The 72,089-nt window shown below is 26.2% G+C and overlaps 2 protein-coding genes across 3 annotated transcripts; both read right to left on the bottom strand.

Annotated features, from left to right (window-relative positions):
- Positions 1-16,410: 16,410 nt before the first annotated feature.
- Positions 16,411-37,612, bottom strand: LOC145843799 (uncharacterized). Of its 2 annotated transcripts, XM_082951030.1 has the most exons (28): positions 37,543-37,612; positions 37,142-37,249; positions 35,689-35,782; positions 34,673-34,770; positions 32,955-33,092; positions 30,665-30,802; positions 30,012-30,068; positions 29,055-29,110; positions 28,814-28,877; positions 27,197-27,300; positions 27,094-27,136; positions 26,010-26,122; positions 25,301-25,843; positions 25,106-25,202; positions 24,254-24,400; positions 24,002-24,148; positions 23,292-23,450; positions 22,691-22,849; positions 22,371-22,429; positions 21,935-22,046; positions 21,612-21,723; positions 21,045-21,223; positions 20,161-20,265; positions 19,483-19,613; positions 18,758-18,872; positions 17,924-18,053; positions 17,543-17,740; positions 16,411-16,987 (listed from the first exon to the last, which is right to left on the bottom strand). In XM_082951030.1, the coding sequence occupies exons 3-28, from the start codon at positions 35,717-35,719 to the stop codon at positions 16,851-16,853; spliced, it is 3,372 nt and encodes a 1,123-aa protein (XP_082807156.1). In that variant the 5' UTR covers positions 35,720-35,782; positions 37,142-37,249; positions 37,543-37,612; the 3' UTR covers positions 16,411-16,850. The 2 variants fall into 2 exon arrangements, with proteins under 2 accessions (XP_082807156.1, XP_082807155.1); XM_082951029.1 differs by lacking the exon at positions 37,142-37,249.
- A 6,282-nt stretch (positions 37,613-43,894) lies between these two features.
- LOC145843967 (uncharacterized) lies at positions 43,895-63,982 on the bottom strand. Its single transcript, XM_082951262.1, has 16 exons — positions 63,933-63,982; positions 63,533-63,627; positions 61,200-61,293; positions 58,903-59,017; positions 57,025-57,158; positions 56,267-56,557; positions 55,827-55,869; positions 54,175-54,340; positions 53,098-53,252; positions 52,266-52,390; positions 51,669-51,840; positions 48,550-48,678; positions 47,952-48,082; positions 47,451-47,588; positions 46,448-46,595; positions 43,895-46,308 (listed from the first exon to the last, which is right to left on the bottom strand). The coding sequence occupies exons 1-16, from the start codon at positions 63,957-63,959 to the stop codon at positions 44,147-44,149; spliced, it is 4,125 nt and encodes a 1,374-aa protein (XP_082807388.1). The 5' UTR covers positions 63,960-63,982; the 3' UTR covers positions 43,895-44,146.
- Between the last annotated feature and the right edge of the window lie 8,107 nt (positions 63,983-72,089).

The raw sequence follows: 72,089 nt of genomic DNA, 5'->3' as shown, positions 1-72,089 counted from the left end.
CATCCACGTCATCACTGATAATAAGGAGAAATGCAGCAGAGCGGCAATCACCCTGCAGAACACGTGATTTGTGGAGGGGACGATCTCGCTGACGATGAGGAACGCGTTGAGAAGGATCAGGGATGCCGCCAGGTTGCAAATTAAAATTCCCCTCACTTGAGAGTACTGCGTCGGTTTGGAGGGCCTGTGTTTCATTATAAAAGTGTTTGTAACATTAACGTTTATATTTATTACTGATTTAGTTTTAAAATGTATAAAAATTTTATTATGAACAGTATTATAAAATGTCAAAATACTTTTAACAATTACTTCACTTTATTTAACTTTTGAATTACACTCTAAAGTTTTTCTTTTAAATCTTTTTTATACAATATTTTTTTTGATTGAATTTTGATAAAACTTTCAATTTAAACAGTCCTAAAACTCCTTTGAAGTTAGCATCAAAATGTTATAACTAGTTTTAAAGAATTAGTTATATATAATTTATTTTAAGTTTAGAGTTTGTTAATAAAAAAATTGTTTAAATGTTTTAAATAAAAGCACACAGAGAAAAATTGAAGTAAAAATTAAATAAGAAGTAAAACAAACTTTTTCTTGTGATAAAATACAAGAGTTAATATTTGACCGATCAAAGAAACAAAACATCCAATGATTGTGATTATTTTCAATTCACTTATGTCCACAATGTCCTAAAAAAGTAATGCTTATCTAATTATATATGGTTAAAATTGCTTTTGTTGAACACTAGTTCAACTTATAATTGGACTTTTAAAAGTTATGTTTAATTTACTTTATATATACTTGATTATTATATGAGATATTGTACATTTGCCATTATCCCAATGATTCGCAATATTTCATTAAAAAAAGTATATTTCAAATGCATCAAGTATTTCAACTAGCCCCGCTGACGAAGAGGGCGGCGAAGTTGGTCAGGTGGTCGGTCTCGCATTCGATCCGGTCCTCCCCCCTGCTCTTCGGCTCGAAACAAACCCATTTGGAGTGGGGGACGTCCCAGTACCCACAAACCGGTTTGCTTGCACCTTCTCCTGCTGCGTCCTGGTAAAAAACATGAAATTGTTTTGTTCATTAAAATATTCTGACAAAGTTTCTTAAAGTTAAAACAAGATTGCTTTCAATTTGTCCAATAAAAACAGCTCTTTATCTGTTTATTTTGTGGTAAATCTATACAAAGTCCTCTTTGCTAATTTGATTAACAATAGAAATACTTATGATTTTCAGACTGTCATACAATTAAGTTTTTGATATATCTTAAAGTAAACAACAAAATTTTAAAGCTAATGATCTAGAATTAAAATTTAAACTTTAAATTTTATAAATTAAGTTTAGCTGGTTTAATTCTAATTTAATTTTTTTAAAGATTGCCATAGAACTGTAAGATCGTAAAACTTACCTGTTTTTAGTCTATTGCTACAGTAAGAATAAAGTCATACTATCTTTTACAAACTTAAATTATAGTACTAATTAAAACTTTTCGATGAAGAACTTTTAGTATTTATATGTGTCATATATAAAATGGTAAACAACTTCAATACTGTGAAAATAATATGCATTAAAGTTCATTGAAACTGCTAAACTATGAACATTAATGTATCTACTTTTGTTTATCTTTTAGACGGAGAAAAATTAGTCAAATCTCTATTAAGGTTAAGATTTATATCACTAATTGTTTATTATAATAATCATCCATTACCTTTGCACTATAAATTTAATTTTTGATAAACCTCGTTTAAGTTGAAGTTAATTGTGACATTTATGGACTCGTAGCCATCAGCATTTGCAGACAGAACAGCATCCGAGGCTATTTTAACATTTGAAGATTCGAAGAGTTCTCCGTCTGCGAATGCACTGAATGATACTCTGTCGACTGTTCGTAGAAAATAGGTTAATTATTAAAATAGTTTATTTACTATTTTAAGACAGTTTATTGGTAATACAGCCTGAAAAATATTATGTTTAAACTACAACTGCGGATACTTTATTACTTAAATTGTATTCAAAGACAAAATTACAAACGCAAGTATTTTTTACACAAACTTTTTCGTTTAATCTTTTTTTGTTTAAATCTATAAACGTAGTTAGCTATTTTCGACCTTATTTTTAAAAATCTGTATGACTACTTATCAATCAGAACCTTTTAAACTAGCTAATTATTAATCCTTTTGACAAATAAGAACTAGTATTTGTCATTAAAAATTTTGACGTTTTGATATTGTTTTTGAAGTATTGTAAAAATAACATCCAGTTTCAACCTTTTCCTCCTTTGAAACTGCAGCTTATACTGGACTCTTCCCCACTAAAATCCCCCGAATGAGTAGTAACTTGTCCCTTTACAAATTGCTTCCTGTTATTCTTACCAGGCTTCACTGATATTCCGCTCACTTTGTCTCTTGCTGTTGGAGTAAAAACAGTTGTAAGTTTTATTCATTGTCATAACGCAATTAAAACATTTTCCTTTGAGTTGATTTATACAAACATGTTTTAATAAATTTTGTTGAAAATATTCCTTGTTACGTTGTAACGTACATAAAGTTAGTTAAAAAGTAATTAAAAGTGTTTGTTAAAATATTATATTTAAAAAAATAGGATCCCTCATTTGAAATTGATGTAGAAAATCAAACTAGATTAAAAACCTGGATCAATTACATAAACTGTGAGTTTTTCATTTTCAGATTTAAACGGTTTTTTGCTGATGTCTACAGAACTTGTAATTGAATCCAAACTTTCCAATACACTGTTGATGAAAAATAAAAATAGTTAAAACATTTTGTACTTAGGTTATTTTTTTGGCTTTCATCTCAATATTTTTAGCAAGTTAAAAAATTTTAAATTAAAATATCATGCCGTGCTAAAAATTTATTAATTTTTTTAAACTTATAACCTATGAAACAAAGGTTTTTTAATATTCCTTTTTAAACTGCATCAAAAACAACTATATTTTTATCAAGTAAAGCTATGCATGATTATTTTTTACTCATGATTGATTTACTCTTTACAATAAGTCAAATAACGATCTTACTAAATAAAGTTAGTTTAATACTGTTTATAAATTGTAAAACATTTATTAAAGTAATTAAGATATTAAATTTGACTAAACTAATATTAATAAAAACGTAAAAATTTAATTAGCTTACTTACTTGTTAGTCTTTTTAGCATTTGATTTTTCTCCTGAAGTTTCAATTATTTTAGAAATTCCTTTTACAAATTTATCTCCATCCTAGAAAACAGATTATACACTTTTATTTAATATGATGTAGTTACATAGTACCTTTAACTAAAATGCAACACATGAGCATATAATTCTGTTACGGGACACGTTCAAAATCCACCCGCAATCAAAATCCACCCTCGATCAAAATCCACCCGATCAAAATCCAACCGATCAAAATCCACCCGATCAAAATCCACCCGAGTCAAAATCCACCCGATCAAAATCCACCCGGGTCAAAATCCACCCGATCAAAATCTACCCGGTTCAAAATCCACCCGATCAAAATCCACCCGGGTCAAAATCCACCCGATCAAAATCCATCCGAGTCAAAATCCACCCGAGTCAAAATCCACCCGTTCAAAATCAACCCGATTCAAAATCCACCCGTTCAAAATCAACCCGGTTCAAAATCCACCCGATTAAAATCAACCCGATCAAAATCAACCCAAGTCAAAATCCACCCTAGTCAAAATCCACCCGATCAAAATTAACCAGGTTTAAAATCCACCCGATCAAAATCCACCCGGTTCAAAATCCACCCGGTTCAAAATCCACCCGATCAAAATCAACCCGAGTTCATTTTTTTTCGAAATAAGAATTAATTTCTAATAGAATTTTGTAATATTGAATAAAGTTATATGTTTAAACAACTATTGGTATAAAAAAGAGTAAGTATTTATAAAGAAAGAAATTTTAATTTATTTAATAAAATAATTAAAAAAATAAGTTAAACAATATAATTAAACAGCATTAAAAAAAAAATTCATAGTAGCTTTACAAGTATTTAAAATGTTTATAATTTATTAATGTTAGTAGTGTTGGTGTTACTTTTAAAAAAAGAAGTTAAAAAAAAAAAAAAAAAAGAATTACGCTCAGTTTTAATCCGTTTAAACTTCCTTCTAATTTAATTTCCCAAAGTCAATCATAATTAAATGAAAATATTTACTAAGGATAACTCATAGTAAATTAAAATATCAAAACTATAGAAGTTTATAAATTAGAAGAATCTTTAATAACATTTATTAAACTAAAGAAAATTACAAAAATCAAATACCAAATAATGTAAATTTATGAAAATGTTAATAAAATGTTACAAAAAGAAAATTAAAATATTAATCTAAAATTTTTGAGCTTTTTTTTTTGATGTAAAAAGTTTTGTGTATTGTGCTTTACTTAAATTTCGAAATAGTATTACATACAATATTTTATTATATAGCTAATTTCTACTAACAGTGTTTATAACAAATAAAATATAGATAAATAATTATATAAAATTGCTACGTGATAATAAAATAAAAATCCTTTGTTAAATTTGGAAAACTATCACCTATTAATTATATTTTAAACATTATTGTTTTCGACGTGGAAAAGACGTTAAAAGATATTTTTGGTGTGCGACTCGATAACTTTAAGGTATGTTCGTGCAAGAGGACTTAGGACCAAATATTTTGAGCGCTTTTATTTGTCGTTTAGTAAACAATTTATTGACGTTTCTTTTATAGTAATTTTTAAAAACAGAACATAAATTTTAATATAAAAATACGAAAACTAATTTACTAAAAATATAAATGAGGAATATGTAAGAAATCAATAACTGTTTTAAAACAATTTTATTGTTTTCTATCTAATTTTTGTTACAAATATTTTTTAGTTATTTTTTTTAATTTATACAATAATTTTAGCTGCTATTATCTTTTTTTCAAAGTGTTTAAGTTATTTGAATTTTGTTTTATTAAATGTTAATTTTTATAAACCATCTATTTTTGAAAAAACTAAAAATTGTTTCGTCTAAAGTAACTAAAGTTATAAGTTATTTTTAATTAGATAACAACTTAATTTGCTACTTTTTAACTAATAGTACAAATTATAAAGCTAAACATTTTTCCATAAATTCTAAAGTCCTTTACATAAAACAAATATCGACTCTACAATTCATTGAGTTTGCTCAAATAGCTTGTAAATTGCAACTAAAAAAGTTAGTAGTTAGACTTGAGCTAGGGAAATTATATACTTTAGAATTGTAGTAGTAAACAAATAAGTTGAGTTTTTTAGAAATGACACTATATTTATAACAAATATTACGAAAAAAAACTTATAACATTTTTAATTTATTAGTAAAATTTTCTATTTTTACATATGTTCATTAAAAAAAGTATGTATTTCGGACAAGAGAGTTTAAATTCAAGTATAAGTTATTTTTATGAATTTTTGTACCAGACTGTACCAACTTAAACAATCGTATTATTAATTTTATTAATAGGTTAAGGCTAGTTTTGAAAGTGATTAATTGAGTGGTTTTATAAAATTTAATCTCTTTTGGTTAACGTTTAAATTTTAAATTAAAAATTTTCTAATCTAAAACTTTTAATTTACATGCGATAAATTTTCTTGAATTAATTTCCGACAATTTAAGTTAAAAGCTATAACTGCATGTTTTTAATTAATTAGTTGTAAACGTTTTATGTTTTTTTATAAATATAAAGTTGCATAGAAATTGTAATTAAGTAAGATAAATTATTATTTACCGTTCAATATTATATTGTTAATTGATATTTTTTAATTCATAGAAATGGAAATGTTGTTATTTACCACTATTTTTTTTAAATATAATTTTCATATAAAAAAAGTCAATTTGTTAAAACTTAAGAAATTTTAAGTAATTTAATTAAAAATGAAACAATATTAAAATTAAACAAAATTTTACATTTGTTACAACGAATTTAAACGGTAAAGACAACTATTGTTATAACAAACTGTTTAGTAGACAAATTAAGTTTAAAAGGGTGAAAATTTTTTCTAACAAATAAAACCGAAAATTAATAAATATTTAATTTAAAGTTAATATTGAAAAATCTTTAAATGGCAATACAGTAAAGGTAACTATCTAAAGTAAATTAGTGACCTTTTCTTAACAAAGACAACTTTTATAGATAAATATCTTGTTAAGACCTTTCACATAAAAAAATTATATTAAAAAAAACACAAACTAAATGAATTTTAAACGTTTGCCTTTTACTTTTTTGTAATTAAAAGTAACGAAGATGCAGTTGGATTTAATCAGAGTCGGCAGACAATTGTTTATTTCGGGCCATATTTCATGTTTCAATTTTTCCGCGAGCCGTTGTTTTATTCAATTTTTGTTTTTAATCTGTTTTAGTCACGTTTATCTACTTAAAGGGATCAGGCCTGGCATATTTAAAATGTATATTTTTTCTAAAGTCGAAAACTATTTTTTTAAAAAACTTGTGTCATATTATTATTTCTATCATTATTTACAAGGTGTAGATCATTAAAAACAGGTGTAGATCATTATGTACACTTTTTATAATCAATTTCTATTATTTTAATTGTATTTTTTTTTTAGTAGTTAAAAAAAATCTTTTTTTTTTTTAATGTACAGCATATCACGTATTTAAAATTTTAGTGATTTTGTTAAACTAATTCAAATATAAACAAATATTAATACTTTCATTTTAAACAGTGTAAGTTTTTCTTTTAAAACCCCTTAAATACCTTAATAATCTATCTAAAGTTTTTCGGGTTGCAACTTTTTGAAACAAAAAAAGTACAACAGTTACTTCAACCCAGTCACCGTGTTTTTAAAAGTTAAAAACATGTAAAATTGCCAATTAAAAAAACTTTGCAATATTATATAAGTAATTTATCCAAGTATGTAAACTTTTGTTGTTTAAAAGGAAAAGTAAAGTCTAAACTTAAAAGAAAAACTTCTAGATTTACTATCTGTCTTTTTTCACATCTAAGGCTTAAGCATAATAAATGGTTTTTAAATGATATTCAGGAACTTAAAAACAAACTATTATTATTTCTTTTTCTTTTTTTGAAAATTTCAATTTAAATTTTGTTTTGTTTAGCGGACCAAATTTACATGCTCGAGGGCCACATATTTACACTTCGAGGGCCGCAGTTTGCTGACCCCTAAATTAAATGGATTAATTTGTAGTATAAATGGTAGCTTTCACTTGTAATACTCAGTTTTTATAAAAATTATATCGTGTGACGTATTTGTTTAAAAATTACTTAAAAATTCTAAACTACTAAATTTTATACCTAGAAAAAGTAAATTATAATTGATTGTCGTGTAATTGTGATTGAGATAATACAAGTTTATTTTTTCTGGCACATCCTTTAGTTTTCTAAAAGTTTTAACATAGTCATATTTGTATAGTAAAACTTTAATTTATTTATCCTGACGTTGTTAACTTTTATTAGCTCTTATAGTTATACTTATATCAAAAACAACAGTTCCTTTAAAAGCTGCTTGCCGGCTGTAGCTATTCAAAATTATATTCAGTAATCAAAAAAATAAAAATATTTTTGTCGAAAATTCCTTATAATAAGCAAAAATACCAAATAACAACTCAAAAAACATCACAAAATAAGTTCAATCTGTAGTACAGTTTTTATATTCTTAGGTCAATTTATAAGGAACAGAAATACAAGATTTTATAAATGTTTTTTAAATAAAACTTGTTTAAGTTTGGTACTTTAGAGTGGTGAGATTTGTTTAAATGATACTTGATTTAAAAAGAAATAAATAAACAAGGTGCTTGTTTTGATTCGGTTGGATTTTGACTTTGGTTGATTTTGTGTCGGTAGGATTTTGACTCGGGTTGATTTTAACTCGGATGAATTTTGATCGGGTGGATTTTGACTCGGGTGGATTTTGATCGGGTGGATTTTGACTCGGGTTGATTTTGATCGGGTGGATTTTAAACCGGGTGGATTTTGATCGGGTGGATTTTGAAACGGGTTGATTTAGAGTCGGGTTGATTTTGATCGGGTGGATTTTGAATCGGGTGGATTTTGATCGGGTGGATTTTAAACCGGGTGGATTTTGATCGGGTGGATTTTGATCGGGTGGATTTTGAAACGGGTGGATTTAGAGTCGGGTTGATTTTGATCGGGTGGATTTTGAACCGGGTGGATTTTGATCGGGTGGATTTTAACTCGGGTGGATTTTGATCGGGTGGATTTTGATCGGATGGATTTTGACTCGGGTTGATTTTGATCGGGTGGATTTTGACTCGGGTTGATTTTGATCGGGTAGATTTTGACTCGGGTGGATTTTGACCCGGGTGGATTTTGATCGGTTGGATTTTGAACCGGGTGGATTTTGATCGGGTGGATTTTGAACGCGGGTGGATTTTGATCGGGTGGATTTTGAACGCGGGTGGATTTTGATAGTATACCTTCTGTTACAGTCTTAAATAACAGAATTTCTAGAATTCAAACAAAATAAAGGCAAAAATTCAAGCAAATTTATACAATGCTCTGTAAAGTTTATTTATTTTAATTAGTTTTTTATATAAACATATGAATTCATACTTATCCAAATTGAATACTACCAATATTAAAACTTTATATAGATTTATGGAAAAGTTTAATATATTCTAAAAGTTTGTAAACTTATTTTTAACATGTTCGAAAATTTATGGTATACAATTTTTCAAGTTTACTAGTAATTTACTTGTATTTATTTTGAACTATGGTAAAAAATATTCATATTGAATATTGTATAAAATTTGATACCTAAAACGCATAACCAAGTTATCAAAATACTGAAAATAATAGTTCATAGTTTCAACTTCTAAATTCAAATCTACCTTTGAGTCAACTTTTTTGTTCTTGCCCAAACTATCTCTGATTGCTTTCAATAAAATGTCTTTTTTATTCTCCGAAATATTTTCATCAGATGTGGTTATAAGTACCAGTATTGTGTCGGATAGAACAGTAACATTTTTTATATTTGGTAGTTCTTCATATGTTTCATCCTGATTTTTATTTAAATTAGTAACTAAATTTGTGTTTAATGCATCTCATAGTAGTTTAACATACAAAATATAAGTAATAGATACTAACACTTAGAAAGAAACTGCATAATTTATTAAACTATTCATTGCAGTTTTATATTTAAATACAATAATATAACTTTAGTACTACTGATAACATTGGTAGTTACTTATTTTTACGAAACGAATTTGACTTTTGTTATACTAGATAACCACTTTGAATTTTATTAAAAGATGACAATTTTTGACCAAAGTTTTGTATACTGTAAAGTATATGGATTGTTATTTGAGTAAAACATAAAAGTCTTTTAAATATAGTTTTTAAAAATCGTTCAGATAATATATTGTTGGCTATTTGTTATACGTACTTTGTATATATCATAATAGTACGCTAGAAGCAGTGGTTTTAAATTTTTACTAAAATAAAATTAGGCAAGACTAAACTTTAGTTTATAAAGTTACCCAACAAAGAGATAAAAATTTCTAAAATTGTTATAATTCAAAGTTTTTTTTAAATAAATTTTTAAACTAACTGATATTGTAATGTCACAGGAAGTTATCCAAACGGGATCCGACCAAAAATTATCGAAAGTACATTTGCGACTTCCATACCTCTGACCTGTCATTAATTAAAATTTTTGTTTCAGTTTCTATTAAAAACTAACAATTATACAGAGCAGAAACGATTATAAAATACGCTAGGAAAAATATGCAAGAAGAATTTGTACATATTGGTTTCACGTCTTGAAAACTTTTATACTGTTATTTTTTTCCTCCGACGGGCGTAGCTTGCCTGATGATACAGTTTCCAGTTAATTTTCGTTTAAAACCAGTTACGTAAAACTTAAACAAAAATTAACCTATAAGTTCAATGTTTTTTACTTCGTAGTTTATCATTGAATTTTGTTTTCTTATATAGCTCTATTTATTGTGTTGTATCTTTTAGTGTATTTTTTGTAGCAAAGCAAAGTCCATCAAGTAAATCAGTTGTTATTGATTAAAGTATTACACTAAAAACAGTTTTTTACTGAAAAAACTATAAACACTGAAAAATGTTGGAACGAGTAACTTCTTAAAACGTAAAACTCTCTTGTTATTTTTCCATTTAAAATAAGGATTATATAAATAACTCTTTCTAACGATAAAAATGCAATAAAAATTAAAGGAAAAACTAATAATAACCGTAATAACCAAAAATATTTAAAATTTATTTTATTTATTTTATTTAAAACATTATTTTACCGAGAACGCCGTCTTTATCTGGGCACCTTTCCACGGAATAAGCCGTTCCTCCCAACTTTGTTCTTCTGAAAGTGACCCGGATTGTTGTGTCGTGCTCCCAAGTGAGAGTCTCTTCGGAACATGAGTCTGAAATCATAATTTACTTTAATATAAAATGTTAATAAATAAAATAACAGGTTGTTTAAACTAAGGTTGAGCATACAGATGTATTGCCACTTAAACTCTCATTGCAATTAGTTTTCACGTATGATGTTTATTATATTTTAATTAAATAAGTTTCTGGAAAGTGACGAATTTTACTTTTGCAGTTTCACATGACAAAACAAAAAAAGCTCCAAAAATAACCTATGCAGTGAGGTAGATTAGAGCTCCACTCTCCGTAGCGACCTCCGGTGTCCAAGCAAGTTGATGACGTCAGACCCACGTCACTCAACCTGCTGCCCTCATCGCAGGAATATGTGCACACGCTGTTGAAATTGTGTGCACTTGTGCACGTTTCGGTAAACCCGTCCCTCACCGGGAGTCGACGAGGCTCGCACGTCAGTTCTGCAAGTTTGTTTGTTTCTGTAACTTAAATGCATTTTGTTTAGTTTAGTTTTTTGTAATAAATTTTCTTTGAGACATTCCATTTTGTCTTACAACAGTAAAACAAAAGTAAGTCTTACGCAATAAAGCATTTGTTGTATATTTAAACTTTCTATCTTAAGAATCACACAATGTTTTTTTAACACTCTTTAGATAATTGTTTCTGACTACTTTTTAAAAATAACTACTTTGAGAAATTTGTTACAACAATTTTACTACTTAATGATTACTTCTTTTTAAAGCAATTTTTTTTACACGGTTGTGTTAACCTGATAGTTTATAAATTAAAACAATAGTTACTTAAACTAACTTCACTTATTCAAAGTTAAAAGTTTTGGTTTGAGATACAAATTACCTAAAAACTTAATAAACAAATCTTGATTTATTTTTCAGTAATTTCATAAAGTTTACTTGCGTTTTACATAAAACTTGCTGGTAATTTTTTTCTGTGCTTTTTCTTACAGTATTAAGCTATGTCTCACATGATTAGAATATTTCTAAATAAAATCAACAACATTACTAACCTTTACAGATAGGGTGAGGTGAAGTTCTCGATGTTTTTGTAGTGAGAGTGCATTTAGTTTCTTGCAGTAAAGTTTCTGACAAGCGGAACCCCTTTTCACATTTGTAACTGCAGGTTCCGTCTTCGTGACACTGAAGTTGTCCGTTCGGGTAATTTTTCATGATCTCACACTCGTTTTCTTATAAAAAAATTGCTTTGTTATTATATTTAATAAAAATGTATTTATTTTAGAGGTTAAAAAGTCTTTTTTTGAATTATCTTATTGACCTTATTGAAAAAAAAATCCAGCAAGTCTATTTTATAGCTATTTGAATTTGATTGATAAAAAAAAAAATAGTATGAAATGTTTAAATCGTTTATGTGTTAGACTTTAATATTAATAGAGTAATATTTCTTCTCATACAACTTTAAAACATTAAAAACAAATAAGGTTATGTGTGCGTTTTTATTTGGGTTGTAAAGTGATTTTATCCTTTATCTAAAGGAAACTAATAAAGAATAGTGCAATGTCTTCAAACTATGTAACTTATCAAATATTTTACTATGAAAACTATATAACTTCTTTTTTAAACAGTTACTTACCTTCACAACTAGGGGCAGGGTCGCTCCAAACCCCACCCTTGCTACTATTAGCGCAAAATACATCGTTCTGATTGGTTAACCGATACCCGTCGTCACACTCAAATGAGCACCGGTTGTCAGAGCAACTAGCTCTCCCATTGGTCGGATTTGAAAATTGATTAGAACACTTTATCGCTGTATTTTTGAAATAAACTGATTTTTGTGAAACAAATAATCTAGTTGCTGAAACTTAATAAAGTTATGAGGCAATATTTTTTTAGTTTTTTCTGCAGGTAAAATATTAATAACCTTCAAGTAAACGGAGATGAACTAATAAATATCTAAAAAAACAACTTTAAAGCAAATACTTAAACTATTAATTACATGCTTTTGTTGCAAATAAATGTTTACAATAAAAAAAACTAAAACAATTTTCGTAAAGTTTGCTATTTAGTCAAGTCTAAAACTGCGGTTAAAATATGTTACAACAAATTTTAAAGTAAAAACTGTGATATTCTAATTTCAACAAACCAGTGCACATAGGTGGCCGCTTGTCCCACCCGTACAGTGACGTCACACTGTTGTGGTTGCACGTGATGACGTCACCCTGCGCAACCTGGAATCCCTGACGACACCTGAATCTGCACTGGCTCCCGAACCAAGCGCTGTTGGTACATGTCACGTGACCGTTGTCAGGTGGGTTCGGTACACAACACCTCCTGCCTGTTCGATTAGAACTATATGTTTTTTGATTAATTGTCTATAAATTTGATTGTCTATAAACAATTGTTTATAGACTTTTAGCTTTAGTTATTTAACTTTATTTAATAATTATTTTTAAATGTGTATTGTATATGACCATTAAAAGTATTAGTGAAACTGCTTAATAAAAAGTAGAAGCAAAAATAAACCTCATATTTTTTGCACTTAGATTGTATACCAACTTTTAATTAAACTAGTTAAATGATTTAAATACACTATTTTCTGCCTGTTTTATTGTTTTTCAGCAGTTTAAATATATTAAATGATTGTTTGCTTGGAATAAGTAATTTTAAAACCAATAATTGAATAGGTTTTGTTGGTTGTCTGGCTTTTGAAAGAATAAATAAAGTGTTTAATTGCAAGTAGAAGTGGTTCTTGCTGTTTCTTGTTTCAACTAGATTGTACATAATTTTTAAATTAATTGACAAAAATTAAGTTAAATGTTCAGTTTTTTATATGTTAAAATATGCTTTAAGTTCCGGTTTTTAACACAAAACTTGTTGGTAATTTTTAAAGCCAAGCGGTATAAAAAACTTATTATTATTTTTAAAACTTCATCTCAAAAAGTATTAGAAATAAAAAAATAACTATAAAATTAACTAAGTAACTTGTTAGATAGCATTTAAAGAAGTTTTATTGTCAAAAAAAGTTTTATTAAGTAACTTGGCAAGTGCTAAAACAACTTACTTGAACATGAAACAAAGTATAAAATAAAGATGAATGACACTTTTCTTATCATTTCTCACATTAAACAAACTATTGTATTATCTGCAAGTTATAAAATAGTAAACATTGTTTTATACACTTGCTTCTTATGAGGGAATTATTTCTAAGTTTACTAAAAACTTAAACTAAAAGTTTTTAAATAAAAAAAACTATTGGAGTTATGTACACTTTTCATAATCTTTTTAAATATATATAGTTACTTTTCAAAAGTTTTAATAAATGAATATAGAACAAAATTAATCAAACTAGTTTCTAAAAATCCTTACAACAGTTTAAAAAAACGTACTTTCAGCGATAAATAAAATAAAAAGAGCTTGCTGTTTAGTAGTTGATTATTTTAAAAGTTTGAAAGTAAATACTCAAACAGATTGATACAAACTGTGTATGTAAGTATGCTTTTAAAATTTAACTAGATAAAAAAAATTATTTTAAGAATAAAAATCTGATCTAAGTTAGTGAACTTAAAGCTTTGGTAGAATAAACTTTTTTTCATTGTGAATGGTTTGATTCTAAAATGCTTGTTATAATTAAAATTAAGACATTTTAAAAGTACTAGATGGTAAAAATCTGTGAAGTAAATAAAGACTTATTTCATGTGGCTAAGAAGAAATTCAAAAAAAATTAAGTTTTATAAATAAAAATCTAAACTTAAACTAAATAGAAACAAAACTTACGTCTAAACAAAACAACAGTAAAAGTGTAAGCTGCAACTTTGTATAGTGGTGATGTTTAAAGTTTTATAAATTTGAATATACTACTTCCTACTATTATAGTGATGATGCTTACATGTCTTAACAAAAACATATTGTAATAATACTACTATCTGATTTTAGTTTTTATCAGTTTTAACAATACATACACTTGAAAAATATTAAAATGTTAGCTTGTAAGAATTGTCACACAAAAAGTTAAATAAAAACACTTAAATGAACTTTCTTGATAAAAGTAAATTTTTGATAATTCCTGGTAAATATTTCATATTCTTAAGTTTTTAAAGGGAATATGTTCTTATGATTATATTAATGGTATTTTAAACAAAATTAAAAAATATCTCGTTCATATTTTTAAAATATAACCTTATTAGTTTTTTAGTTGTTGAAATGTACTACTTTATAACTTAAACTTTAGATTTAATCTACTTAATAAAAATCAATATTTTCGTTGGACTAGGAGTTTTTAGTTATCAGATATAAAATCTAAGATATCAAATAATTTTTGAAGTTTTGAAGATTGATTTTAGAATGGTAGTTTTTAGAATACAAGACTTTATTTTCTTTCTCAAGATTAGTTGTTTAATGAATTTTTAACCTTATTATAAAACCAAACTAAAACAGAGAAAAGCACAAGTTTAATAATTAATTTACATAACATAGAATAATACTTTTTAACAACCTTGCGATTAGTATTTATTCTGTTTTCTATTCAAACTGCACTTTTTGACAGCTTGTTTTAAAACGCTTGTTATAAGCAGCTTGCAGTTTTCATTTAAGAAATATTAATACAACGAGATATTTTACAATTAAAATAAATTTATTTGTATAGACCTACTTGTTTTTTTGCGCTGGTAAAAGTTTGTATTTTTCAGCTGTATTTTTTTTCAATAAAACCCCTTGATGTTTTTATTACCAAAGGTTACTGTAAAAAGTGTGTTTGTAGTTTGAACTTGAACTACTTTTAAAATATGCAAGTGTTTTTGTATTATTATTTTTCAATTTATAAAGAAGTTGTTTTTGTTTATGCAGGTAGTTTCAATTTTATTTTGCATTAAACACACAACCAATTTGAAACCTTAAAAATCACCCAAATCAAGATTTAAAAGTCTAAATAAAACAATCTTACTTTTTATTCACTATAAGGACATTTTAAAGTGAATTTAAATTTAGAAGTCTAAAACCTAAACGCAGCTATATAACTGTTTGATAGTCAAAGTGGTCAATACCTTCTAGTAAATTAAATTTTTTTCTAAATTCAGGTGGGTAAGATTAAAATTTGGTAATTTTATTTCACAAAAAACGGCGACTAATATCTGTTTTGTATATCCATCCTATTAATTAAAAAACTACAACCGACTAGAAACATTCGTTTTCAATGTTGAAAGTTATTAATTAATCTGCGTATGGACATTTTTCTACTTCTATATTTCTTTGAGTAAGAATTTTAACGTCAAGCCATATACTTATGGTTAAAATAAAATCTTTTTAACTGTAAGATCTAAAAAACGTGATAAGTTGTAAATGTTGTTAAAATAGTTATTTGAGGGTTTGTAGTTAAAAGTAAATATGTTTAATTGTCTGTATAAAACTTTTTTAAACTATTTATGTTAAATAAAAATGTATTGATAGGTAAATATAAGAAATTATAACTACCATTGAGTAACAACAGTGGATGTGAACCATTTATGCAGGCAGTGTTTAAAAAGTAACAGGGTGGGTTTACTAAAAAAACTTTTCAGAGGCCTGGTCTTGTTAAAAACAAGTTCTATAAAATAAAATGTTTTTAAAAGGAAAACTTGTACTAATTTTTAAAATCACATTTGTTTACTAAAACATTAATCAAGAGCACATTTGTAAATATTTATTGTAAAGAAGCTCAATTATAATTGGTTTACGTTAGCTATTTATAAGCTAAAAAATACACAGCGTACCGAAAGCTTTATACCGGAGTGCCAACCGTAAACTGCCCGTCCCTGATGTAAGTAGTCAACTAGTTTGCAGACCAACAGAGTTAAAATTTTGTCTGGACTGTAATTAAAATAATATATTTGTGTAGATTTTTATCACTTTAATTTAAACTTCATTGCTTGAATTAATTTGTAGTTTGAAAGTTTACAAGAATGTTTAAACTTTATATTAAGTATAAAAAACTATTTAACTGAAGTAGATATTTCATTACAGCTAAACAACATAGTTGGTAAATACACTAAATGTTTTACTACCATTTCAAATTTAATAAAAAGAGCATGTTTCAAAGAGATAAGTTTTATTTACACTAAAAACATGGCATAATAATTTGATTGTTAGTACTTGCAGTGGTTAGTAGCTTATGAGGCTATTAGTAGGTAAATATAAAGCACAAATAATAACTTGCATGATGTGCAAACTAATACCAGTAAAATGCACAATAATAATTTGAAGAGAAAAAAAAATTGTATTCAGTTTTATAGTATTACTTTTTGAATAAGTTTATAGCATTGAAAAAAAAAATGTTTTTAAGTTTATTTTTAAACTTTAGTTAAACAGAAATTGTATTTTAATGCAGACCGCACTAATAAATAATCCCCAAAGGTAATATTAAGTCTAAAATCACGGTAAAACAATGATATTTGCAATATTCAATGTATTTATTACATACAAACTATCAAAAACGCAGAAAACAGCGCTTCGGTTGTGATATTTCAGCTATTTCATTTCAGTGATGCTTCTTGTTTAGTGAGTTCAACTGTACTGCCCGCACGCGTTGCGCGAACGATAATGAGCAGTTTGTTTCTGAAACTGACGACGTATCTGGCGACACTTGCACCATCATGAGCGTCTTACTGTCCTTACCTGTGACGTAACAATTAATTTTTAAGATAGTTGTTCTGAATAATTTCAAAGTTATTAATTAGTTGTGTAAAATTTTCAATTAATACCTACATAAAGTTAGATCACCTCTAGACGTAACAAAAAAAATATCGTTTTCAATATATGCTATGAAATGATATTTTTTTAGTATTTATAAACTTCCAGCAATAGTTATATGCGCACCTAGGGAAGGGGTCGGCAAACTGCGGCTCGAGGGCCAAATGCAGCCCGCGAGTTATTTTCTAAAAAGTGAATTTTTTCTAAAAAGTGCAGCCCGCGAGCAATTTTCTCTGAGTTACAAAAGGCTGCCGACCCCTGACCTAGGGTAAACATAAAATAAAACAAATATAATATTTTTTATATTTAGATTTTTGGTAGTTTTTTAGTTTAATGCTATTTACTACGCTCAGCCTTTATAATACAAAAACATAAATTTAGCTTGTTTGAAGTTTTGTTGATTTCTGTAGTGAATTTCAACAGATTTGTTTTAGTCAACATAAAAACTAAAAACAAAAAATCAACTTAACAAAAACAAACTTAATGAATCTTGCAATAGATACGTCAGCTTGGAATTTCTGAAAGGCACGTGATTTTGTTTGTGACGTAACGCCTGTATGACGTCACCCAACGCCAACAAGCTCTTGTTTATCTTCTGCGCCTCCTTCAACCTGTCCCCACTTGCTCCCGACTTCGAAACCCTCTCCGATCCCGCCAGGTCGATCAGGTTGAGTTTTCCTGAAAAAAAATTGTTTGCCAAACAAAAAAGAGGTAGAATTGACATTCATGTTCGACTTGCAATAATAAAAAACTAATAAAAATATTGTAAGCGCTTGAATTATTAAGTTATTATCAATATCGTTATGTTTGAGATATAATACTAAATACTTTTAACATAAAATAAACCAACTAAGTACATACCATGTAAAGTCCTAGCATCAGTTTTACTTTTCCCATTGACACTGATGATGAGAACTGAGTGTGATCTGCTGCTGTGCTCGTTCATGTTCGTACTTGCCACCGCTCTGTTCCTCCGTCCCTCCTCGAATATCTGCACATAATATTGTTTATGATTAAAAATTACAGGAGAAACTCTTACGATTAGTGATTGTCTTACAACGGTTGACCTTTTTCAGATGTGTAATTTGAGTAGAGTTTTAATTATTATTACTTAATTATTGTTTATTTAACATTCTAAAAAAAGCGTACAAATGTTGTTTGTAATTGTTCCTTTTTGGTGCCTCAAAACAATTTATTTTTTAAAACTTTTATTTGTAATTAATGAACACAAGAGTTTTAAGTAATAAAATCAGATTATTTTTCTTGTAATTTATGTTTTATGAAACTAATAAGTCTTCATAAAAGTTAATTAAATAGTTATTTAATAATATTAAAAGCAATCATATAAGATTATAAAACTAACATTTAATAAAGGTTATACATTTTAATAAAATATTCAATAAAACTAATACATTTTATAACATATTATACAGTATCCTTCTTTTATTGTACCGACATATGTTTCTGTGTGTTAACGGATTAACACACTTCAACTGGGTTATGAATAGAAGGAAGAACTTCATAATCCAGTTGAAGTGTAGTAATCCGTTAACACACAGAAACATATGTCGGTACACTAAAAGAAGGATACTGCATAATTTGTTTTTATTATATATTCCAGTGAACTTGTTTCACTAGGAACTTTTGTTAACAAACATTTAAATTTGTATTTTGAATAGTTATACATTTTATAACCTTCATAACTTCTTCCATAGTGGTTACTTGTGTAGTTATCAAATTGGGTATTTCCCTAGAACCTTCCAAACTCATTCTAATTTCTAACTTTTCGCTCGAACCATTTAATAAGTCCCTGTTAAAATATATTATAAAACATTTTGCTAGTTTTGAGTTTTTAAAACAATTTAACTTCTTTTAGACAAAATTGTTATAGTTTTGAACATAAGACTTTAGTTTCTCCTAGTAATTTTATTAAGTACGAAACTGTATTTTAATACACAATTTGATTCTATATTTATCAATCAGTAGAACTAAACAAAACTTATTTTTTTCTTAACAATAATAAAACATCATTGCAAAAAGTTAAATGAGTACCGTAAGAAAAGACTAAAAGTTTTTGTTTTTATGCTAAAAGAATAATCTTAAAGACTTTACGCATAAATAAAACTTTTTTAAAAAGCATGCTTTTGATTTAATAGTTATAAAGGTTATATTAAGATATATACTATTTCTATATGTATCAAGTAATCTATAGGTACAAATCATTATAGTGTAATAACTTTATTAAATTTCAACTTTTGTCAGACTAATTCTTGTCATTCCCACTTTTTCTTCATAAACTTATTTCTTATTTAATTTATAAATATAACATTTACTAATTTTTATACAGGATGCTTTTATCTAGTAAAATATTTATAAATTTGACTCTTTTAACTAATGAGTTAACTTATATTATAACCCACCTAACAGTTTCATTATAAACTTCTAGAATGGATACGTTGACAGTGTAGCTCCATTGGCACGACCTTTGCTCCACTGTGCTGAACAAATCTTCCAACGCTCTTTTGTTGATCCCTGGATTGTTGGCTGTGCCCTTTAAATTGTAAAGTTTTATTCAAACACATTAATAAAAGTTAGTTTTTACTAAAAAATCATGAAATTTTATTTTTTTAGAAAAGTGTTGTATACTTTTATTTTATACATTAAATTTTAGCTGGTATTGCATTTATTGCTTCAAAAGCAACTTGTCGTTAGAACTGACATAAACTTATTAAATATAGTTTTTAGTACATAAATCATAAACTTTATAATTTTATTTAAATATAAAATTTAAGTACGATCTGATTTTAAAATATATTAAATGCAAAACAAATTATTGTTTTGTATGATTCACTGTGCACGATATGCTTATATGGAATACCAAATGTTTATCATAAAAAACAAAAAGAACTCTAGGTGGTTTCAAAACCTTTAGTTTTAATATATTACGTTCTTTTAAAGTTTTTACTACTTTATTTAAACAAACTTAACTTAATTTGGATTTTTTTTTATAAAAAATCGTTAATAACTAGAACTTTTAACTTTAAAAATCTTAAATTAATCTTAAAACTAAAATCTTCATTTTCTTTAAACTATCTTACCTCCATAGTGTAAGTTTTTCCGGATCCAGTTTGTCCATAAGCAAAAATACAAACATTATAGCCGTCCATACAAGATGTTACTAAACCAGACACTTCTTTGTAAAGCTGTTTTTTTTAAATAATTTTCAAAATATTTAAAATAGTTTATAGTTAAAACTGTTAATACAAGGTGTTACCAACCCTGATAGTTCTTTGTAAAGCTGGATATTTAATTTATAATTAATTTTAAAAACGTAGAATGACTTTAACTACAATTTTACATTTACCATTAGGTTAACTTCAAAGATTTATTATAACTGATCAACTACTACCATTTAAAACTCTTGTATATACTTGGTTTTGTAGGATGTTTATTTACTAAAAAAACTTGTGTGTTTATAACTTTATTTATCAACAGCAACTACCTACAAGCATGATAATAACTTTGTTACTTTAGTACTAGCTATATTTTGAGAAGAAATGGTAACTAGCTAAAGTATGCAGAACGTAGATAAATAATCAAGTTTAAAACTTTTTCTCAACTAACATAACTTATGAGTAACTTTTACAAATCAATAAAGAATCAATTATTACAATAAATAAGCTACTTTTACAACTTAATGATCACTGAATTAATACTATTTTAAAAACCTGTAACAATAAAAAAAAATCAGTATTATAATTTGTAAGTAAATTTTTACTACTCACTAAGCAATATTTCTATTAATATAATTTCAATTTAGACAAAAATAGAGTTTAAATAATTATAAAAACTTAAATTTTAACCCAAACATGATCAGTTCTGTGGACACCAAAATAATTTTCAATAGAAATATGAAACTAATTAATTTTAATTTTTTTAATTAATATTAATGAACAACTATTTTACTTTTGTTCAAACTAACGTCCTGTTGTGTCGCGTTCTGGTCGAATATTCTGTCAACCTCGTACTTTTGCAACTTGTGGCGGGAGTTCGTCACGTGAATGACGCAATCGTCGTCCTTGTCCGTCTGTATCGAGTTTGGGGAATTTCCCCCGATCGAGAGGTGAGGAGGGCGGATGCGCACAAATACCCGGATGTTACCTGGTTGTTAGTAAATGAAGAAAATATACAATAAAATGGTGGTAATTGTCTAAATACTATTGAGTTTTGCTACTAAACGTTGTAAAACTTTTACAAAATTCACCATAAAAGTAATAAACAATTTACTGAACATCTTAAAAACCTAAATTTGTTTATTTAATGAAAAAAAAACAATTAAATAAAAATGGTGATTTGTACACTATTGGGAAAAACATGTCTTGTTTAACAATATTTAAAAAACTAAAAACTTTGTCCGAAAATACTAAACAAGTTGTTAAGGACAAATAGGAGGATAAATGTGTTAAAACTGTTATTAATGTAGCTACTTAAATTCTTAGAAAAAAACTAGAGACTGTTAATATCAAGTTGCACTCTGTGCACTTATTACCTTTAAGTTCAATAAGTTCATTGTGCAGTCTTTTCCTTGTTTGTAGTTCCACTCTGTACCTCAAAAGCATTTTTTTGTACATTCTGTCAGTTAGGTGCAGTCTCTGCATTACCTGTAGTTGATAGTAGATTATTTACAATAAAAAATGTTAAAAGGTGTTTTGTAGAAAATTTTAAAATGCTTTTCATGTCAGCTCAACAACAGAAAAAAACTAATAACTATAATAAAACAGTTGTAAACTAAAATTATTTCAAGAATTTTAATTTTTTACGTATCTATATTAGTATTTTATCTTTTGAATACATTTAGTATTCTAGTCAAACCTTCTTATTGAAGTGTTGTGAGCATTCTTCAACAAAATTAGGTATGTTTCCTACCATTGCATTTATTTGTTTCATTTCTTCTACAACTTTGTTAAATCGTTTCATTAGACCTCTACAAGAAATATTACGGATTTAAAAATAGTAATTTCTTTTAATTAAGTACTAAAACTGGACAAAATTTCATAGTTTTTCAAATATGCATCAGATTATCATGAAATGTTTAGTATATTTTGAACAACTAAAAGTACCAAAATTATCTCAACTAAACTTGTAAAGTGCTTAGTTTGAATGTTTTTACTGTAAATAACAAATCCTGTTAAAAAATACTAATTATGATTTAAAGAAAATTGATATTTCTATAAAAATTTAATAATGAGTTAAACTATTCAAAACTTGTATTTAATACATACATTATTTCAGTTATTTTTTCACTAACGGTAGGTTTTCCTTTATAATAGAATTTCTTTCTTCAAGTGCTTCTTTTAAAAATTCAATCTACAAAATAAAACAAAATATAATTTTGAAACACTATTATAATACTATAGAAGTAATCTTTTTAAAGTTTGTAAAACATTTCACACTTCACAACTTACAGCTAGTGTAAGTAATCAAATACTTAAGATAATGTGAAAAAGGATTAACTTTTTCATCTTTTTTGAAAAAAAAAAAGTTAATTGAGCATAAATAAACATCTTAACTCATTTGTTTTATCAATGTTTTGTTTAATTAAATTCAAATTTAATAAAAAATAAATACCTCATGACACTGATTGTCGACTACTAATTGCAGGCAGTCGTTTCTTTTTGATGACAACTCCAACTGTCGTTCGGCTGAGCTCAACTTGTCTTCCACAAATGTTAGTAGTTCGCATTTTCTTTTGAAATCCGCTCGTAACATTATCTTTGCCGTTTCACTCTGGAAAAAGTGAGAACTTTTAAAACATTTTGTTTTTATTTAGTTTCATAAAAACACAGAAATGTTAATTTCACCTGGTTAGGACTTGAAACTAAAATTTCATTAACATCTTAAATGTCTTTTATGAATTGGTATAAGAGTTTGTTCTGTTTTTGTTATAAATCAAAATGTAGTCAAAAAAATGAAGAAGATAACATTGAAAAGAAAGACCGAGTTAAATTTATTGTAGAAAATGTAAACTTTTAGAACAAAAGACTCTTTAACTTTAAATATAAAGGCTTAATTAAACTGATATTTTTCGTCCTAAAATTTTAAAAATCGAAGCTACTTTAGAGAGAAACTAAAATATAACCCTCACAAAATTCAAAATAAAAGTTTACAAGGTTTTCAGTTTTAACATCACACATTTTATAACTACACCAAGTATTATCAATTATCTAACGTGCTCTTTGTAATCTTTCAAAATTTCGTCCAGTTCATCTTTAGCCTGAATGTTCAGAGCAAGAGACTTTTCAGAATCTTTCAGTACAGACTCTGTGGATTCCAGTTTGCTCTGAAGTTGTTGCAGTTGCTCGTTGTAGCTGCTCTCTTTTTTCTCTGACTGTATTATAGTTAATATATTAACTAAGATTAGTTTTTTATTCTACACTGTATCGTATCTTAGATTGTATTAGTAAAAATAATTCAGGTTTAAGAAATTATAACAGAAAAGGTTTATACATAAAACAGGGTTGCCACTGACTTTTGGCAAATTTTCTCCAGGTTTTCAAAAGTACTTGTTTTTGGGTCTATTTTCAGTTTAAACTTAATTTAAAGATAAAAAACTGTGTTTAATAGTGTTAAAATACTGTAAAGCTACTTCAAATTTGTTTTTTAATAAAAAAAATGTTGATGATGATAAAAGTTTTTTATCTACATATGTGGTAGATTTTTAGTGTAAAATCAAAAATTTTCTTCTTAACATGTTTAAAAATCCAGGTTTTTAAGTGATTTTTGTAAAAAATTCCAGGTTTTTTCAGGTTTCCAGGTAAAGTGGCAACCCTGTAATAATAGTTTTCTTTCAGGTTAGATAACACATTAAAACTGTTTACTTAAAGCTATAGGTAGCCTCTAAAAATGATATATATTTAAATTGATTCAAAATTTTCATACTTCAGCCATCAATTGACTGAGCAGTTCTTTTGTTTTTTCATGTTCAGAAATTTTTGAATTCAGACAATCTTCTACGGAAAGCAAGCTCTTCTGTTTTTCGAGACTTGTCAGTTTTTCATCATTCAATTGTTTGACAACGTTCTCATTCTGAGGATAATTGTTTTGTTAACAAAATTTACAACATTTTTAGTATTTTAAAAGATTATTACATTTACATTTAATACGAGCTTATATAAACAATTAAATACTAACATCTTTTTTCAAGTGATCGAAACTTTCTTTACAACTTTTAAGTTCTTCATTTTTGTTCAAACATTTTTCTTCAAGTTCAGATATGGTGCTTCCTTGATTTTTCAGTCGATCATTTGTGTTGGTTATTACTTGAATTAAGTTTTTAATCTGAAATTAAAATTAGATTGTGAAAAATTTAATCTACAATTCTTAGAAAATTTTAAATTTCTTTGATTACTTATACACAATTCTAATCCAATACGTAAAAGTTATACAGACTTATAAAAAACTAGGTTATAATGATCAAAACTTTCTAAAAATTCTAATTAGAAAAAATTGTAAACATAAATCCACTTCAATGTTTTTTTTGTTTAATACTTTGTTTTCATCTTAAACTGTACTTAATAAATAAACCCAAGTCTCTAAAAAAACTAACAACTTGCGAATAGTTCAGTTCTTCTAGGGACATTTTTAAACTGTCAAAGTATTTTAAAAGATTACTTGTATCGTACTTTTTTTTCAGCATTTTCATAAAAATTTGCTTAACAACAAGCCTTTTACTTTTTATCATAAAAGTTACAGTTTTTGTCTAAACACAAAAGTTAATTTGCGTAATATTAGTTTTACTCATATCCTAACAGTTAGAAAAATTAAATTTAATAAATTGTCAATCGGAACAAAAAAAACTAAAGTTTAGAATGAAACAGAAATTTTACTGAAAAGTTTTTATACTTTTTCGTCAAGAACAACACCTTTACTGAACTCTTTAAAGTTAAATTTAATGAAGAAGTATACAGTTGTTTGTATGAACAATATTAACATTTTGTAGCTCAACAATACATCATCGATGTTATAAAAAAGTTGAAAACAAACCTCGAATGATTTGTCTTCTATCTCTTTATCAGCATTCGTCATCAGTTCTTTTATTTTCTTTAGTTCGTCTTCAGATGAGCTTATTTTAGCTCGCAACCTGCAAAAAAAATATCATCTACAAAAAACACACATTTAAGTCACATAAAATTAAACTGTCTTAGGATAAATAAAATTTAAAAACAAGTAAAAACTCACTCATTAACTCTATCGTTGTGAGTTTTGATCATCAGCTCATTTTCTCTCTCCCTCACCTGCAAACTCCGCACGTTCTCCTCCGAGCTCTTCCTCAGTATGGAGTACTTCTCCTTCAACGCGTTCAGGCTCACCTCCGACTCTTCCCTCGTTTCCTCCATCGTCGCCCTCGACAGCTCTATCTCCTTCCGCGCCTCCTCCGATTTCTCCTGCACCTCCCGCTTCAACCGCTCCATCTCCTCCGACCAGTCCCTCTCCTGTCTCCGGTTCACCGCCACCTGCTCCTCCAAGGAGAGCTTCGCCTTCCAAACCACCTTCAGCTCCTCCGAGATCTTCTCCTTCTCCGAATGAAGACCCTCCTTCTCCTGCTGCAGTTTTGTCGTCTGCTCCTCCTGGCTGGCCTCCAATAACGCCACTTGCTTCTTGAGGTTTTCAAATTCCGCCCTGGTGGATTCGTGTTTCTTCCTGAGGTCGTCGGAGCTCGACTTGCTGGATCGAAGTTCTTCGGCTTGCCTCCTCAGCAACTCGCTTTTGTTTTTGATTGACCTGAAAGTTTGGGAAAGTTAACTTTTTGGTCAATTTTTCTGTTTTGCGTCCAAAACTTTTTCTTGGATTAATATAAATTACCTTGCTTTAGTTTATTGTAACAAAAACTAAAGACGAATTTGAGAAAATTTAAATTAATATATAAATAACAATTATAAAAACTAACAAGTTGAGTTCATTTAAAACACGGCTGTTTTCAGACAATTGACTTTTGAAGCTTCTGTTGCTCTCAAGAATTTTGTTGTTTTGTGACTTCAGATTCGAATTTTCATCTCTCAACTGAAACATTTTGTAAATATTTAAAACGTTCACTAATTAAACTTTTTAGCTTAATTAGGGCTTTCTTATACTTCAATTTACAGACTGATAAACAAAAGCTTGCCTTTCAAAAAGTTGATATTTCTATTCAAAGAAATTAAACGACTTTTCAGTTTCCATAACAACTTATAAATAAACTTTTAGTTGTAAATTATCATTATCATCAGAAACTTTACTTAAGATAAAATTTTTGTTTTTCAGGACTTGTTTTAGAAATTACGGTTGAGTAATTTAAAACTTGTTAGTTTAAATTTTATGAAAACAATATTAAAAATGTAAACAAAAACAACAAACAAAGTTTAAGAACCCTTCTGATGGTTAATATACCAATACAAACTAACACAAACCTTGAAACTTTTTAGATCCTAACAAAAACATGATACAGTTTAAGGATCATACTCTAATAATAGTTTTTTTAAAAGCATCAGAAAGTATGGCTAAAATATTATTTTGACACAAAATGCTAAAACCAGCGATACATGGTTTCAAGTAGTGTAGGGAAATCAATAACATACAGACTTAATCTCGAAAAAAAATAGGGTGAAGTTGTTTTAGGATATTTGGTTAAATGAATTAAATTGTTCAAACAAAAAATTACCTTAATACGATTAAAACAAAAATTTTACATACTTGAAAAATAATCCGGTTAACCTAAATCAAACTGGAGTGGATCATACTTTAAAACAATAAATAGATATCAACTATTATTTAGTGCTAAAAAGATTATTTAGTGTTTTTAAATATAAGGTACACATTTCACTCAAGGTACTACCTACTGGGTAGATGTCAAAACTAGCAAACACTTTATTGTACAAGAAAAGTTATTCTTCACTTACATTCATAAAAAGCAAAACAATTTTTTTTCTAAAAGAATTATATGCCAGTTTTACTGTTAAGTAATGTATTATAACAATTTATAACAAAATACTAACATTGTTCAATTCGTTTATAAGTTCTTCCCTTTCTTTTGCAGACCTGAACAAAAGTATAAACATAAGTTTGATATTTATACAAAAACATTTATAAAAAGTTTACTTTTCTGTTAAGATTTTAACTTCAGCTTGGATTGAGACAATTTCTTTTTCTTTCTCCATTATTTCTTCATTGTGGCTTATATTGATAGCTTCGTCATTCTGATTCTTGAAATTAATATATTATTTTTAAAAAAATATGCTTAGAAATATAATAAAAGTTTGAAAATTAAATTAAACATTAGGTTCAATACTTTTAGTGAGTCTTTACAATTTACTCCAGATAATATCTACAAATGGCTAAAAACAAGAAAACTTGATTTGAATCCTAAAAAATGTAAAATTCTAACAATTTATAAAAACGAACCGCTTGTCTTGTAATTAATTAAACTAAGATACCATCAGTTAAATTTTCCAAGGATTTAGGAATATATATCTCATAAAGTTTAACATGGAATGGACGTATAAATTATTTATATTAAGTTGCACAAATCTCGTCTTATCAAATACCAAAAAGTTTTATAACTAATTCAGCTACAATTCTGACAAAACTATCTAAAATATATATACGTTCGTCCTAAGAATACATACCCAAATTTGGTCACCCTATTTAAAAAACGATATTAATAAAATTGAGTCTGTGCAAATAAATTTTACCTGTTTTATATGTAATCGATGTGACATATCCAATACATCATATAATGATAGACTGGTTAAACTTGGATTGAAGTCTCTATAGTATAGAAGATGGGAATTTGATTTTTTTACTCTTTATAAAATTATTAATGGAAAGTACAAGGTTTTTTTTCAAACAATTTTTCAGTTTTTCCCCTATTTAATATCGGTTAAGAGAAAATAATAGAAAAATTAAATCTGTACATAATTTTTACAACAGTCAGTGGCAAGGTTCACATTTTCACAGAGCAAAGACTATGTGGAACAAGTTACCACAGAATGGGACAAAGAGAATGGGAACATTTTTGATTGAAGCAAAAAAGATTTAATTTATATACTATAAATATCAAAATTCATTAACTTTCCATTATAAACAATACAGAAAATAAATAAAACTTTTATAGTATTTATCTTATCTAAATTAACTGCTGATTTCTTCCTTTTTCAAATTGTAATATTAGTTATTTTAATTTCCCTACGCCTCTCCCATAACAGACTATTAATTTACTTTTATATACTTTGTACAAATGTTTTTGTATGTTCTAAGTTATCGCCTTTTATATCAAGTAAATAATTTAAACTTATTAATGAGTTCTTTATAGTTTTAACTTTGTTTGATGTTTTGTTTATGTTTATTTTTTGTTGAATATAAATGTTTTTTTTTCATTATTTTCTCATTGTGTGTCTTGTTTAAGTGGCTCAGGTTTTGATGCCTGAGTCCAATATTGCACAATAAACAATAATAATATTTATAAAATAATTTAATTTACTATCTAAGCTTACTTTGATTTTAACTTTTTATTTTTTATAAAACTTATTAATTTTATATACAAAATGCTAAACTTTTTCGGACTAAACTAAAACATAAAAAAAGTAAAGTAAATAAAAACTGTGGACAACATCATAAATAAATATTTTCTTACTAAACAATGATATACAAAAATTAACACTACTAGTATGTATCACATTATTTATTTCTCTATCGTATATATAAAATAAAACTAACTAAAGAACTTTTCTGTTGCTTCTCCACTCCATTTTGCCCATGGAAACCAAATTCGGATTGTTCTCTATATTGACAATAATAATTAATTGAAAAAAAAATTATTGCAAAAAATGTAAAATATTTCTTACTTTTCTACGAGCATAAGCTATGAAAAAAATTCAAATCATATAACTAAAATTTAATTTGTTTTAACTTCACAAATGTATGAATAATTAGTAATAACTAATAGAATAATGCTTACTTTCGTTTCGTATCTAATTTCGAGTTGAAATATGATCTCCAAAAGTCACTGGCACTCTGTAAACATTTGTTAAATCTTCAACTATTTTTATATTAAGTAAGTGTTAAGTGTATTATTTTACAAACGACAACAAAGTCCAATTGCAACTTGTACTGTTTTAATTCTTAACATTTACACTAGCGAACTATTATCAGTTAAACGAATTCGAATAAACATTTAACGAACTTAGCGAGTTTTTCCTTATTTTTTTCTAATGATAAAAAACTATCTAATTTTAATTTAATTCTATTTTGGTATATATTCAGAAAAATTTCTATAAACTTATAAATTTTAAGAGATAATATATATAGATTTAATTTATTAAGAGATAACTTGGATACTTTGAAATTTATTTGGTATAAAAAAGGCAATTTATATGGATATTTTTCTTTGTAGAAATAAAAAAGATTCAGCACTAGGCAACCTTTTTCTACTTTAAGAGTACTTTGATAAATAGATACATTTTATATTGTTAGTATTTCTAGCTTTACAAGTATAAATCAAGAAGATTTGTGTTTCATTAAAATTAATTGTATGTTGTAATGTCTTTGAAAGTAAGGCTGTATTTATCTATTAATGATAAAACAGTATGGTACGATTATTTCTAATAGGATCTTTTAAATACTTGAAACAAAAAAAAAAACAATATTTAGAGTGAAAAGGTCATTTTAAAAATAAATTATATTTTGTTTTGAATAATGCAAACAATTATAATTTTGTAACAAAAAAAAACAGTTTATATTTCCTTAAAAAAAATCAGTACAATTAACAAAAATACTTGTAAATAAGTAAAATAATTAGTAGACTTATATGCTAACTTTGGCATCGCATGAACTTTAAGTATATAAACTATCATTTTTTTTTGATCATATGTAAACCTAGAAATTGAAACAAAATTTCATAATTTAAAAAACGAACCTCAAAACTAGAATTCATAACTTCGTCAGTGCAGTACTTGCATTTGGAAAATATTTCCTGAAATACATTAAAACTTTAAAAAGTTTAATTGATTAGAAATCATTTTAAGTTTTGTAGAAGTAACTAATTATTTAAAATAATTACCTTAAAACTAAAAAATGTACAAAAAAGGCCTTAAAAGATAATTGTGTTGTTTCGTTTTATACAATTAACTTTTAATAATGTAAGAATATTTTCATATCAAAAACATATACTAAAAATCATACTAATGATTTAACTGTTCAAAATTTAGGTTTAATTGTTTGCTAACAAAAGATCCTAGTGAAGTAACTTCACTGGAATATAAATAAAAACAAGTTATACTGTAATCTTCCTTTATTCTCTCATTACAGTAATTATTTTTTTACAGAACCCAGTTGAAGTGTGTTGATTCGTTGACACACAGAAACATATATTGGTAGAATAAAGGAAGATTACTGTATAATTTGTTTTTATTTTTATAATGCTTTTATAAATTTAATACTTTTAGTGTGCTCAGACTTATAAAACTAAGTAAAAGTGAGTATAAAATATATCTAATAGTTTATTTTTAAGTAATTTAAGATTAATTTTAAGTACATTTTAAATCTGTTGAAGCACTAAAATATTTAAACCTCATGAATTCTTTGTTCGTACTCAATTTGATTTTTAATAATTTCCTGGTGCAAGTCAGTTTTGGTTTTTTGTAAATCTTCTATTCTGTTCACTAAAACTTTGTGTTCTGAAGATTGTGAAGTATCTTCAAGCATATCCTATGTGTGTTGCAATTATAATGTTGAAATAATTTCATGGGGTTTATGTAAATTTATGTTCGCAAAACTCAATAAATTACAGTTGAACATATTCTTTATACAAAACTGTTTACTGCCGACATAATTTATAAAATTTTACACATGCAATGTGCACAGCTTTGAAAAAAAGTTATATACTTTTGATTTTTCTCCATATTTTTTTAATGTTTGTTTGATCCTTAACAACTTTTGTACATTAATCTTTCTAAATGATTTTAGATAACATTGTACTCATTAATTTCAACTGATTATTTAAGCTGCTAGTTGCATAAACTTTTTGAATACTTTTTTTTAACTTAGCCATTGTGTAAAACTGTTTACGTTTGCTTATTTTATGTTAAACTATAAACTTCTGAGTTAAAAATTAAATGATTGGTTAAATGTTATTTTTATCAATTTTGGACATCTAATGATCTAAAGTAATTTAAAAAAAACCTTTTATACAGGGTTGTGTCACGCCTTAGATACAGTTTACTAAATTAAATTTTAATTAAAGTAAATAAAAAAAACAGTATAGTTGATATCAGTAATATAAGATTCGATGATAACATAAAATTAATTGTTATAAAAAAAAATAAATATTTAAGTATTAGAATACGAAATATTTGATTTTTTTACAAAAGATAGTTTTGTTATATGTTTTTATTTTTAGAAAACAAATAAAGAGATCTCAACTACTAGAGGAGAAATAATGAGTTTATTCTTTCAAGACTTTATTTTACAAACTAAGTTTCGGTCAAAGATCTCGTCAAAAGAAAGTATTATTTCAAAATAAAGTCTAGAACTTGCTAAAAAACATCTGTATAAAATTATCTAAAATTAAGTACATTGTATAACTGGCATAGTTGGGGGTAACTTTTTACACATTGATATCAATTTAAAGATCTAGCTAACAGCTTCTTTTTACCTTTTCAAAAAATACAAATTAGTTTTTGAGATACAAGAGTAATAGTTTAGGACAGTTCAGTAAGATTCCTTTTGTATGGGCCAATTTTACAGTTAAATAAAAAACTACTTTTTCAAAAATGTATCTTTTTTACAGTTTTTAAGCAATTGTGTTGTAGAAACTAAAAAATATTGAGTAGAAATATAATTTCAATTCCAAAATCTGAAAAAAAAACTTTTGCTATAAAATGGTTATTTTTGTAAGTCACATTTTTGTAAAATCTTTCTTACAATACAAAGAACATTTCCTAAGATTTGAGGTCAGTTGGATACAAATAAAAATAAAAAATTAAATTTAGTTAATTTTAAAATTTTAAAGAAAAAGACAATGAAAAAATTTGCTGTCTTTAACTTTGTATAGGAATTTCTTTCAAAAAATGACAATATCTTAAGTGTTAATTGTCTATATTATCTAAAAACTGACTCAGAGTATCAACTGTAATCCTTATATGAAAGTTATTGTAAAGCTTTGTAAAATAATGCCTCATATCCCCTTACTTTAAATATTTTGCTTGACAACTTTAATAAACTTAAACAGCAACTTGTGAAGTAAATTTGTTCTGATATAAACATTTTTATTTTAAATAGTGTGAAAATTTTGTTACTTTAACCTTGATTTATTTAAAAAATACTTAACTTTATAATATTATTTAAGTTATAGCAAATGGAATTTAAATTTTTTTTAATTATTTAGCGTTTTTATTTGAAACTAAAATTAGATAAAAAATTTCTTTTTACAACTTTTTAAGTTGTTAACTGAAAAACAACAATAGAGTTTTTGTTTTCTTTTATGTATTTGATACTTTTTATAACTAATTTATAAAAAAATCCAATTGTAATTTTTTATAAATGAAGATGAAGTAAAGTGTTTGTTTAAAAAAAAAATTATGAACAGTTATTTTTATTTATTCAAAAAAAAAAAACTTTATAAAACATTTTTTTTAATTAAAAAACAAAAACCCAATGTTTTTAGAATAGCTTAATAAAAACTAAACAAAAGTCTGAGGAATTTTAAAAAAATGTTTATTGTAAGTAAACTAATATATTTTGAAACAAAAACCTTTTTTTTTTTTTGAAAAAATGTGTTACAATTAAAAGTTGTGCTTACAATACTAGTTAAACTTAAGTTTTACTCTAGCAAGTATTTTTTTATTTTAAATCAACATACTTGTAAATCTGAAATCAGATTTTCTTTGTCAGCTACTTGATCTGCACACGCTTTTTGAATCATTTTAATTCTTGCTTGTTTCAGCTTTATTTGTTTTTCATGCTTTTGTGATATTACATTAAGTTCTTTTTGCAGTTCCTGGAAATTTTTTTTTTTGTTGGTTTCAAACATTATCAACTTAATTAAAGTTTTATCAATTTAAAATGTTTAATTAATTTTCAAGCCACTTATACTAGTTGGTAACTTTTTATAAAATTCTAAGTGATAGAAAAAAGCAAGAAAAACGTTTTTATTTCTTGTTTAAGCTACTTTGTTTAAACAATGTATCAGGTATATCAAAATGTCAAAGAATAAAAAAAGTTAACAAAAATATTAAAATTATCTAAAAAACTTTATTTTAAAACAAGATGTCGTTTTTTAATTTTGGCATAAATTTGAAACTAATTTAAAAAATTGTTTTTGACACACAAAAAAATCTTCGTTAAGATACAGAAATATTTCAAAAAATTCAATGAAATAGTAGTAGCTTACTTAAAAATAATTCAATTGAAACTTTTAAACTTTAATTATTTTCTTAAATGATGTTAAAACATTATCAAAAAGTTTATTTATTATTTTAAATGTAATATTTCTTGCCTTTATATAGAAAAAATAAAATTAAAAAATACAAGTAATTTAAATGAACTTTAAAATAGTAATGTAGTAACTGCCAAAATAATATTTTAAAACAGAATTATCAAAAACAATTAGTAAGCTTAAAAATAAAAAACAGTGATTTATATCAATGCATGATTCAAGTGTTGCATCAGGTTTTAAACCATGGTTTCGCAAAAAGAGAGAGATAGCCATTTTTTGGGCAATAGCTTTTAAGGGGAAAAGGAAAAAGTTAAATAAAAATTAGCAGCAAAGAGGGTGTTAGCAAGTAAAAAGGCAACTAACTCACACTACATATTCTGGGCTTTTGATAAAGAGGATAGTTACTTTTTGAAAAAGGGGGGATTTGAATACTAATTTGGTAAACCCTGTTTTAATTTGTATTAGTTGTGTAACCACAAATTAACACTTTAAAGTATATTAACTTCAAAAAGAATTATTAAAATTCTAAGAAATCTCTTGATCTTAATGTTCATCAAAGAAAATTATTTAAAAGAGTTAATAACATATTTGAAGTTAATATTATTACTGTATTTTACTTAATTGTTGTTTCAAAACTTCTGATTTTCAGTACTTTACACAATTTTATACTATTGTAGTTGTCACTTTTTATCATTAGTATCAAAATGAAATCTTCAATTTAAATAAACACTTTAAACTGGACGTTATAATTTTCATGTTTATAAAATCTGTAAAAATAGTTAGAAGAAACTGTGGAAACAGTTTATAGCTTTTTGAAGTATATAAAACAAAAAAAATACATTCAAAAACACTGGTATTAATTTGATTGCTTGTTTTCAAAAGTATTCAATTGTGAAAAACTCTAGTAATAATAAATAAAAATAAAATTTATAACTATTAGGTACTTTGATAAGGTCAAAATTTCAAGTAGTATATACTTTTCAATTCAATGATAACAAAAACTTAAGCATACAATAAAGATGTTGAAGAAAATTTTAAATACAAAAGTATATTATCACACTTTGCTTTTAATATAAGTAGTTAACTAACAAAACCATGAATATTATATTACTGGTAAGTTTGTTTCAAAAATAACAACTTACCTCATATTTTCTATGAATGGAAAGTTCAGTATCAGGCAATGTGAGTTCAGGAAGACTTATTGAGTCATCGCTGGATAGGTCGCTTGAAAAATCAACTCCTGAAAATATTATTTAAATAAAAGTTTTTATACAAATTAATAACTAACTTATAACATTCAAACTCAATGATAAAATTTTCATAGTATTTTTAAAACAGCAAGTAATCTTTAAAATTATTTTGTTTAAAAATAAATAATTGTTTAGCTCATCAAATTGTACTTCAGTGCTTTATAATTAAAATAAAATTAATTTTTTGTATATACTTATTTTTTTAGTAAAAATATCTGTAACACTATGGTTAAAAAAATCAAAATGCATAAGTAAAAACGTCAATTTTCAACTTATATAACAGCTTAATTGCTTAATAATTTCAATTTGATAAATTTTGTTAAAAAATTTTACCCTGAATAAATTTATACTTTGAAGTTTAGAATAAGTTCTGCATATTTATAAAATTTGCAACATTTAAGTTACTATGCAACTATTTTAAACATAAAAACCAGTTATTTTAATAAACAAAAAATCTAATCAAAGTCTGAGATAACATGCATTTTGAAAACTTTTATAAACTCAAAATTTTTTCTAATAGGTAAAAAGATATCTGTGCAAGCTTTGAGAAACATGGATCAGATTTTAATATATAATAAATGTTTCAAGCCTCATAAATCAAAAGCAACTAAATTAATCGAACTTGATTTTCATAATTCTAACCTATTTAAACTTAAACGTGTTCTTTATTAACAAATATTTAATGTCATACTTAATAGATTATTAGAAAATAAGTTAAGTAAAATAACAATTTAATGACTGACTGTAAAGCCATCTGAGCTTTATGTTTGAAGCCATAGAAATCAATAGCAATTAAATTTATTTAAAATTTGAAATATTTGAAAACTAATTTTAGTAAATAACTTATGAAGTAAAGTTGAAATTCAAACAAGTTAGAAAATAAATACAATAACAACTCAACAACAAACCGAAATCATCAAGGCCGAGGTCTGAGTGCATTTGTTCCTTTCTCAACGGGGATGGCTCAGGCTTCTTCTTCTTAGTTGATCTTATAGGAGTATACTGTTTTGTATAATTGAGTTTGTTTGATTGTGGTAAAGTTGTTTATGTTGTTTGAAATCTTTTATAATTTTATATTCTTTTCGTAAGTTTTTATAATTGTTGAACAAAGGAAAAAAAGAGGATATGAAATTTCATAATTAAAAACAAATTTTAAGGATAGTTAGATTTAATCAAGACAAATAAAATATATTATAAAAACCTCATTATATTAAACATTAAGGTTTTAATAAACACAAATTACAACTAAAAATATTCAGAATTATAAAACATTTAACATTTGCCTAAAGTCTTAATTTATTGATAAAAAAAACATGTGTTTAGAAAAAATATAAGTATAGTTATATTCATCTGATCAAAAACAAATGTAAATATATAATTTACACAACTACTTCAAAATTTTGTAAATTGTAAGTATAAGTTCATTACAAAAGTAAAAAAAAGGAAAACAGATTAACTTGTGATAGAATAAAACAAACTTATTTTATCTGAAAACTCATAGAATATAATTGATTAGCATAGTCAATTATTTTTGATTAAACTGTTCTGATCAAGCATGCTAAATTATTACATAACAAAGAAACTAATAAAACAAATATTACAAAAAGCTATTTGTTTGGAAATTTAAAAATAAGAGGAATTTTTACTTAACTTTTTTGAAACTGTCTCTAAAATTTAAATTAAAACTTAATAACAATTAAAACTACAAGTTATGACAAAGCAACAATCAAAATGAATTTCAGTTTGATATTTTAAAACATATTTGACTGCAGAGTTAATGTAAAAAAAACTTCCAAGAGTTTTGACATTTCAAACTAATTTTCATCAACTTTAAAACAAATAAAAATTTGACAAATTAGCCTTCTTATCAAAGAACAATTAAAGAACAGTTTATGTTGTTACATTATAACTAATGAATAGATCAATTTAAAACAAAGTGTTGTCATTATTCAGGTTACCAATTGAAAGTATATAAACTTTCACTTCTATACAGGCAGTAAAACACTAAACTAGTTTTTAAGAATTTTTTTTGTGTGGAATCATTTCGAATTTAAGTCAAACTGTGCAAAAGTTTCAGTCATTAACAATACAATTAGAAACTTCCATTGCTATACATGCAGTAACTTTGCCAAGCATTTTTTATTTCGACTAAAACTGTCCTTAATCAGAGTTTATTTCATTAAGAAGTATTTAAAGGAATAAATTTGGTTGATGTTTAATATGCAATACATTAATTTGTGGAAAAACAACTGAACTCAAGCAACAATCAGCCTATTCTACCTAAAACTTTGCATAAAATAATGAGACATTAAAAATCAAGCTGATTACAAAATAGTATTCTTATTTTGATCAAAACAATACCTTTAGTGAGCATCCCAGCTAAGCTTATATCCAAAACATTTTTCAAACATTTATTTTTAGGTCTTCTTGCATGTTTATTTTTCTTCTTGCAAGTTAGAACATGCAAAGCTGAATAAAAAATACATTTTCACTTAACAATACTTATGTTTTAAATTGATAAATTAAATACAACATAATATTTATATGTCAAAAACAATTTTATTTCAAAAACACTGTTCATCATTCTAAAAGGTTTAAATTAATACAGTTGTCTCTAAAAATATTTTGAATATAATAGAAGCTTAAAACATGCACAATTTTCTCTCAAAACAGTATATTTTAGCTTAGTCATAGTTTTTTAAAATTATTTTTATTATAAATTAATGTTTTTTAATGAATGAAAATTATATTAGCTCACTTACCATCGTTCTATTATCATAAATTACTATATTAATTCATTTTATCAATAATTTTAAGTCTTTTTCTCAAAACCATTCACAAATCTTAACATTATTTACTATCTTAATTCAGGGTTGGTTTTTACAACAAAATGGACTGTAAGCTTTAGTGAATGCAGTAAAATTCTTAAACAAAAGTTAAACGTTAGACAGTTAGTTAACAAACTTAAATAAATAAAACCTCTGAATGATAAGAAGTTAAAACACTTTTTTTTGAGACCGTGAAAACTGTTGCCTGCATTAAACTACCTTTTCTTAAGATAACAAGTTTTTTAAAATAAAATTCCTAAGATGATTGAAGCTTTAGTATTATTATTTGAAAATTTCGAACACAAATCTTTTGTTTTAAAAAAGTTAGAAAGTTTATTGATTAATTTCATTTAGCACATCGTCAAAAAAAAGTTGCTAAAAGCTGATAAGAGTATAGTATATACTTTAAGATATGGTTAATGATTTTTAAATATCTAGCTAATAATAATTACGTCATAAAAAGTAAAATGTAGAAATTTGTTAAAAAATTTATATTAGTTTTAATCTATACTTTACTGGTTTAAAGTTATTTTTAAATTTTTAGAATAAAAACATTTAATAATGTAGGAATCTTACTTGGAACTAAATTCAAAAGTACATTACAAAAAACGACAACAAGACTAATAAAAGTACGCTAAATACTTAGTTTTAAATTGTAGAAGCCTCGTTGTTTGCAAATTTTGGCTTGCGAGTTTCAATGAAAAATGATTCTAGTTAATCAAAATCTGACAACTTTGCTATAGAAAACTATTGAAATATAAATTTGCAAAAAAATATCATATAACAACATCTATCGTGTGTTGAAAATTAAATTACATGATTCTTTATTTTAAATTGTAAATAAAATGAAAAATATTATTGTTGTTGTACGATATATTGACTATTTAATGACATATCGGTCCGTCAACTGCCAACATTATTTTAAGGGATAAGGTATTTTCTACATATCATGTTATTTTTATTTAATCATGAAAACACATGATTTTCTTTGATTTAAAAAGTTTGTTCTTAAAATTTATAAACCCTAAGCAGAAATAAAACTATGAATAATCTTATTATAAAAATATTTTCTTTTTGATAACCGCTTAATAGTTTTATAAGTTCAAGTTCATCTGTTGAGATAAAAATTATTGTTTTTTTTTATGTCCTTAAAACTATAAAGCACTTACAGTAAAACTAATTGTGTAAAATTATTCATATAAGTCGTAAAAAACCATAAAAGTCTCATTATATTTTTTCAAATAAGAAGTTTGGTTTTTGGTAAAACATGTTGCAAAGTAATGAATCAATGTAAATTTAAACTTACACTTTATAAAAGGTACAAGAAGGTTTAAGTTAATAGTAAAGTATATTGATAAGATTATGATACTTGTTTAAGACTAGGGGTGGGCAACGTTTTTTAAATCAACGGGCCGGATCTGGAAAAATTAAGTCTTTTGCGGGCCGGAGCATTTCGACTCAGTGATTTACCGGATCCCGTATCCAGTCGGATTCTAATTTAAATAAAAGTTTTGGATTCTGTCGGAATCTAATTTTATAGATACAGTTAATCAATTTTTTGAATCCTTCAAATTCACTAAAATTTCTCAAGTCTGACAACTTAGGATGTAGATTCGGATCTGTTAGATGTTTAAATAATGTCTATATATAGAATTGACATTGTAATTGACAAAGGTACGTATGTACAATATCGTACTTAAAAAAACACTTTGCTTGGGGTAATTTGACAAAACGATATTCCAACCAAGTTAGAACAACACAAAACTTTACGACAAAATGGTATATTTATCAGTACACGTCATATTTTCAAGTAATTTTTTAGCATTTTTTTAAGGTCAAATTCTTACAGTTTTGTTTTGTAACAGTATGATAAAAAGTGTTATAAAAATTTTGTAATATTGATCCTTTGCGGGCCTGTCACTTCGTTTGCGGGCCGGTCATTTTCTTTTGCGGACCAGATCCCATTAAAGTTTAGAAACGGTCGGGGGCCAGTCATTTTTACTCTGTGGGCTGGATCCGGCCCGCGGGCCGTACGTTGCCCACCCCTATTTTAGACCAGGGGTCGGCAAACTGCAGCTCATGAACGGTAAAAGTGCGACCCCTTGAAAGCATTTTTTATTTCAAATGGAGTGCAAGGCCCTTGTTAAGTAGTACGTACGGCTCTGTAGCAAAAATATTAACACTTCCCGCTAAATGGGATCAAAATTTGGCCGTATGCCTGTCGGCTCCTGTTTGAGGTAAAAAAATTAAAATGAGTAAATGTCTGGCTTAAATGTGGCTTAAAAGTTTTTTTCAGATTTCAATTGTTTTTTTGAAACTGAGTTTGAAACAAGTGTATAACACTACACATTTGCTAAAATTTCCTAAACAAGGTATTGAACTGTGAACTGTATGTATTGAACTAGGCATGTGGTCCAATAACCGATAGGTTTTTTTGTACACTCAAAACTCACAGTTAGGTACAAGTTGAATGACTTTTCTTTTTTAGTGCCCTATTTCTTATTTATTATTACAAATTTTTTGTGCTACGCTGTATTTATATATAAGTATTTAATATATATATCAACAAAGAGAAGATAAAAAAAGGTTTTTCACAATTTTGGTTTAAAGTTTTTTTTTATAGCAATAGCTTTAACTGTTTTAGAATAAATGAGGCATGCCAAAGACTTTGTTCTATATATAGCGGCCAGTTAGTAACTTTTTCAAGAAAAAATAGTTAGCGACTTATAATTACTGGCAGCCTTTTTTCTAAAATAATACACTTCTTTTCTCAATTAAAATTTATAACTGTATCATTGTAATTGATCTACATCAGCGGTTCACAACCTTTTATTAGGTTTTACACTTTTTTGGAAGGTAATTACATAAACGATCCCGATGCACAAAAGAATGTTAAATTTTTAGAAAAAAATAGGTTGAACTTTAAGCATGTTAAATATAAATAATCGTAAATTTTAAACTGTTTATTTAACTTCAAAAGTACAGTTAAGTACTTACTTATAAATCAAAAAGACAATTAAAAAACGAAAATTTACATAACTTGTAATAAAAATTCTTACCCCCCTAAAACAGAGGAATTTAGCCCAGGCTAAGAATCGTTGATCAACATTTTTACTACGATGATAAGTAGACTAGTTAAAGAATACCTATTAACGTAATTCTAAGTTTACTTTCACACTACATAAATACTTCTAAAAGGTAAAAACAGAAACTAAAGCTTTTCTACAAATCAATGTATATATGTCTTTATAAACATAAGTAACAACTATGTTAAAATGTATACTTTTATCCCATTAAAACAAGCAAATGTATCAAAAACTACTTTGCAGCGTTAGTAATAGCTTACAAAGCTTAACCACTAAAATGTAAGTAATAACTACTTTAAAAAAAAGGGTTTTTTAGATGCATGTTTTTTTATAAACAAATGTTTTATAAAACTTATTATTTTTTTTAGACACACAAGAAAACTTGGATATAAGTAATTTATTAATTAAGAATATAAATCACTAATACGACAATTAAAATTCTTTAGCTATTTAGATTTCATTTTTACTTAAAAATCAAGCTTAAAAACGCTAGTACTTTTATAAAGGAACAAAAACAGTCAGAATTGTGATTAAACCAAATTTTAATTTATCTTTAAACTAAAAAATCTTCAAGTCCTACTAAAAAAAAAAGAAACGATTTATTCTTAGAACTTAATCTGACTTATAAGTGTGCAACTTAAGCGATAATTATCTTTTGTTACGTCAAATACTTCTTCGGACCATTTACTTTTTTTCTACATCATAACATAAAGCTGTTGATGATTTATGACCAATTGTAACAAACTTATTTCCAAAGGAAAAATTCATTTTATAAAAGCTAATTCTTATAAGTTGCATGCCATTGAAGTAGGTTTTTGTTGCCGGAAAAACTAGTTTATTACTATTAGAATCAAAAAATTCACATAATTTGCTTCCCCCACCTTCATAAAATCCAATATTAAACAACTTATTTATCATTGCAACTGAAATGTGACGGTATATTATTTCAATCGTGTTTAGCATTGATGACCATTTATTAGCTACATGATGATAAGCCTCAACATTGTTCGTTCCATTTATTGCTGCCTATTTCATCCACCAAAAACAACAACTTTTTCTAAAAAATCTATCATTATTAATTCTTGCAACTTCATATCATTTGTTATCTCTTGTCTCAAATTTTTTACAAGAGTAAAAAGTTATTCCTCGTATATATAATCCTCCGAATACAAAAATTTGATCCATAAATGCACTGATACAAAAACAATGTCGCTCATCTAGCATACAACTTACATGTTCCCAAGTTTTAGTCATCAAAGAACACTTTTCAACAGTTTTTACAGATTGAAGATTTTTATATGAACACTTTTTAATAGGCATTGAATGTTTGTTATCCATATTTTAACCGCCAAATACATAAATTTGCCAAAACTGATTTGTAGTATGCTCGTCTTTTTTTCTTTTGAGCAATATCTTTACCATCGTTAAAGTTTTTAACATTTTTTTTGATGCCGTTAGTGTTTGGAGAAATACTATTTAATTGTCTTTTTAATCACCCACTTATGGTTATCCTTATAAATTTTTTAACATTTACTTATATTGTTTTGGACAGAGGTTTTATTGTTTTTTTAAACATTTTTCAACACTTCAACACAATCATCAACTTTACTGAAGGACATATCACTGTCTAAAATACTGTTTAAAGCTTCATCTGATAACAAGTTGAGACGAATTTTTGACAAAAGCCTGCTCGCAAATTTGCTTCTTTCTTCAAAATCATAATTGATCCAATTATCAATTGCTTTTATTACTTCCATTTCTGAGTCGATGTTTAGTTCTGAACTAGAAACAATCTTGGAAATTTCGGAAAAATCTAACTTTTTGAAGTTTTTTTTTTCACAAACTATAAGAAAACAACGTTCAAAGAAGCACAATGAAATTTTATAAAGCTCAGTAAAGTTAAAAATAGTGGAAATTTGGTAAAACGTAGCCAAATTTCTATTTCTAATTTTCCTTTTGATTTGCTTAAAGTCTGTGTTTCCTACACTATTAAGTAATAAAACTTAATGTGCTTTTAAGATATTTGTTAAACCATTTTGTCGTTAATAGAAAACTATTAAAACAAAAATAACTTAAAACTGTTTTTCTATGATTTTTTTATATAAAAATTTGAATGAAAAATTTAACTGTATCAGTTTTATTTATAATATTTGACTTAATAAAGTTTTGAAAATTCCAAAAAACTTTTTCACAAAGTAAATTCTACTTTACAAGGGAAAACTTATTGAAAACAAGCTAATTAATATTTTAATATATATTGAAGTTTTTTTTTTTGATTGATTAATTTCAAATCAGAGTTTCTCAATCTAGTTTTCATAATTGCCCTTTTGACAAAAGTTTTTTTTTTCTACTAGTTATTATCCATTTTTTGGCACCTTGCTTTTTGTTGCCGCTTAATAGCCAAAATTAAATTAAGAAGCATTCTTAATCACTTTGGAAAACCCTAGTAAAATTACAGTAGTTATAAATGTTTCAGATTTTTTTTTTAATTTGAGATGTTGCACAAATAGTTTTCTTTATGAATATTCTAAGATACAAAAGATTTTTTAATTCTTGCTTATAAAAGTTAAAATAACTTTCGTTAATTAAATAATTTTAATGTATTAAGATTATAAAATTGTATACATAAAAAATAAGTTTGACTAAGACAATTTACAAATATTAGACATATATTGTAGTAAATAGAGTTTGTACAAAACTTTAATCCGGGTCTAGAATTCTGGATCCATTCAAAAGAAAAAGTTTTTGCCGGATCTAAATCTATTTTTAGAATCAATATCCGGTTGGATCCATTTAACGAATAAACTAATCAACATAATTTAGTTTATAAACTTAATTTAAATAAAAAATATTACTAGTACTACAAAGTAAATTTATAGAAACAGTGTATATATTTACGGAGTATAGAAACACAAAATAAAACGACAAACTTAACCAATTCAAAAAAAAAAATAAAATGCTTGATTTTGTTTATTTAGTAAAAAGTTGGCATAGAAAAATATTTTTAAATAAATAGGTTTAAAGTATACAACCTTAAGTCAAATATCAAAAAATGTTAACACTAACTTTGTCTATTTTTCACTATTTTCTTATCAGTTTAAAAATTAAAACAGTTATTAGTTACATACTAGCTTTATTTTGAAAATGAATGTGTCACTCAAATTTTAAAATTATATTCTTTTGATGTTTGAGATGGGAGGTAGAACAAAATATTTTAAATACGTTGTTTTTAACGTACTATTGAAATTTGATAAACTAAAACTTTAACTGAATAAATAAAAATAAAACTTGTTATGTCAACTTTTTTGGATTTAATACTTTGTTTTGTACAGCTCAAAAAAGTTTAAGTAAACAACAAAGTAGCTCGATGATGCGTTTGTGTACACCATATCCTTTGACCATACTCATGAGCATTTTTGTAATAAACAACTGGGGAAATCATGAAAAAATGATCATGATTTTTTTGCCTCGAAAAACTTTTTCAGGTCTGAGACCCTCGCCGACTTGCAGTAAGCGCCCACAATGCTCTCGTCCAACTCAAGAAAAAGTTCAGGTTTTTCGTTCTTCTTGATTATCGGGGCGAAACCGGTGAAACTGGTGGCCGGACTCAATTCGACTTGTTTCGTTTTGTTTCTCGGTAAAACATTTGAGCTTGATGGTGAAGCGTCTTTGTGAGAATGCTTTTCGGTGGATTTTGCGGACTCATTCGCGAGTTTCATGCACTTTAAATACAAATCTCTTGCAGTTATTTTTGGTTTTTCTGTACTCGTCACTTCTTTTTCGTTTTGTTCAGTTGTTTTGAAATGTTTTTTCTTATCAACGTCATCATTAAATTCGGCAGTTAGTTTTTGAACAGAACTGCCTGAACTCTTAACTAATTTTATACTGTTGTCATCTTTAGAACTATCTATACTTGTTATCTCTTCTTCTACAGAATCGATTTGAACTGCGGCTTCTTGAGCGACTAATTTCGAGTCTGAAGTGTTCACTACATCTCTTGTAAAACCTTCATCGTGCTCGCAAGTTACCGGATTCTCTTCCGGCAATTTTTTTTCAGAAGTTTCACTTTTTGAACTCTCAGTGGTCACGTCTGATGTTTTGTTCTGACCGACAACTTTTTTTACAATGTTGTCTACAGCCTGTTGTGCATCGCTGCTGTTCGGTTCAAACTCATTGCAAAATTCATGCTTTTCATCCGTTTTGAGATTTTCGTCTGTATTGATGGTGTCAACTGTTTTGAAACTTTCCGGTTCTTTAGTGATATCAGCAGGGCTAATTAAGACTGCTCTGTTGAATGAAACTATCGCAGGTTCTATTGTAACTACATTCTGCAAGCTTTCATTTTTATCTTGTAATGGAACACATGTTGGTTCAGTTATATCTTCGGCAAGTTTACTTTGGCTTTCAGAAACATTTGTCTGTTTACTTTCAAAATCTTGGTTTTTACTCTCCATGAGTTTAATATCACTTTCTGTCTTTGTAAGTTCCGTACTATCTTGTGAAGGTTGACCACCAGTCTGAAAACTTTCATCAATAATGACTTCAGTACATTTTTCTTCGACTGTGCCATTGTTACTCTCAATTGGAAAATTTTCTGTTTTTTCAAAACTTTTACTTTCTTCTTTTACCTCAAATACTTCGTCTTCTTCTAACTTTTCAACTAAAGGTCGCTCATCTATCAAACGCTTGTCTTTGTCGTCAATAATCGTTTCAAAGCAGCTTTCCTTCATATTCATTGCAGTTTTTACTTCAATTAGTTTTTCCGACAGCCTCCTCAACGCATCTTGTTCGCTGCTAGATGTAGAAACGTTATCAACCGATTTATCAGTTTTTTCTCCAATTTGAGCAATAGGCTTTTCTACGTCATAAGCTGTACGGCTAGCTGAAAAATGTTTTTCTTTTATTTCGTTTTCATATGTTGGGTTTTCCGTCTCAGTTTCAACACTAATGTTTTTGTCAACTTTAATACCAACATTACTTTTCATTTCGACGTAAATGTTATCTTCGATATTTTTCGATGAGCCCCCAGGTATATTTGTGTCTCCAACCGTTTCATTCGATTGTTCTTGGCAGTCTTCTTTATCATCTTGTAACTCTACATCCGTGTGTTTAGTTTTCACAATGTTTTGTTTAGCAACTATTTCTTTGATACTAGTTTCAACTTCTACAGTCGGTTCTGTAAAATTTTCTTTTTCAACTTTTACCTTTTCAAGACCGGAAACTTTAGTTTTGTCTTCGTTAGATACTGTGTACGTAAAAGTATCACTGTTTTCAATATTTTCAGCGGTTTCTCTACACTCTTTTTTATCAACACCGAACTCAACATTTTTGCATGGTTCTATTTCATGCAATACCGTTTCTTCATTGCATTCAGGTTTATCACCAGCTTGATCGCTAGTTGAAGGACTCGTTGGCAAATCTTCGTATATCGGATTGATCAGAACAAGCCCGCTTTTTCTTTTGTTTTTATGAGGACTTTCACTTACTGTTGATTCATCTTTAGTTCTTAAATTTGTTTGTTGTACAATTTTCTCCTTTTTATCATTGACGACTTCTGTTTTATCGTTTTCTTTGGTAACTTCAGTTTCAACTTTTGCTTTGTTTTCTGTGTTTTCTGTAAGTAGTTTATAATTAATAATAATAAAAAAGGACATAGTAAACTTTCCAGTTAGAGCTAATTTATAACCTCATGTTTAATGCTATAACAATGAACTCAAACCAGTTATGAAATATTAATTGGTTGAAAAACAAACCCGAAACACTGGAAACAGTTTTAAGGAATACGAACTCGAAGGTTCCCTTCCCCAGCTGAGTAAGAAGATCAGCTTTCACCAATTGTGGGCACTCGTCATCACGAATCACCCATTTCTGCCCATCTATCACCACGTGCAATGCGTATAACTGGTAGAAAAAATTGTATTTTTTTTCATATTAATTAATACTAGTAAAAAACACTTTTGTCCATATATCACCACGTGCAATGCGTAATAAAGTGTGTAAGAATGATTTTATACTTAAAACTAGTAGAAAAAAAACATTTCTGTCCATCTATTACCATGTGCAATGCGTATAACTGGTAGAAAAATATTCAAAACATATGTCAACAAGATTAAATATTTTACAGATAAAAACACTATGGGCAAAATATGAATCCAGATTAGGGATACATAACTAAAAAATTAAAAATATAAATAAGTGGTTTAATTAAGTTAAAAAGTCAGTTTCTATATCATAAATGAACACAATAAAGACCTCGGATACTCTTCATAGTACTCTATTTATTTATTTTTAGAAATGGATTGCCAAGCTCTTGTATTAATTAATATATATTATAATCTTTAAAATTATTTTTTTAGATAATTGCAGAGTTGTTAAAGTTAAACCGTTAGCTTAAAAGTCAGAAATAAATAATATAGAAAATTAAGGTTTTCAAATATTTGCTATCCTTTTTAAACTATTCTGACACTTAAGTAACTTAAAAAAAAAACTGTCTTTATTTAATCGATAAAGGAGTTTAAATGAGAAAAGTGAGTACAAAATGAAAACTTAACTTATGTAATAATGAACAGAAAAAATGCACCAACCATTTATATCAACCTTTTGTTAGATTTTAGATTACAATAAATTAAATTGTACATCAGCTTCAGTACAGAACACCGTTGTTTTGATTTTATGTAAAATTAGCCGATTAGTTAATTCCTCACACTTTGGTGGGACGTGAAATTTTAATAAGTTATATTATTTAAATAAACAAACATGCGAATGTTCAACATTGTACTTCAGCGCGATCATCTGACACAAGTTTTTAGCAGTCATGTTGGGTGGGACGTGCAATGTCTTGTAGATTGCTGTTGGCGAGTCGTCATCCGGTTTGATACCAACTTTCAGAAAAGCCTGCGAATGTTAATTTTCCTTTGTAGTTTAGAAACTGTTTATGTAAAAATTGTAAACTTAATTATCATCTAGCCTGGAAACTAGTTTTGAACGGTAACGTTTTAGTGAACAAAAAAAAAATTATTGCAAAAGTGATGATGACGTTTTAATGTTAAATACTTTATTAACGGGTGCAAAATTAGTACTTTACAACTGTTAGCACAAAACTATTGTAACAAAAAAGAATTTTACTAAAAACTTAATTGTTTGCTGTCTTAACAAAGGGGTTAGCATTGTTTTGGACACTGGAGATAGAAAACGATTTAAAATTTTACTTTATAACTGCTTTAAGTTTGAAATATTTTGATATGTGTGTAGAAGTACCTGCAAATCGAAAATGCTTGGCGCTTGGCTCTGGTGTCGCTTCCTCATAGTGAACAAAACCTTCATTGCGCTGACCAGTGATGTCAGGTAGTAACCGGCTTCACCCAGTAACAAGGACTGGTCGAGCAGACCTTTGTGATAAATAAAGAAGTTATAATGATTTAGTGTACTGGTTTTTATAGTTGTGTACTTTTTAAATAAATTTTTAATAAAGCAGTAATAGGTTTAAATCTATTAAACTAGTGAAAGTATGTTTTCCAAAAACATGTTTAAATAAGTTTTTGTTATCTCATGAGTCGTACAATCAACTTCAGTTTTAACATAAATTTTGTTAATGGTTTTAGTTTAAAACTATTGACTAAGTTGTTAAAAAAAGCTTTGAAAAAAGATAACAATCACATTATAAATTAGATTTTCTTTATGTTTAAAGTTTTCGAGAGAAGTAGATTAAAAATAGAAAAATAATAAGTTAATTATTTTTACCTTCTTTATACTGCGCTTAGAGTTAGTAGAAAACAGAAATGAAATGAACCATTCAAGATTAAAAAATACCAATAAAGTTACTTTAAAACGACGAAAAAAGTTAAATTCATTTTACCTTCTATGTACTGCGCTTCGATGTCTGCCGCCAGAAACTCACTTTTCACAATAGAATAAACAAACAAGGGCAGGAAATCATCCGCTCCTATCTTGGCTGCCTGGTCCTTTGCGACTGCCGTGTCTTTGGCTGAATAAGAAATAATACAATCAAATTTTGTCTGTAACTACAAAAGAAGAATTTTAGTACATCTTTATCAACTCAAAATCTGTTTTGATTATGTTGTTTTTGCTTAAACTACTAAGAAAATATATTTTTTTTTGAAAACTGTTACTTCTTGTTTAAAGCCTTCAGAGAAAATTTATAATTTTTTGTTTTATGTGTATATACTTTAAGCAAGTCATTTTTATTCAAAGTATAACACAAATTTTTAGTAAAGGTATAGGTGTTTATATCTTAAAATTTAGTATACAAAAGTTATTGCAATAGAACTTTATTATATGAAAAAGAAAACATTACTTATTACCAAACTATGTATTTATGCAAAATTTAAACATACTCTCGTTTGTTATCAAACTTTATTATGGAAGACTTAAAAAACTTAAACTACTGTTCGTTGAATAAATTTTCTATTTAAAAATATGTATGCCTTATACTCGGAATTTATTGATTTTAAGTTGTTTAGTATAAAAGTCGTACTAAAAAATATCTTATTTGTTAAAGTTTCTAACAAACTGCAAAGTACTTTGTTACGAACTTTAGTAGTTGATTATGTTTATATTTATAAGTCATTGTTTCTATTTTCGTAAAAAGTTTTTTATATACAGCAATGTGTAGTAATTTTACAAGCGTAAAAGATTCAAACATTAGGACTAAGTATTTTTGTTGTAAGTAATAGTGGTTGCATTAATAAATCAATTTTTTAGTTGTATATAAGACTGTTAAAGATGTATTAACTTTAATTTCAAATAAACATTTCTAACTTTAAAACTGCACTTATATTTAGAACTGAAACGTTTATTAAATTAGTTATTAATAATTAGTGTATTGTAAAAATATAAAAACATGGCAAAAACAAAACAAAAAACAAAAGTTATTCAGTTTAAATACTTTAAACAGTTCAAATTTTGATTTAAAATGTTTAAAATGCTCAAAATAATCTGAACCACTTTAGCGTAAGTAAAACTTTATACGTAATTTAACTTCGATAAGTGAAACTTTATCACTGAGTTATACGTCATACTTATGCTATTTGGAGAAATGATTAGTTCTATTTTATATTATTTTTTAACAAATAGTTTTGTAAAACTGCAAACTTACAATTAACTCGCGTAAATAAGTGTAATGACTAATAATTTTTATTACTCTTTATCATTAGTTCGATTGTTTAATAAACTTTCACTTGCTTTATAAAAATAAAACACTATATTGTAGTTGCATACTTGAAATATTGATACACCCACTAAAACACCCTGATCTAAAAGTAAAAAGTAACAGCTTGTTTTAACTTTTTGTTGTATTTATAGCTAGTAACAGCTTTCTAAAACATATTTTCTTTTACATTTGTCGCTTTTAAAATTTAATTTTCTTTTATAATGTGAGTCTATTTCCGTTGGATTTACTTGACCATATGTAGATTAGAAACTAAAAATTAAGAATATATAACTTTAATGAACTAAACTACTTAAGACTGCCTTCGGTGTTTCAAAAAATAAAAGGCTAAAGTTTAAATACAACTTTTTAGATTTTATTGAAGTTTTTATAAAAAAAATTAATGCTATAAAAAGTAAACGTATTTGAATAAAAAAAATGATTAAGAAAACAAAAATTAGCAGTTTTTTAGATATAATTATTAAATTTAACTTACAACTTAATTCAGCTTTTTTTTAAATCAAATCTTTAAATTAAACAGAATTTAACAAAAATAAAAACGTAAAATATTTTCTTTTAGACATTAAATATCTAATGACTAATGAGCAAATTTACAAAATTTCCAAAATACATTAAAAGCAGTCTTTAACCAAAAAGTATTCGTAAAATTTCATTATATCCATAAACGAAAAATATAAGCTAAAATACGTAGTTTATTCATTGATTTATCTCACAAAAAATTATATGTTTGATACTAAATTCAACTAAAAAAAATCCTTGATGTTGTTATTAAAACTCTATAAATAATCTGTTTAATGCTTTTTCGTTAAAATACTTTGAATGTTGAACAACACTAACAAGCTAAATAATAACAGGTTAAAAAAATTGAAGAGTATTAAAAAAGTATAATATTTTCTTGTTTTCCCGCAAAGTCTACTAGCCTAAGATTACAACGTGATAAAAAACACCGGTGCTTATAAAAATTCTATTCACTAATTTTCTACGCATACAACTTCAGTCTAGAGATTTTTTAAAACAATTAAAATACTTTCACATTCATTCAAAAACTAGCGGATGTACTCTTTTAATCGCTTAGTACAAGTGGTTAAAAGAAATTAGAATATTATAATACTTTTAAATGTTTCTTTTCACAAACGAATTTTAATCTAGACTTTATTAATACTTGTAAAACACTTTCACTTTTATATACTTACTATTTTAGTGAACTATAAATAAAAGGTTTAAATATAGCCTGAATATTTAAGTACATAAAAGACAAGCTTATATCTTTTAATACACTTCTACCTTCCAACGTTTCACGTAAAATTTTTAATTATAAACAAAAAACTTTAAAAGTTTATATAGATTAATACACTTTTAAAACTAACTAACTTTTCACGTAAACATAAAACGTAAATAGTATAAAAAAAACTATTTCATGTTTGTCATTTAAAATATAATAATATAACTAACAGTTTAATCTAATAGTATCTTACTCAATACTTAAACTAAAAACTATTATTTACATTGACATTTTTATTTATAATATACAAGCTAATCTATTTCCAATACACTTCTATCAACTAAATTTTCAAGTATGCAACTTCAGTCTAGACTTTTACTATATAAAAGCTGGTAGATATACTGATTTCATTACTCAACAAAAGCAGATTTGAAGTAATTAAAAAAAAAAACTTCAAATAGTATAACAAGCTAACATACATTATTTAAGTATACTTCAGTAAATAAACTTCTATCATAAACATAATATTTATAATCAACAAATTAATCTACTTCCATCAACCAACTTTTCACGTAGATGGTCTTCACGGCTGCAAGGAGGTACTTCAACTTGAGGTAAGGAGAATAGGTGTTTTGGAGGGCGACGAAAATTTCCTTGATTTTCTCCAAGTCGGTTCCCTTTGGCGGGACCAAAGACTTTCTGATTCCAAACTCCTTTGCTGATTTCTGTTTCGCAGCCTTCGAAAAAAAAGCTGATGATAAAACTTAGTTGCATACTTGATGAAATAAGATTCAGTTAATAAACATATATAAACACATGAACTTCTTTTATCTATTTTGAGTAAGTAAAAAATTTTTTTAAGAAAAAATTTATTAATTAAAAGGTATAAAGAATAAAGTTTGAATACTCAGTTGAAAAAAAAAGTCGTAAATTAAAACCTTGCAAAAGTGTTATTATTTACACTTTTATGGAAGTTCAAATATTTCTTAAGATTATGTTAGTTGTTATAAAATATTAAAAATAAGTTCAGAGGCATTTAATTGGGGTTTTTGTTACTTTTGTTTGAATATGAAAAGTTTTTTAGAAAATTTAGAAAATTTTAAGAATAACTTTTATGTTAAGTTTAAAGTTATTTTATCAATGGAACAATAAATATTATCACCATGAAAGATTCTTCGAGAGCTTTTAGTTTTCCCGAAGTGAAGTAAGAAGTGACGAGTTGCTGGTAGATGACGTGATGAAGGGGCAGCAATATCAGTTCTTCCAGCCCGCTGTCGATTGCTCCATCTGAAACAATCAGTTATTAGCACGATTCATTCTTGTTATTGAATCCAAGAGGCTATGCGACGTGGCTTAAAATTCTAAATATTCGTCTGCTTATATACAAGCACAAGTATTTTTTATAGTTTATTGAACGACAAAATAAGCGCTCAATATGTTTGGTCCTAAGACTTGGTGCACAAAGAACCTTTCGGTTACTGGAGTCGCACAACACAAGGTACCTTTTAACGTCTTGTCCAGGACTTAAAAGCTTAAAAAAGCTTTTTACTTGTATTAAAAATACTATTGAATAAGTAATTTTTTATGGTAAACAATTTATTTAAAGATACTTCAACAAAAGGTATAAGTTTTATAAATAAGTAAGAAAAAATTGCAATAGATTTAGAAGGAAATGTCACAATGTTTTGATAATAATAATAATAATTATTTTTTTTTAATTCTTCAAGTCTTTATATTACTTTGTAACCAACAAGTAGTTTTTACAAAGAACTGATTGATTAACACAGATAAGTTAAACTTTTTAATATAGTTTGCATATATTTTTGATACAATACAAACAACATTATATTTAACAAGTAGTGTAACTAAAAACAAAAGCATGTAACGTAGTTAAGCAGGGATCGGTTACAGATTATTTGTTTCTATTTATTTTATTTAATCAATTTTTATTAATTAACTATATTTTTATTTATTTTAAATATGTTTAAACTTGCTTTCTAGTTCTGCGCTGTACCCCTCCTCCTGCGAGTAACTTCTAATTTTGTGGATGAACCCGAAGTTTGGGTTCAACAACAGGCAGATCTTGATGTCCGTCATAAAGCTTCTTACGTCATGCATGAGCACCAACGGGAGCTTTTCTCGGTTGACGCTATGAATTTTAAGTTGGTTTGAACTAAAAGCAAAAATTTTTTTCTTGTTTCTACTTACTTATTAAAAAAAAGCTAAAAACTATATTAAATTTGATTTTAACACAGAAAAACAGAGTTTAAATAAGTTACATAATTTTTAAAGAAAAAATAGAACTAAAAGTGAAAACTTTAGTTTTGTTTACTCATAGTTTTTTAAGAATGAGAAAAAAATACTAATAAACTTATGTTTTTTTATACAAAAAAAGTATAAAATCAAACTATAAAGCAGCTTATTTAACTAAAGAGCTTAAGAATTTGTTTTACTTTGATTTAAAAAACTAATTTTTAACTAGAGTCAAGTTCTATAAAAATTCGTTTATAAATAAGAATAAGTCATAATCTTTTACGTTTTTTGTTGTATCTTCGTTTTTGTTAAACATACAGTATCAAATATCTTGTAACAAAACCAAACACACAGCTTTCTCTAATATAGTGAGTATAAAAATGCTTTTTTAAATAAAACTTATAAGAAAGACTTTTTTTTTTAATATTTAATTAACTAAAAAACAACTAACAATTTGTAAGTTTTTTAAAATTTCATTTTGTAAACTTTTTTGTATATCACTTTATATGTAACAAAGAAGAAACTGTAATCAAGATAAGTAGCTATATTGTTAAGATTAATAAACATTGTTTGTCTACAAACTTAAAAGAATTACCCATAGTTCTATATCATTTTAATTAAAAACAATAACGTTTTGTAAACTCCACTAACAAATTTACTTTATTTAATTGAGAAGTTTAATAATATATACATCAAATGAAAAATAACTTTTAATAAAAACAAATACAAAACTAATTTAAGCATTATAACTAGTGAAACAACTTTACTTAAACAAAGCCAATAAATTTTTCTTTTTAGCTTTAAGTTTGCAAACTCACCTGGTTTCTTTAACAAATTTGACAACGGCGTATCCCAGCGCGTTGTTTTGGTTCCTGCCGAGTTTCAGCAGCAAGTTCCTCGTCCTCGACGTTTTCCTTCGTCGCAACAACGGGGCTGCCGGCAGTTGTTTCGAGAATTTCACGTAACTCACTCCCTCCTTCGTTGCTGTTTTTAATTTTAATTTTTCAGATTAACTAACTTTATTCTTTAGCTACTTAGTTTTTTTGATGCCGTGTTTAAAAATAAATAAAACTTTAAAGCTTATCTTCACATTTGTTATTTAGTAAAAAAAATCTTGAAAAAGTATATTAAATTAAAATTCAATAAAATTTCGAACAAGAACTTTTTTTTTATTCTGTTTTATTTTTTCTGTAACTCAACGGTTAAGTAGCTGGCAGTTAACTAATCAATTAAATTAAGCTTCTTCCGCTATAGTTGCTACTTATAATCGAAATTTTTGACTCGTTTCATTTATAATTGAAGCAGCATATTGCTTAAATTTTCAAACTAATATAATTTAAAAAAATTTCTCATAACTGCTCTATCCGGTGTACTTTTTGTTTCAATTGTTAGTTTTTTAAGACGAATTATTTTAGCTTTCCAAATTCTTTTAATATACTTATTTTAAGTCGATGCAAGTTTTGTTTTTACATTTTATTTTAAAATTTTTACGTAAATAATCCTTATGGCTTAGTTGCTTTCTTTAAATAATTTTTGCCAGAAATATATAATTTTTTTTTTTTGCATGTTGCTTGAATTATTTTAACTGTAACTTGTTTTTGACTTGTCACTAAACAACGGTTGCGAAACTTATTTTCTTCTGGAGAATGATTATTTTAAATTAGCAACTTCTTTTCGTTCTCAATAAATTTTTCCGGTTTAAAAGTATTTGTGACTTTATCTTTGTTCGAACCTTGAGGAGAATATTGCTTAAACTTAAGAAGCAACTTTTCCTCTTACTTAAAATAAAGTTGCCTATTTGTCTTATTTTAAAAACAAACGTATTTTTCATTGATTTTTTTTTAGTTTTGCTTGACGTGACCAATATATTTTTTATTGAAATTTGTTACAAAACTTTTCTGTTTTGTTGCTATTTTTATTTAAAAAAAATTTGTGATACTTTTGACTACTTTTAACGTATTTGAATTTGTACGAACAGAGCTAAACTAATTTAAGAACCTATCTTTTAACACTTGAAAATTTTTAAAAGAAGTTTTTAAACAAGAAAATACTCTAAAAATAAGTTAATTACAAATATCTTCGTTATTTTTTATTTATTTTAATTTTAAAATGTTAGTTTTTTTTTAGCTTTAGTTTAGTTTTTTGTATCAGTTGAAAATATATCTTTTCAGTTGGAAGTAAACTTTTGATTCAAATGAATAATTAAGAAAAAAATATTAACTTTATTTAGAACATGCACTCAAATTCTTTAAACGAAATTATTAAAGTGTTCTTTTTTTCCCGCACATAAACACCACATCTGTAGTTCTAACAATTCATTTACATTTTTTAATGTACAAAACCTCACACAAACGTTAATAAACAACTTACTTGATAGTTCTTGATCTTGTCAACAGTTAGTCGGATTGGCATAATTTGTAGCAATGTTACTTTGTATGTTAATTTTTACGTTTTTTATAATAAAGCTAACTTGTTTTTAATGGAAGAGGGTTGACATTTGATTCGTCTTCTTCCTGCAAACATGTTTAAATTAGACGTACTACTTAAATCTTAAAACTTTATTCTTTTTGAATACAGTAAGGATCGGAAAACAAACCCATTTTAGTCACACTATTTTATGTAAAATAATTATACTGGTTTCTGTCCGTAAAAATTTCAACGCTGTTAGCTTAACTTTGAGCTGCATAGGGCTAATTTTATAATTTCATATTATACTTGTTCTTAAACTTTTGTCGTTAATCATATTTTCTTCTAAGTTTAAATATAAAATTGATAGTCCGCTACAGACTTTTTACAATTAAATGCAATGTGGCTAATTAAATTACAAAAAAAAACATCAGAATTATATTTTAGTAATGTATGACGTTTTACAATTTGATTATAATTTTTAAATAAACAACAAAATTTTACTTCTCTGTTCTTCGGGTCGCTTTCGGCCCTCTGCTTAGTTGTAAATTCTCGGATCAGTTTGGGGGCTTTCCGGGTACCGCTCCACCTGATCGTCTTGTTCCTTTGTAGTTTTTGAGGGGAAGCACCTTGCGGAGGTGGGGTGATTTTTTGTGACTTTTCTGGCGTTTTCGTCTTTTTCTTGTCCATCGACTGCCTCTTTATTGTTTTTATGACCGAGTTCAGAGTGCACACTTGCTCCGAGTTCAGAGTGCACACTTGATCCGAGTTCAGAGTGCACACTTGCTCCGATGGCTGAATATCAGAAAAAGTTTTCATTCGTTTGTTGAATTTAATGAATAATAATAACGATTTCAATAAATGATTAAAAAAAAAGTGTAGCTAATGTTTTGCTGGTCATAAATTACCATTAATGACCAAATAAATCAAAAATGTTGTAATAAAATGAAAAATAAAGGCTATTAAAGTCAAAAATTATGACAACTGTACTTTTCGTTTGTTAATAACTTAAAAAAACATTTACAAATATATTTTTTTAGATTTTTACTAAAAAGCCGTTTATTTAAAAAAAATATTATATCTGTGTTAAAAAAGATGGAGTAAATTAAAAAAAAAAACTATAAACAATATGTCTTGTTAGGATCAAAATATAACAAAAAAATCAAACATAATCGCAATATTATAGAGAGTGTTTTTATAACCAAATTTGTATATGTACCGTACAATGATATTAAATTAAAATAAAACATGTGTAAACAAACAATTTCACTTGAGTGTTGCATTGAGCTCGACCTGTCCTTTCTGCTTGTGCTTCTCGCTCGGGAAAAATCCTCGCTTTTAGACGGTTGACTCAGATAATCCTTTTTAGCATCCTTTGTCGTCCTCCTCTTTTTTGCTTGAAAATAATTTAATGATAGTAATCTCTGTTGTTTTAAATATAAAATCTAATAAAACATCGGCGAAAGTCATCAGGGCCAATGCCTGGAGTTTGATTAAGGTGGGAAAAGTTAACATAAAGCCTTGATCATACCAGTTAGACCACAAGCTTTCTGTAAACTTAAAACACCATAAAAACGATACAATTACTTGGAAAACTGAATTAGTTATTTTTAAAATTAATACACATAATGAAACTATTGTAATTTGTTTTACAGTTATACAGTTTAGAAAATAGTATTTTTTCACGATACAAACTGAATAACATGCATTGTGACGTAAGAGAATGCGCAAGATAAACTTGAAGTGACGTAAATTGTTTTACATTGCATAACATTGAATCGCACAAGAAACAACTATTCAGCTTGTAAATTAATTATACATCTTCCTACATACTGTTAATTCTTATTAGTTTGATCTTCAAGTTTTATTTATTTGTTTTTTTCATTCTCTTTATTGTTAATATTGTTTTAATCATCACATGTTTTGGTGTATACAAAGTTAGAAGGCATATTTTTGTACTAAGGTTTATTCATTTTGTATTTAAATTGAAAATAACAAACGTATTTCAAGCTTTAAGACAACTTATTCTAGGTGCAATTTGATCAATAAATATGAAAGTAAGTCAAGGTGTTTAAAAATTTGCCGTTTTATAAATCAACATTTATAGAAGAAAATAATTTATTTATTAGAACAGTTGGTTTTTAGATTACTTTATATATGCTAAATTTATTGACATTATTATAAATTAACTAACATACTTAAAAGCTTAGCTACAGTTTAATAAAAATAAAATATACTTATTTTTTTCTATAATAAAAAATGAACTTTACCGCACGACCATCAACAACAGTGTCCGAGACATTCACGACCAGTTTCGTCCTTATTAGGACTCATCAAGCAAGCAAAGTCGCGAGAAATGATAAGCTGACGCAGCCATACCGTTCACAGCCCAATGTCTATGACGTGACATTTTGGTTTATTTTCAGCTTTACGTGATATTTTTGTCTCTACGGTCGTTTTAATCAGTTTTAGCAAGTGTTTATTTCGGCCATCATCAACCAAGCGGTTTCTCGCGACAGTGCCTGCTTTATGAGTCCTAATAAGGACGAAACTGGTCGTAGGTTGTCTCGGATGCTGTTGTTGTTGGTCGTGCGGTGAAGTTCATTGTTTATCATCGATGGTTTAAAACATCTAGACTTTCTAGATGATGACCGAAATAATTACTGGCTGTTTTATAACAAGTTTTATAATACTTAGAATAGTTGGTTTATGTGTATAAAGAAATTAGCAAGCTCACACAAGTTTAAAGATAAATTAAAAATATAGTTTAAAATTATATCTTCTTAAAAATTAATTTAATGTGTGTTTTTCGTTTTAGATGAACTTTATGTGAAAACAAATCGGACACACAAAACTCATAATCTTTTATTCTTTCTGGCTAACAGTTAAATACTTTTTTCATACTTTTTAAAGAGTTTTTACGAAATTATATATCTGCTTCAGACATAATTATATTAATTATAGACAAAAAAGAGCACTTTATATAATTAGGAAAATTATAAATAAATAAATAAGTGTTGTATTCAAGCTTAAAAACTAAATGAAAACAGTTTCTTATTTTTTCTGACAAAAACATTAAACTTTAAAAGTACATGTAACTTAATGATTTGAAAATATGACACAAACTCCTACAAACTTACACAGTATAGACCCTCTTCTTAACAGACCCGTTACATTCAAGCTCTCCTTCACCAGTTTCGACTTCCTCGTTGGTTTGAACGGTGTGTTTCCTCCCTTGAACTTTGGTACGTCTTTCTGAAAATGTTAAGCTCTATCAAGATGTTTGTAGATACTTATTCGTCAAGTATTTATTAGACTGTGGTGGTTCATGTTGCGTTATTTTTCATTGGTAGTAATACTTGTTTTGTTTCTATTGGTTTTTGTTTATTTTTATTGGTGTAATAGTACTTTTCTGTTTGAAATCATTGAAATTGCTTTTTATTAAGGTATGTTAAAAAGTTGAATAAATACTTACTTTTTAAAAACAACTTCTATTTAGTCGTAATGAAATAAGATTTAGTGTAATAGCTACTAGTTAACTCGATTTATTTTTTATTTCGTTTTGATTAAGTATGTATACATACTTAACTCCTGGGCAAAGTAAGATAAATAAATAAAGTGTTTTTTATTAAGTAAGGCATAAACATTTCTTATGTATAACTAATAGAAAAATTTAATTTGTACGAATCAGTAGAAAAAAAAATCGCTTTAAAAAACATGCAAAAATTTTCTTAAATAAGTTTTTAAAGTAAAAAAAAAAACTTTTTAGTAGCACTTCTATGCTGTATGCAAACAATAAACAATTTAAGTTGTCAGTTTATACTGAACAGTTTTTCTGTTAGTAACTAAATTTTTATTGTTTAGTATTAAAATATTTTTTCTTGTTAAAGTACCGAAAAATTGCACGTACGTATTAATGTTAAGCAAAATTATTCTAATTGCATTTACATAAATATTAACAAAATTTGTTTTCTATATAAAGGTTCTTCTAATTTGCTCATTAATATTCTGTTATTCTAAAGTTTATATAAAGTTTAAGTAAATATATAAAATGATGTTTTAACCTCAATAGTTTCTGTCTAGTAGTTCGTTTGAAAGTTAAACTTTTTTTTCTGTTTTAATATGAAGCAAATTTTCTCGCATCAGGCTTAAAATTTTACAAAAGTTGGAAGTAGAATCAAACAACTATAAAAAACAATTTTTCACTTTTTGCGCTTGAAGTTCAAATACTATATATAAGCTCAAATAATTTTTTTGTAAATCTACTGCTTTAGAACATGTTATATATTCAGATTAGTTAAAAGTTGATATTATTTAAAATTAAAATTTTAAATGAATAGCAACATTTAATATAATAACTTTTAAACAAAAGTGTTTAATTTTTATGAAGAAAGTTGTTTAATGACAATAGTTTCTTAGTGAAAAAAATTGAATATCTTACTTGTTAGTATCATTTGTTATCATTGTTTAAAAAGATTTTTAACAAAAGTAAAAGTCACAAATACTTCGTTTTTATATTTTACATGTGTTTAACCTTAATACTTTAGCAAGTTTTTATTGAATTTTGCACCCTGAAAGTTTTGTTTGGACAGTAAAATTTCATCTAATAGTCTGATGATAAGACTTCCTCTTTAAAAGTATTATTTATTTAACTTAAAAAAAATCATTTCCTTATCACAATACAATTAATTATCAGTCTGCTCAAATTAGTTAGTTTTAAATTTTACTTTTCAATCTTGCGAACAAAGCGTAAAACATCAGTACAAACTTATCACGACTTATTTAAAATTAAAATTGGGTATTTTCGCTATCAACAAAAATTTTGTTAAAATTTGTTTTTTTAAACATTTATTTTAAAGATAAAGCTGTACTTTGACTGTTCGTGCAGTCTTAACATCTTTTTTTTGACCAAAAACAAAATTTATTTCTAAATTTTTTACATCAAGCTATGTAATAACTCAGAGGTTTTGTATACATTTAAAACTCAATTCATTTCAGTATACATTTTAAAGGTAAAAAGAACTAATTAAAGTTTAGTATGTTTTTTCAAATAATCCCTTTTAACTCGATAGTTCAATATCGCACTACTGTCAGTTTGTTTAAACAACAATGTACAATAAAAAACGTTTAACTTACTATTTAAACATAAAATTTTTGTTTCAGTTTCTGTTTTTTACTCCTATTTCTTAACTAGTAAAACAGCTACAAAAAATTATTAATTTAAAAAAGAACAATATATAAAATATGAAGTTCTAGTTTATTATACCGCTCCATGTTCAAAAGTAACTCTAGAGTTACCCCATTTTGTACAGACAATTGAGTGAACGCGTAAAAACAGTGCTGAAAACTTTACGACATGTTTCCGAAGCAATATACTGAAAGTTTGCAATATTTTTTACGCTTGTGTAATTGCAAAAAAGTCACTTAAATAACCCACCTTAGCCACGTTGCTGTTGAAGTAGTAGAAAACCGGATTGTAAAACAACAGCGGTCTCGCTCCACCTCTGCCGCCCGTGGAAGTCTTTCTCGTGCTGATGTTGATGTTTTGTATTAAAATAAATAAATTATTGTTAAAATCAAATTATTAGTAATTATTAGTCATTAAATAATTAGTGAAAAAAAGAGCTTAAATTTTAGACTATTGTACTTTACTATATATATGTGTTTGTATATGTATTGCAAAAGTTTAAATTTCAAAATAAAGATAACATTGTTTTTAATCATCAGCTTAATGATTAAAAACAACTTTATTGTTTTTATAAGAAATGTGGACTGTTCTTTTTTGATTTGAATTTTCGCAAAAATTATTCAAAAGCCCTTCAAATGGGCTCTGTCGAAGGTAATTTATTTTATATAAATACACTATTTTCTAAATACACGTGTATATGTAATCATGCTCAACTATAATCTATTAATAGTTTGTAGGCTAAACTATATTAAACTTAAATTCTCAGTACATTTTATGAAATTTTTGGTTTTAACCACTATTATTTGTGAGATAAATTGATGTTATTAATTTTTAAACTGTTTTTTTTTAAATAGTTATATGCTTATAAATAAATGTGAAAATTTATTTATATTTAATGTAAAAGCACAGTTTTCCTCTTGTTGTTTGTCCATTTAAACATATGTTACAAATTAGAGTTTCACCGAAAAGATTCTAAATTTATAAACAAATTTCTATTTAAACTTAAAGTTGTAAAGTAAAATTCAGTTTCAAACTCCTTAAATAACAACTAGACTCGACTTTATACTCCCGACTTACTAAGTAATTGATCAAAAAAAAACACCTACGTGTTTTTTAAAATGTATTTCCTTAAGCTCTGCATGTATTTACGCAAAATAAACAACTTCTTAGAATTTAACAAGCAAAACTTCAGTTTCACATTTTGCAGATTTACATGCATAACAACGTATATTCTTCAACGTTAGTTTTAAGCAACAAATATTAGATTGTTATAGAGAGTTTAGAATATTAAAAAATGTACAATTTTAACAGACAGGTGTTTTTCTTGCTTATAAAACAGAGCTTGTAAATTGCTTAAAACAAGAATAAGTCGGAGCATAACACAAATCAAGATGAGCTCATAAGCATTGATCAATATAAAAGACAAGTTGAATTTCAAACATGTTTAAAGTGTTAGAAAAGCATAATAAAAAAAAAATAATATTTATACAAAACCTATTTTATTAAAATGTATGCTTAGCTCTACGCTGCTTTTTGATAAGTCAGTTAAAAAAAAACAAATAAAAACTGAAAACTGAGTTTGTTGTTTTTATTATTGATTTACACTGCTATGAGCATGTTATAACAACGACGAGTGGTTTTATTTGTAACTAAACTTTGATTTCGTTTCTAATTTTCTTACTAATAGTACCACAACTAAATATAAACTGTTTTTTCAACAAATAGTTTTAATATTATTTAATTAGTTTATGTTATATGCTTGTGTGCCAATAAGTTTGCAGCTAAAAATAAAAACTATAAAGCTTGTTTGTGATTTGTACTATGAACAATCTAAAAAGTATAAATGTTCTTAATTTAAACTATATAATATTAAACAAATATAAATAAGTTGTTTAGGTTTAGATTTTAATGAAATTATATACATAGAACTAATTATAAATTAAAATAATCGTATTGAAAAAAAAGGCAAACTATTTTAAGTATTTTAAGGTTTATATTTTTTCAGATATTAAAAAGTGTTTTGTTGCAAGAATAAGGTTACCTGAAAATAGTTAACTAGCTTCAATAACATTTTTCTTAGAGTAAAAGAGTTTCACAAAAAAAAAGTTTAAATTATGCATTTTAGTCAATAAAGCCTTGTTTTAAAACTGGTTGTATATCTTACAAATAACTTTGTTAAAAGAAGTTTACTGATAACAAATCTTTAACTTGAATAATGTACACTTTATACTCATTTCTTTACAAATTTGTATAAAAAGTCTATCTACAAACAATTTTGCATTTGCTAAGCATTAGTGAGTTTGACAAAAGTTTGAACACATACATAGATTCTTATCTGGCATACACCAAATATATAATTTTTTTGAATAATATAAATAACAAAAATTAACCACCTTTTCATATTAACCATTTCACATAAGTCGCAGTCTATAAACTGAACAGTAATAAAAACTTTAAGTTTTAAAAATGTTTGTCATAAATATTAGTCATCACACAATGTGTGATTTTTTGTTGTAAAGTCGCACGTAAGACTCAACCTTTCGACTACTTAAAATAATTAACAACAAAATATGAAAACTAACTTTTTTCTTTCTTTCAACGTTTTTGTTTCTTCCCAATCCTCTGTTAGCAATCCATCTAAAGAACTTCCGACACCCTCACCAAAGTCCTCAATATTCTTTTCAATATAAAATAAATATAAATAATGATTTATTTTATAACGGATTTTTTATAATTTTGAAAATACTTGAACGGCTTTAAAATGTTTTAAATGAAATGTGTACTTTAAGTTTAACTGTAATTAGTTCTTTTGTAAAAGAGATACTTTTTACTTTTATTAAAAATGCAAGTATGTTGCAGCAGAATATGACGTTGAAATATTTTGTCATATGTATTATTTATATTTACAAAAAAGGACAAAAAATCATTTGAAAAAATGAAGTAAAACGAATTCAAATAAAATTTTAATAATTTTAAACTAACCTTGAAGAAATCGCTTTCAATATCCATCAATAAAATAAATTATAAAATCTAAAACCTATTGAATAATATTTTAAGTTGATATTAAACTATAGTTTATTCAGGTTATAACGATTTGTATTTGTTCTGTAACTTTTAAGAAAAAAGCCGATTTTCAAAAACCACGGCTTAAAAATAAAAAAAAAAGCTTTAAACTGTTTTGTCAAATAAAACTGTAATTAATAATAAAAAAACTAGTACAAAGTTATGAACAAAATTAAAATGACTGGAGTTAAACAAATAAATGTTTAGTTTGTTAAACTAACAAAAACTTCTTAAAATCATAAAAAATTAAAATTAAACAAATGTTTTGTTTGAAAAAATTGTTAATATAAATTAGCAAAGTTAATGCAAAATAAATGTTTAAAAGTTGTTGCCAAAATATTATGAACATGAAAATAGATTAAAGTCGATACTTGAATTTGAAATAGTGCTTTAGATCATTTCCGTTCATTTATGTTTTCATATCACGCAATAATTTTACACTACTTAGAAAAAAAAAAGCATTTCAACTCTTTAATGTTTACAATTTTCTGCCGTTTGAAATTTTATGTTAAACTATTTTTAGTTATAATATACAATTAGTTTTATACTTTGTTTGTACGAGTAATGTAAAGTGTTGTAAAGCATTTTTTTAATGCAGGTTTTTGAAAACGTTTATAACTAATTTTCTGAAACAAAAAACAGATACTTTTACTTACTTCACAAATCATTTTTAGTTTGAAACAGATCGGTTTAAAACAAAAAATTTTAATTAGTAAAATTATAACAGATAAATAAGTTAAACATTAAAATTCATAAATTTTAATTCTTAAAAATTCATACATTTTTCGTTTATAAAGCTTTTCACTTTTATATGACTTTTTAAACATAGTAAACATAGATTTGAAAAGAACTTAAAACAGTGTTGATGGTTCTGAAAATAAACATTTTGTTTTAAAGTAGTAAGTTTCAACTATGAATAATATTTCATAGAGGTAAAGTTATTAGAGAATTTTTTTTACCTTAAAATCGTCATATATATTTTTTAATTTTATAGTATTCATTTTGTTGCATTTATAGATGATCTCTAACCAAGTTCACTTTAAAAAAATTTGCTGAACTACTACTACTAAAAGTTTAAATTGAATTAATGAAGTGTAAGACGTAACTTTCTTAACAATAATTTGTAAACTCGTTTTTTTTAACCATCCGAGAGTTAATTTTATTGAAAAAACTATTGTTTTAACTTCTCAAAAAAAAAAAAAATTCAAGTGCTTAACGTCTATAAAAAGAAAAGCAACAGTGTTATGAATCATGCATAGTTTGAGGCAAATATACTTTAACTAAGTGAGTTATATTGGTTTTTAGAAGTTTGAGCATAACTTTAAAAGATAAAAGACAATGCAAATTACTTGAACCAAAAAGTTATTATATTAATTTTCTTTTGTTAACTTGTATTTAACTTTATTCATATGATAGTATAGTGTTGTTTCACCTTTAAATGTGTTTTTCTAAATGTTTTAATATTTAATAAAATTTATAATATTTTAATATTTTTACACTCTTCAATTGACACAAACAAAGCTGAGATAGTTTATAAACATAATTAAAAAAGAATTGTTTTAATAATATGAAAATGCTTTTTTTTTTAATTATTAAGCCCTAATGCTTTGATCGGAAATTTAAACAGCATCGGACTTTGTTTTGACTTTCTTTTGTAACAGCTTATAACGAATTAACTCATTTAACAAAAGAAACTGCCATTCATTTACTGTTGTTTTCTTCAGTAATTTTCTTAAAAGTTCATGTGTTTAGCCAAGAAATAGTAAACCAAAGCAAATAGTAGCTTATTTTTGATTATAAACTTATAAACATTTTTATTTAAAATTTTTTAAACATAAAGTTCCCAGTTTTAGTTGGATAAGGCTGGCTTGCAAAGCAGATAGATCAGGGTTTCCCAAAGTGGGCGATATCGCCCCCCTGGGGGCGATTTTAGTTATTTGGGGGGCGATAATTAGTAAGGGGGCGAAAGGGTGGGCGATAACTAGTAAGGGGGCGAAAAGGGGGCGATTTTAAAATTTTGGGCTGTCATGAGATTTTTACTTTTTTTCTTGCTATTTTACTAATATTAGCTTGCTATTAATTGTTTGACCCTGAGGTAAAACTTAAACAAAAAAGTTTATTTTATTAATGTAAAAAGTAGAAAAAAAATCAAGTGCTTATGACTCCTACTTTCAAGTAAATACTATATTTTAATTCATATACTTCCTTGTTTAACAATTACATATATCATAGATAATTGAAATCCCTCTCACTATTTTATAACCTGATATATATGTTATTTGGGATCATAAATGGTTTGTAAAAATCTATGTTATTTTTTATTAACTATCACCTCATGATATTTCCAGTTGTTTTTTGAAAAGTCATTAAGTAAGACTAAGAAATAAAACTATACAGGGTTGTCAATTTACCTAGAAACTTGGAAAAACCTGGAACTTGACAAGTTCGGCAAAAAAAACCTGGAATTTTTAACGATTTTAACATATTAAGTAGTAAAATTTAGATTTGACACAAAATAGTTATCATATAGATAAAAATATGGATCCCTTCGAGGCAGATACTTTTGAAATAAACGACATACAGGAATCCTTCTCAGACTTACAAACTGACCTTAAACTTAAAGTAAATTCTTCCAAAGAACGATATGAAAGCTTTTGGACTCAACAAAAACTAAGGCAAAAGTATCCAATCATTTAAGAGGAATTTAGATTGTTGTTTATAGATTTTCCTTCTAGCTATGTTGTTGAGAAAGCTTTCAGTTCAGTTATCAACATCTTGAGCAAAAGATCTGATCTTAATATTTATAAAGGAGGTGACTTAAGGCTCTATTTTACTGATTAAGAATCAGATTAGAAAAACTTGCAAGCAGTCATGAACCTCATCCTTCACATTATATTAGACTTCAGTAGCAGACATTATTTTATGAAAGTTTTTTAATTTGATTTAATCTTTTGAAAACTTCTTATTTAACCTGGTTTGTATTGTAATTAAGTAGTCTTTTTATAATAACAACTTTATTAAGCTATTTATTCTACAACAGGTTTGCATAATGCCTAATGAATATTAATTACGGTGGACTTCCTCTTGAGCTCGCACTTTTTACCAAAATAAAAAGAGCAAATTTATATTTTCTTATATATAATTAAAGTAAAGTCTATTACTAACCAAATATTAATAAAACAAAATGTATATAGTATTTGTTAGCTTATATAGATCTGTTTTATTTTAATGAAAGTTTGTTTTATGTTTTAGTGGATTTCATGTTTATTCATAACATTGTTACATATAACATATTGAAATTTTCATTTTGTAAAAAAAATATGGTAATAACTTTTTTAGTTTGCACTTTTTAATTTCTTTCGAAGTGCGAACTTAAGCGGAAGTCTACTATGTTTATTAAATAATTTATGTTTTAAAGTTGTTAATAGTTTTATTTTGACCTGATTAATTTTGTAGTTCATATTCGTCGTTTTACATTACACTAAAAGTTTTTATAGCATAGTGATAAAATTAAAATATTTGTTTGAAAGACCTTTATTTGACAGGTTTTTGTTATTACTTGTTTAATCCGTATATAACTTATATAACTATATAACTATTATATGGCTGTAAAATTTTGATAACCATTAATGTTTTAAAGTCTAAAATGAATTTTTTGGTTTTTAAGAGTATAAATTTGAGGTCTCTATTTTAAATGACTTCTACTCTTTCATTTAAAAGTTTCTTAAACTCAATTTTATTTTCTAACTTGATTTATTATTGTTAAAAAAATTATTATTATATAAGGAGTTTTAGACTATTAATACAACTGTTTTTTGTTTTTTCTTAATTTAATTATATTAGCAATTAGAATATACTTGTTTATTTTAATACTTCAATACTAGCTTTTAGTTTTTCACTATTTTCCTCTGTTAAATTATTATGGGCTAATAGCTAGAAAAAAAACTTTTTAAACAGAATTAAATAAGCCATCAAAAAGACTGCTACAGTTACAAAACAAAATTTAAACCTAGTTAAAAGTTTTTTTAATTTGATTACTTTCTGTTCACAGAATTAAGTGTAAAACATTGGATTTTTTTTTTGAATTTAAATAAAGAAAAAAAAAATGTTAGAATTAAGGTTTAGCTCCCTAAAGATTATTCCAAGTCAAGTACTATTTCATGGTATTCTACTACGAAACAAATAGTTTAAAAAGTTTAAAATTAAATTTTTAATTTTTCAACTAACTTGCTTACAAAATATCTTAGTATTGAAATTAATAAATTTACTGCATTAACTGAAGCTGTTGATGAAACCACTTTTCATGTGAGATAATCAACCATTCGGTCAAACTTCCTCAAACTAGATCAGAAATTAATTTTAATTTTTTTCTTATTATGTGTATAATGAACTGTTTTTTTTTTTTTGTTTTTTTAATCTCTGGTATAGTTATTTTTAGAATATGCCTATTTATAAAATAATTTAAGTACTTTGTGCGGCTTAAATAAGTTACTTAGTATTAACTTCTAAATGTCCAAAATTTGTTATATGAGATATTATTATAATGTCACGTTTAAGTTAAGATTTCAGATGGATAACGTAAGGCTCAGATCCAGTCGCAGATCCAGTCGAATTTCGACCCGCTAAGTAAATTGAAAACTACTTGTGCATAATAAATAAAATTTATTTTTTTGATACTTAATATTTTAAAATACGCTTTGATTTCGTTTTCAGTTCACAATATTATTTCCTAGATCACAATAATAGTACATGAGTTTATTACAATTTTGCTCGCGTTTTTTAATTTTCTTATTTGTTATTTTTTTAAAATCATGCAGCCCGCAAATAAATTTTTTTAACGAGTTGAAACTAGAAAAGATTTTTTAGTAAATATGAATTGCTGACTACAAAAATTGTCCACCACTGACCTAAAAATTTCATTAGTTTCAAAACAGTTCATATTTAAACAGGATTGATTACAGATAACACAAGGCTTTTTAATAATTAAGTATTTTAATACCCTTTACTGGGCTTCTAAGAAAATAACTATAAATTATTTTCTCAAGCCCTGTAAACTACTTTGAACACAAAAGTGCGTGCATAAGAAGTACCAGACTAAATTACATTTCGAACACAACTTTTTGTAGCTCAAAAGTTTGTACTCAAAAGAAAAACTACTTTGTTAAATCAGGGGGGGGGGGGGCGATTTTTTTTCAAATTACTGAAAAGGGGGCGATTTAGTAAATCAGTTTGGGAAACCCTGAGATAGATAGTAAATGCTTTTTTACATAAATAATTAGCTACCAAATAATTATCAATCTAGTTTGTTACATGCTCATTTTTAAAAGGTGGCGGTTAAAATAAAAGAGTGCTAGGAGTAATAACTTATGTTGTATAAATTATTTTTGATTAGATAAGTTTTAAAAAAATTAAATATAGTTTACTAACAAGTTGTTCTAATAAATTTAGGTATTAGCATAATGTTGTTTACGCAAATTTGTGAAAGTAAATTAAGAAATTATTACAACTATTTTGAACTGCAGTACTTAACATTGTAATAATTATTTGCTATTAACAAGACTTTCTACTTTTTTTCCGATTGTCAGAGAATAAATCAATCTTATTTAGAGGTTAAGGTAAAAAAAATTATATTGAAAAACTTATTAAATACCTTTTTTGATTAAGTAGACTTACATTAAAAACATTATTAAAAACTGCAGTTTATATGAAAAATAAAAATTAAGTGTGTTCATGTTCAAAAAAAAAAGTTTAAACTTTATAAACTGAAGATAATATAGGTAGCCGAGCAGAATAGCACGGCGTCACTTTTGCACAGTGTTACTTAAGCTCTGAGCGTCATTTTTGCACTAAACTTTTTTTTCTTACTTTGCTCGAGCCGTCTTGAAAAAAAGTTTGACTGAGCCTTATTTTGCACAAGCAAAGCATTTTTAAACCTTCATTTAAATTTTTTTGATAATACCTTTTTAATTATAAGTATTTAAAACTCGGTTATATATAAAGCACGTTTTAAAAAACTAAATTAAAAATTAAAAGTAAACATACATTAAATTCATAAAAACTTAAACTTAATTTGCAATATTATTATGGAACTGTCTTAATAATTTTTTAAATGTAGTATTAAGTAAAATTAAATCTAAAACAAGTTTTTGTTGTATGATACTAAACTCAATACTTAAAAAAATATAGTTGTTTCAAAAAGTATAGTATATAGTTTTAAAGATTTTCGATCAATTTAATTAAACTTATAATGTTTAATTTAATTAAATAGGGTTAATACTTGAAAGCTTTTCTTAGTTTTACAAAACTTTTAGCCTAAAAATAGAAATTTAGAACTTTAGAATGTTAAGATTATTAATTTACAAAATAGTATAAAAAATAATAAAACAATATACTTCAATTGAAAAATCAGTACTTAATAATACACTAAAAGTCTCCAAAAAAAAAGAGTTTAATTTAATTTTAGACAATTTTGCTACTTTGTATTCTTGACTTTGTTTATACAAAATTTTGAAAAATTTCAGCTTTCTTTTAATTTTTTATTATCGTATTGATTAGTTATTATCTTTAATATGCTTTCTTTTTTTTCTTTGAAATGTATATAATTCTTAAGTAACAAACTTAAAAATTTCTAGGTTTTATATTAAATAGTGTTGAAATACCTATCATATCTACAAAGTACTAGAAAATATAAAGCAAGTTTTTCTTAAAAAATGAATAGACAAAAAAAAATAATTCAAGCATAAAAATCCTACAAACTTAGAGTATAAACAATTATTTTTCACCAGTTAAATAAAAAGGTTCATAAATCCTCCTATTGTAAAGCTTTATTTCTTGCAAAAATAAGGCTCTGTGCAAAATTGACCCAGAGTGATAAAATGACACTATGAAAAAGTGACCCCCATACTAAAAAGACACTGTGCAAAAGTGACCCACTGTGCTAAAATGACGACGTGCAAAGGTGACGACCCGTGCTAAAGTGTCGCTGTGCCATTCTGACACTCACCTGGTAATTTGAGCTTGTTTTAATTTTTTTAAGTTTAAGTTCTACTTTCAAAATCTATATTATATTTTTAGGAATCTTTTTTTTTTTTTTTGGTAAGTTCTTGAATTTAAATAACAGTTTTTTTGGCATTTAATATATCATTGATGAAAAAACTGAAGTTTATTATAAGTTAAATTTAATATTTTAATAGTTTTTGTATTATATAAAGTATTTATGCAACAAAAAAACAACTACAATTCTATTTTAACTTAAACTTTAATTTATGTTTATATCATTTACTCTTACAATACCACGTAGATACTGTGTTTTATTATTAGTAAAACTAAACATTTTAAGTAATTTTAAACAATTTACGTAACTTTAAAAGGGCGTGACATTTCAAAAAGATTTTAGTTGCTATGAAAATTCTAAAACAAAAACAATCGGTAAACATCAATCGATCGGTTTCTACTTCTCTCGTTTTATTTTTTACTTCTCTCGTTTTAAACTTTTTCGCGTTTGTGTAGATAACAGACTCATCATGTTTCAACTGCAAATTTTTCCAGCATAGATAATTGCTTATTGAATTAATCTAAATTCATATATATACTTATGTACTAAGCTATGAACTTTTGGTTAAAACAATGTGTCATTAGTTTTCAATAAACTTAGACTCCTTTTTTATAAACAATTGACGATATATTTCCTATTGTTGATACGACAAACTTGTATAACTTTATTTCAAAATAAATTAAATGCTTAAGGCTATGAAAAAAGTTCAAAAAAAAAAAAACACTAAATAAAGTATTTTAGTGTAACTACAACTATAAAATACTTTTAGTTATTATCTTTTCCTTATAAGTTAAAGCCTTAGAAGCTTTTGATATTTACTAGTTTTATTAAAAATTGATTTAGGTTTAAAATAAAAGCCAAAAAAAAAGTAATTAAATTCCTAATTTTGTTTTAAAAAACTTAAACTTTCAATTTTTCAAATAACTTAAAAATAAAACTTGTGTTATTAGTGTAGGTTATCTGCTTTTTACGCTTAATAATAAATTAATTCTCTCTAGATCAATCCAAAAGTTTAAAACTTC

The sequence above is a fragment of the Thalia democratica genome, chromosome 9, assembly GCF_965202585.1.
Source record: "Thalia democratica chromosome 9, ktThaDemo2.hap1.1, whole genome shotgun sequence".
Classification (NCBI taxonomy): domain Eukaryota; kingdom Metazoa; phylum Chordata; class Thaliacea; order Salpida; family Salpidae; genus Thalia; species Thalia democratica.
The sequence above is the reverse complement of the archived record's forward strand: the minus strand, read 5'-3'. Positions and strand labels throughout refer to the sequence as shown.

Bases quoted from the DNA above. Each gene is read 5' to 3' on its own strand.
- LOC145843799 (XM_082951029.1), bottom strand. The intron at 27,301-28,813 runs GTTAGTTTTATT...ATTAATTTCAAG, and splicing joins AGCAACAGAAAAGTTCTTTA to AATCAGAATGACGAAGCTAT. The intron at 18,054-18,757 runs GTTATAAAATGT...TATTATGTGCAG, and splicing joins CTATGGAAGAAGTTATGAAG to ATATTCGAGGAGGGACGGAG.
- LOC145843967 (XM_082951262.1), bottom strand. From the start codon at position 63,959: ATGGATATTGAAAGCGATTTCTTCAAG. The intron at 59,018-61,199 runs GTGGGTTATTTA...TAACATTTTCAG, and splicing joins TCAACAGCAACGTGGCTAAG to AAAGACGTACCAAAGTTCAA. The intron at 56,558-57,024 runs GTTTGTTTACAC...TCTGATATTCAG, and splicing joins TGCAACACTCAAGTGAAATT to CCATCGGAGCAAGTGTGCAC.